Source organism: Henckelia pumila, chromosome 1 (genome assembly GCF_033568475.1).
Source record: "Henckelia pumila isolate YLH828 chromosome 1, ASM3356847v2, whole genome shotgun sequence".
Classification (NCBI taxonomy): domain Eukaryota; kingdom Viridiplantae; phylum Streptophyta; class Magnoliopsida; order Lamiales; family Gesneriaceae; genus Henckelia; species Henckelia pumila.
Window position 1 is genome coordinate 85,429,649 of NC_133120.1, and position 72,089 is coordinate 85,501,737.

At 35.5% G+C, this 72,089-nt stretch overlaps 5 protein-coding genes and 1 pseudogene across 5 annotated transcripts; 4 read left to right on the top strand and 2 right to left on the bottom strand.

Moving 5' to 3' along the window:
- Positions 1–3,280: 3,280 nt before the first annotated feature.
- LOC140875051 (1-aminocyclopropane-1-carboxylate oxidase homolog 1-like) lies at positions 3,281–4,984 on the top strand. Its single transcript, XM_073278597.1, has 3 exons — positions 3,281–3,860; positions 4,134–4,455; positions 4,540–4,984. Exons 1-3 carry the CDS (start codon positions 3,358–3,360, stop codon positions 4,789–4,791), a joined length of 1,077 nt encoding a protein of 358 aa, XP_073134698.1. The 5' UTR covers positions 3,281–3,357; the 3' UTR covers positions 4,792–4,984.
- Positions 4,985–17,794: 12,810 nt separating this feature from the next.
- LOC140867180 (uncharacterized) lies at positions 17,795–19,087 on the bottom strand. The gene has a single exon (XM_073272258.1). It carries the CDS (start codon positions 19,085–19,087, stop codon positions 17,795–17,797), a length of 1,293 nt encoding a protein of 430 aa, XP_073128359.1.
- Positions 19,088–23,596: 4,509 nt separating this feature from the next.
- LOC140867191 (uncharacterized) lies at positions 23,597–35,042 on the top strand. The gene is given in 9 exon segments (XM_073272269.1): positions 23,597–23,984; positions 24,063–24,146; positions 30,845–31,355; positions 31,467–31,788; positions 31,914–32,152; positions 32,278–32,339; positions 32,904–33,576; positions 34,105–34,483; positions 34,486–35,042. Coding segments are annotated over 8 exon segments (2,532 nt in total). The 5' UTR covers positions 23,597–23,984; positions 24,063–24,067; the 3' UTR covers positions 34,753–35,042.
- Positions 35,043–45,690: 10,648 nt separating this feature from the next.
- LOC140875321 (1-aminocyclopropane-1-carboxylate oxidase homolog 1-like) lies at positions 45,691–47,489 on the top strand (annotated as a pseudogene).
- A 1,144-nt stretch (positions 47,490–48,633) lies between these two features.
- LOC140876353 (1-aminocyclopropane-1-carboxylate oxidase homolog 1-like) lies at positions 48,634–50,705 on the top strand. The gene is made up of 3 exons (XM_073280304.1): positions 48,634–49,352; positions 49,635–49,959; positions 50,366–50,705. Exons 1-3 carry the CDS (start codon positions 48,736–48,738, stop codon positions 50,612–50,614), a joined length of 1,191 nt encoding a protein of 396 aa, XP_073136405.1. The 5' UTR covers positions 48,634–48,735; the 3' UTR covers positions 50,615–50,705.
- Positions 50,706–50,838: 133 nt separating this feature from the next.
- On the bottom strand, positions 50,839–54,362 carry LOC140876363 (electron transfer flavoprotein subunit beta, mitochondrial). The gene is made up of 5 exons (XM_073280314.1): positions 54,228–54,362; positions 53,859–54,143; positions 52,295–52,375; positions 51,587–51,681; positions 50,839–51,162 (listed from the first exon to the last, which is right to left on the bottom strand). The coding sequence occupies exons 1-5, from the start codon at positions 54,294–54,296 to the stop codon at positions 50,937–50,939; spliced, it is 756 nt and encodes a 251-aa protein (XP_073136415.1). The 5' UTR covers positions 54,297–54,362; the 3' UTR covers positions 50,839–50,936.
- Between the last annotated feature and the right edge of the window lie 17,727 nt (positions 54,363–72,089).

The following is a 72,089-nucleotide window of genomic DNA, read 5'->3' on the forward strand; positions in this document are numbered from 1 at the left end:
AATAAAACAGATATCAGAATAAAACTGCGGAAACCAATAACATTATACAATCCCAAGAAAAGGAATCTGTAATTATCCAATAATATACAACCAAATCGAATAGCTGTATAAACCCAAACAACAGTAATAAAGCCTAGACGAAGCTCCAGCTGGCCAACCACTGACTAGCCCTCCTGGATCCACCCTCCTCGTCCAATCGCAAACCTGCCCCATGGAATAGGGTGTCCAGAAAATACAGAGTACGAGACGTGAGCATAAAACGCTCAGTGCAAGAGTATGAGTATACATGCATGCAAAGTGAACTCCCTATAGACTCGAGGTCAAGGATCAGATAACAGAGACAGACCGGGCCCTGGTATGTAGCACGCTGTGCCGTCGCTTCAGGAGGTGGCTCCCATACCGAGATAACCGTGGAAACACCGGACCCAAATCGATGGAAGTCCATCCACTAACAGGATAGGGTACAACCCTACTAACAGACATCTCGAAGGAGATACAGCAAGATGCAAATGAATGCAGCATAATATCATGGCATATAAATCATGCAGTCACATAATACATGCATACTCAGTCAGGATATCTCGAACAGTACTTTCGTACCTCAAATACCAGGTAGGCACTACCAGCTCTAAGTCCAAGCCTAAAGTCCGCCTACACAGCGAAATGATACTACTATCATTACAGTGCTCTAAAAGCCTTAACTAAGCTATTGCATACTCCTAAATATTTATAGGAAGCAAAAGCTATACCTTCGTCCGTCGTTAGCCCTTTGATGTCGATGCCTCCAGAATTTGGGCACAACTCCGCTACGACTATCGAACGCCTCTCCGACCTCCGGACCAAGCCTAAGAAGACTAGAACAGCTCGAATATGACTAGAAATAGAGAGGAAATCCGGAATTGGCAAGGAGAAATGAAGTCTCGGCCTTCTATTTATAGACAACGATCGGAGCCTCCGATCCTCGATCGGAACGTCCGAACCTCGATCGGAACGTCCGATCCTGCCATCGGAGCTTCCGAAGATCCTGATCTGCCACGTGTCAAAATATCACTTGATGACTCCGGATAGGGGTGATCGGAGCCTCCGGTCCTGATCGGAGCTTCCGATCCAACCACACGTCATGGATGACGTAATATCATCGGTGCCTCCGATCCTCATCGGAGCTTCCGATCCCGATCGGAGTATCCGATCGTCCCTTCGGAGCTTCCGATCCGTCCAATCCCCAATTTATTTAATTAGCATTAATCCTTTAATTACTCAATTAGGGTTCGGGCTACTACAGTTCAAGGCTGGGATCGAGATGGGTCTTGGGAGTCGGCAGTTTAGGGTTTGGTGGAAGGGAGGCTCGACTGGTCATGCTAGGCCATGACTCAGCCGAGCCAAGGCTGGGTTTGAACCGGCAGGACCCTCGGAAGGTCCTGCCGGCGGAAGTCCGGCCAGTGGTGGCCGGACCGGGGCAGCAGCAGCCATGGAATGGCTGCTGCCTGCCGTAGCCGAGAGGATGAGAGGGGTTGGGATCGGGTTAGGTGTTAGGTTGGGTTCCCGGGTCGGGTTGGGGCCTGGGTTGGGTCAGTAGGGTCATGGGTCGGGTCAGGTCGGTTCGGGTCCGGGTTAGGTGGGCCGGGCTCGAGTATTTTTAATTTTTAAATATATTATGTTTTAATTGGTTTTGGGCCAATTAATTTGAAATAAAATTATTTGGGCTTTCAAATAATTTTATTTGGGCTTTCAAAATTATTTTTAAGTTAGCCCAATGATTTTTATGTGCTCGTGAGCCCATATGAATTTTTGGGTCAGTCAGTGATTTTATGGGCCAGTCAATGAATTTTTATGAATTAATTAGTTTATGGGCCTAAATATTTTTATTTAAGCCCAAAAACATTTAAGTACTTTATTTTAGTAAAAATTATAATTTTTAAAATTATTTATTTAATTATGGGCTTTAAGTTAGTTAATGGGCTTTAAGTCAGTTAAGGGGTTTAGTAGAGAGACCAGCAGTCTGGACCAACCCATGAAAAATAAATAAGTTCGAAATATATATTTAATTATTTTTATGCATGAAGTCTATTTTAAGTATATTATGAAAAATTAATTAAATATATATTACGGACATATTTTCAGTGCATGCATTCATGAAATTTTTTATGTATATAATTATGTAAATGATGAGCAATAAAATATTTTGGTAGAAATTGAAGTATGTGTGACATAGGGGTGGTTTTCCACCATATGATTCGGTAGTTTTACTACCATAGGGGTGGTTATCCACCATATGATTCGGTAGTTTACTACCATAGGAGGTGATTTATCACCGCCATCGTACGTTGGTTTATGAGACTGATCAGTCGACACATGAGCATCACACTTATGGATAGGACCATCTTCAGGTTTCAAAAGCATTGCTCAATTATGTTATATATGATAAAGAAATAATATGTTTATGATTATGGTTATGATTCAGTTTATGATTCAGCAGTTTTATTATGTGATGAAAATATTTCCATGCATGCTCATGTACATGTATATGTATTAGTAATTATGTGATGCATTATTTTTAACCTTGTTATAAAGGATTAGACATGTTGAGCCCATAGGCTCACTACGCTTATATGGTGCAGGTGAGACAGATGACTTTTATGTAGCTCCTACCGGTGGTGAGGACGTATGAGCTCACGGAGCAGTGGACCCCGTGACTGTCGCAGATTTTAGTTGATGTTTAAGAAACATTTATTTTATTATGCTGAGTTTTTAAACAAGTTCTTCTTTTTATTATTTTAATTATGAGAATGTTGAATTATCAAACTTAGTATTTTTAGTTCTTGCATAAGGATATTTTCAGCAATTAATTAAGTTATTTTTTTTTATGTAGTAAAATTATTTCTTTTATGTTTATATATATATGTATGTGCGTATATGTATAGTATTATTTATAGATTATTAAAAAAAAAAAATTCCGCATTTATTAGCATTAGGCGTTTCACAACCAGTCGTTCTCTACAAATTTTTACAGATTTAAGACCATGACTTCAGATATGCTTTCGCTTTAAGTTTTTTAGATTAATCTTAATGATTTGCATGACGATTCTGGCTATAATTTTATAAATTTAATATTTCCAACATGAACTACATGGATTTACTTAGATGTATCATAGCTCTTTGATTGTTACACCTCAAGTAACAGTCAAGGCGTAGCATGTAATGATATTACAAACAGCACCTAGCGAAGTCAACGATTTTCAAAATTGAATGCCCAAAAAAATATCTATCCCAAACGTCTTTATGAATTATGGCATCAAAATAAGGGAAAGCACACTTCACTCCATCTCCCCTCTTTCCATCCAGCAACAAACAGCGAGCATGTCATCGGAATTCGACCGAACCCGCGAGCTAAAAAAGTTCGACGACACAAAATCGGGTGTCAAGGGACTAGTCGATGCAGGACTCGTCACACTCCCTCCAATATTCCTTCTTCCAAACGGCCACACCATCCACAAGTCAAACAAGAACACGGATTTCATCATTCCTGTCATTGATCTTGGAGGAATCGAGAATGATCGAACCTTGCACGAGGATGTCGTAGCAAATATCAGGCGGGCATCGGAGACTTGTGGGTTTTTTCAAATACTGAATCATGGGATCCCCTTGGGTGTACTGGAGGAGATGCTTTCCGGGGTGAGGAGATTCTTTGAGCAAGATACGGAAATCAAGAAACCATTTTACACGCGTGATGGCACGAGAAAATTCGTGTATAATAGTAATTTTGACCTGTATACTGCAGCCGCGGCGAACTGGAGGGATACTTTTTTCTGTTTCATGGCTCCAAATCCGCCGGAGGAAGAAGATTTGCCGGCTGCGTGCAGGTATGAGGAGTACTCGTAGTTTGTAGTTGAGTTAGCAAATATTAATGTACATATGCGTAAATGTTTTGGTGAATTTCCCAGTATCTATTAGATTAGCTAGTTACAGAATTTTGTAAGAGTCCAAGACACAAATTTCAACCTCATATATAATCGATTAACTTAGCTTCTGATATCACGAATTCAAATCCAATCCATCAAATTTTGGTGCAGAAATACATAGTTAGTCTTATTATTCTTGCTACTTTCCAAGGTAATAGTCGGATTCATTTACAGAGACATACAAATCGAGTATTCAAAACATGTGATGAGCCTAGGATTCCGATTATTCGCGCTACTCTCCGAGGCTCTTGGTCTCGAATCAGGTCGTTTAACAGAAATGGAATGTGCAAATGGTCTCACATTTATAGGCCACTACTATCCAGCATGTCCACAGCCAGAATTGACCTTGGGAGCAAGCAAACATACAGATGATGGGTTCCTCACTGTTCTTTTACAAGACCAAATTGGTGGCCTTCAGATTTTGGTTGAGAATCAATGGATTGATATTCCTGCTGTGCCCGGTGCATTAGTGATTAATATTGGAGATCTGTTGCAGGTAATATAATCTCTTCTTATCAGGTAATCTCCTATATCGCATATACTGGATAGATTAATGGTTCTTGAACTTTTCTGTACACAGCTTGTATCAAATGACAAATTCAAAAGCGTGGAGCACAGAGTGGTAGCGAATCGTCAAGGTCCGCGAGTATCGGTGGCCTGTTTCTTTAGCACATCTTTCAGGCCATCCTCAAAGGTGTATGGTCCAATACAGGATTTGGTATCCGAAGTTGATCCACCAAAGTATAGGGAAACTACGGTGCAGGAGTATGTTTCTTACTCTTTTTCCAAAGGTCTTGACGGTATTTCTCCCTTGCTCCATTTCAAGATCTAAGCTTGACACTCGGAGCTAACATATCTAGAAGTTGAATTTGATCAGAATTATATACTGTGTTTCTTGACTTTAAAGTTTATGCATTTTTATCGTTATTGTATATTTGGTGAAAAAATTCCATTTGATTCCAAACGACAAGTTCGAACACAACAACAACAAAAGTGATATACAACTAAATGGCGCTGGTCCAAGAGTAGTACCAAGCCTACCAGTGGCGTGTTCTTAATTTTACTGGTGTACGTCTATTGTCTATCGTAGCATCTTCTAGTTCCAAATAAATAACAAAATATTGTAGCACCATCGAAATTGTATATGGATCAAATTATTCTCATAACTATAAAAAAATATTACAATCAAATAGATTTGGAGAAACTTGTAATTCATGACGTGTTATCTAATGAACGGTGTGTTTATTTTTTAAAAAAAAAAAAAAATTACGATCAAATATATACACACACGTTCGCCCCTTGCTCTACATCAATGTCTTATCTGCGTCATCTTCATCTAAGTTCACAGCACTAACCATCTCCACTCCTTCAATTTGTGGCCCTTGTTTCCATTCTTGCCATTTTCATATCACAAATCAATGTCACCCCCACCCCTTAAACTAACCCATTATTTTTTAACTTGTTTAATTTAAGCACGCGACTCAACGCAAGTGTGCACAAATTAGTCTAAAGAAACATAGCTGAATAATAATAATAATAATAATAACAACTATACTTTAAGAATTTGAAGAGCATAGTTATATATTAATTAAATGGATGTTGTCACGCCCCGAGACCGAGACGGGCCACCGGCGTTGTTTCAAATTCATACAAATTATAAAACAACCAGTCTCGTAGTACAGTATAAACCAAACCAGTCTATTTTCATAAATAAACTTCAAAACATTGTCTTACAACTCGATAAATCCAAAATAACAAAACCAATGCGAAAGCGTCTAAAAACTTAATAACAAAATATTAATGCAAAAATCCCAATAATAAAAATAACAAAATTTAGTCTTAATATTCCTCTATCACCATCCCCAAAACATGTCTTATTCACGATCCTCTAAATCGTCATCTTCATCATCTGGAAGGGAAAAAGTAAGGGGTGAGTGTTTTGGGAAACACTCAGCAAGTAGGGGCCGATCGTTCATACCAAAATATGCATATATATTTATTTCAAAACTCATGGCATAATTCAAATCATAAACATTCATATCATGTCTTAACATAACATGGCATAAACAACATCATAACATATTTGACATGATATAACATAATTTTTGACAAGACACTGAAATTCATCTCATTATTCGTGGCTAACTGATCAGTCCCCTATATGTAATCCCTCTAAGGGGTGAGGTCATAGAACGGTTATTATACCCACCGTATCAGGGCCATAACATAACATGGTTCGGAAATTTCCTTTCCACTCCTAACTCGAGTCATAACAGTGTCAAAACATATTTTCAACAAATCATAATCATGAACAATATTAAATAACAAAATTCCAACGATTAACATGAGCGATCGAATTTTGTAAAACATACATATAATTTTAAAACATAAGCCCACTTACCGTTATAATTTGCGAGATCAAATATTGTATTATATGCGAAGCTTTGGGCGAAAAACTTCAACAGCGAAACTTGAAATTTCCGATTTGCTTCTTCGGGAATTGGCAGGCTAGTGGACCAAATTCTTAATAATAAATCCTCCCAATTTCCTAATCAAAATCACGTGTGAGTGGGGTAAAAGAATTGGTCCACATCTTTGCACCAAACACAACCACAATCTTCTCGAAACTTTTGAAAGTTTGGTGACTCACCTTGAATCGAGACTGGCCAAATAAGATCGGACAAAACTTGAGCAGTTTCCTTCTCCTAAAACCTTAGTCTTACCCTTCGAAAACAAGGAGAGAATCAGTAAAAATATTGAGCCACCATTTTCGAAACTGGGCAGAGAAGAGAATCACCTTACCGACTCGAGTTGTTCCAGATGTGTATCAACTTCGGCAGCGGTAGAACCTTGAAAATTCAGCAGCTATGACGTTCGAATTTCCAGCGACTACGGCGTTCGACTTCGAGCAGTCTCGATGTGAAACTGTTCAGATACTATGGCTCGAGAACTTTCAGCCGCAGGTAAAATTTTTGAGAGACTGTGGGAGGTTTCGGGAGGTGTATAGCCGAGAGAAAAAGTGCTGAAGAGAGTCTGTTCTTGCACTTAAATAGAAGGCTCAATATCGGCTCTAAATCCCGAGTCTTGAGGGAGAGAAAATTCTGTTTCCATAAACTTTGATTCGGTTTCTGCCAATACAAGATTTGTGTCCAAAATCTCGGTCATCAGATCTTGGAAAAAGGTAAGAAGAGATCTTTCCATATTAGCGTAATCTTGCCGACTAAGTTTCGGGATTTCACATCCCTCCCTCCTTATGAGAAGTTTCGTCCTCGAAACTTGAATTAACTTGCTCTTCAAATAAATAGGGATATTTCTCTTGCATCTTTTCTTTCAACTCCCAAATAGCTTCTCTTTCAGTGTGATTTGACCATTGCACTTTGACGTAAGGGATGGTCCTTCGCCTAAGGACTTGGTCCATGGTATCCACTATTCGAATAGGGACTTCTTCATATTTCAGCTCTTCATTCAGATTACCATCAGTCACTAGTGGCTCAGCTTCTAAAATATGATTTGAGTTTGGAACATACTTTCTTAGCTGTGAAACATGAAACACATTGTGAACCCTTGACATAGCAGGTGGTAAAGCTAGTCGATAAGCCAATGTTCCTACTTTGTCGAGGATCTCAAATGGTCCCACATATCTTGGGTTCAATTTTCCAGCTCTGCAAAATATCACGACTCCTTTCATAGGAGAAAGTTTGACGTAAGCCTTTTCGCCTACTTCAAATTCCAAAGGTCTCCTGTTTAAGTCTGTCCAACTTTTCTGGCGATCTTGTGCAGCTTTAAGTTTTTCTTTGATTATTGTAACCTTTCCCACTGTCTCCTGAATAATTTCGGGTCCAATAACAGCCTTTTCTCCGACTTCATCCCAATAGAGAGGAGAACGACATTTTCTCCCATACAGTGCTTCATACGGGGCCATTCCAATGCTGCTATGGTAGCTGTTGTTGTAAGCAAACTCAATTAAAGGTAAATGTTCGCTCCAATTGCTTCTGAAATCCAGAGCACATGCCCGCAGAATATCTTCAAGGGTTTGGATTGTCCTCTCAGTTTGGCCATCAGTTTGAGGGTGATAAGCCGTACTGAGTGTAACTTTACTCCCCATAGCTTGCTGAAAGCTCTTCCAAAAGCGCGATATAAATCTTGGATCTCGGTCAGACAAGATACTGACTGGAACCCCATGTAGCCGAACTATATTATCCATATATAGCGTAGCTAATTTGTCCAAACTATACTTCATGCGCACTGGTAGGAAATGCGCAGATTTTGTGAGTCTATCTATGATAACCCAAATACCATCATGCCTCTGTTTTGATTCAGGGAGTCCCACCACAAAATCCATGGAAATGTGCTCCCATTTCCATTTCGGGATTTTTAATGGTTGGAGTAGCCCTCCAGGTCGCTGATGTTCTGCTTTAACCTGTTGGCATACTTGACACTTAGAGACGAATTCTGCGACATTCTTCTTCATTCCATTCCACCAAAAATTTCCTTTTAGATCTCTATACATCTTTGTACTCCCCGGATGTACTGAAAACTTTGACTTGTGTGCTTCAGACATGACTTCATTCCGAAGATCATTGACGTCTGGTACCCACAAACGTCCTTTCATCCAAAGGACTCCTTTGTCATCCACTTGAAAGTCTGGTAATTTTCCCTCTTTGATTTGTTTCTTGAACTCAGCCAACGACGGATCCAGCTCTTGACTCAATTTGACTGTTTCTCGGAGACACGGTTGAGCCATTAATGAAGCTAGAATCTTCTTGCTCATGTCTTTTCGACTCAAGGCGTCAGCCACTTTATTGGCCTTACCTGGATGGTAGCTTATGATTAGATCATAATCTTTTAAGAGTTCGATCCATCTTCTTTGTCTCATATTCAGCTCCTTCTGCGTGAATAAATATTTGAGACTTTGGTGATCAGTGAAAATTTCACACTTGGCACCGTAGAGGTAATGTCTCCAAATTTTCAGTGCGAACACCACTGCCGCTAACTCAAGATCATGAGTGGGGTAGTTTTTCTCATAAGGTTTCAATTGTCTATATGCGTAGGAGATCACTCTCCCTTCTTGCATTAGCACGCATCCCAAACCTTCCTTTGATGCATCACTATAAATTGCAAAATCTTTTCCTTCCTCAGGTAGCACTAGTACTGGTGTAGATGCTAACCTTTCTTTCAAGGTCCCGAAACTCTTTTCACAGTCTTCATTCCAATCGAACTTTACGTTTTTCTGGGTGAGTTTTGTAAGAGGTATAGCTATTGAGGAAAATCCTTCTACAAATTTTCGATAATAGCCAGCCAACCCCAGGAAGCTTCGAATTTCGGTCACTGACTTGGGTCTGGGCCAGTCTGTTATTGCTTCAACTTTCTTGGGATCCACTGAGACTCCGGCTGCTGAGATAATGTGTCCCAAGAATGCCACACTCCTTAACCAAAATTCACACTTCTTGAATTTGGCATAGAGTTTATTCTCCCTTAAGGTTTGTTGTGTAATACGAAGATGTTCTTTGTGATCCTCTTCACTAGGTGAGTATACGAGGATATCATCAATAAAAACCACCACGAACCTATCAAGAAACTGTTTGAACACTCGGTTCATGAGGTCCATAAATGCTGCAGGGGCATTTGTCAAGCTGAACGGCATTACTAAAAATTCGTAGTGCCCATATCTTGTTCGGAAAGCCGTCTTCGGAATATCTTCTGCCTTGACCTTCAACTGGTGATAGCCCGCCCGCAGATCTAGTTTGGAAAAAACAGTAGCTCCTTTAAGTTGATCGAACAAGTCATCTATCCTTGGAAGAGGATACTTGTTCTTGATTGTGATCTTGTTGAGTTCTCTGTAATCTATACACAGTCTCATGCTTCCATCCTTCTTCTTGACAAATAAGACGGGGGCTGTAGTAACCCAGATACCATTTTAAGATAATAATATGATGAACATGATTAAGGGTTGGTATTTAACCAATTTCGGAGTGTTATTGGACTTCAGAAATAAAATTTGGGCTTTTTCATTTTGCAGAAATAAAATTTGGGCTTTTTCATTTTGGGCCGGATAGTAAGCTCCGATCCCGGATAGTAAGCTCCGATCCTGGAACGGAAGTTCCGATCCCCAGCTATCAAAAATGATCGATGACTCAGTCGCAAGTTTTGACAAGTGTCGGTCATAGAGCAGATCGGAAGCTCCGATCGTAGATCGGAAGTTTCGATCCTGGCGTGGCAGACATGCACGCAATGAGCTGGATCGGAAGCTCCGATCCCGAAATCGGAAGTTCCGATCCTGGCCGAGAAATTTGGCTATAAATAGGGCCGTTCAGAGTTCATTTTTAATTACGAATTCCCGAGTTTCCTTCTTCAGTTATATAGTGTGAGTTATACACTTGAGGGCCCTATCGGTTATAATAGAGGTTCTGGAATAACCAAGGTGTGGTTATAGTCATCCGGGACTAGCGACTTCAAAGGGCTATCGACGGACGAAGGTATGGTTCGGGAATCTATTTAAGTTTTGGGAGTACTTATTAGCTTAGTTAAGGCTTATAGAATTTATGTAGTGATACGGTGAACTTTTGAATATAGGCTTGGAACCTAGGATCTACTTTACTTGAACTAGCCTAGAGGTACGTACACATTGACTGAGATTGCCAGCGAGTATACATGTTTATATGTTGCATTTATTTGGCATTATTATATGGCATGATGTATGCTTTACCGTCTTCTATACTCATATGTCATGTGCATATACACGTTGAGCCTATACCTTGTTATACCTGATTATAGAGCCGCTCAGCTCTATACTCGATAGTCTGTCACTGAGGGTACCGCGACGGCGGGGACATTTATGTCTGTCTACTCTGGTGTACTAGACGAGTGTGGTTGCACCCAGAGGTTGATCCGTGCGGTGGCAGCACTCATATGGCGCCGGTTCTGAGCATGATTTTTCAGATGATCTTTTACCAGTCATCATGTTGCATGCATTATATACATATGTTTACTCATGTCTATGTACTGGGCGTAGCGCTCACGTCTTAGTTGTTATCTTGGACACCCTATTCCATGGGGCAGGTCGCAGGATGGACGGAGCTGGTAGTTCAAGGCAGGACTAGGGAGCAGGAGCCTTGAGGATTTTATTATACAGCAGGATTCGATATAGCTGTATAATGTTTACTGTTTAAGATTTCGATTTGGTTGTATCACTACAGATTTAAGCCTGAATTATATTACTAAGCTGATATGTAATTTATAGTTAAGTTTCCGCACGTTTTTACTCTGTTAAGTATATTGCTGTATTAAGTTTAATGCATGCTATTAGTTGCCAGTTAGTAGGTGATTTCATGCAGGGTCACTACATTTTTGGTATCAGAGCATGCATAGATTTTGGGATTAGTACTTGGGATTTAGTTTAGTCTTGAGTAATTCTTGCGCATTTGGGGTTTTAATGTGCAATTCTTTTCAGGATATGGCTGACGAGAGTCACGGTAGTGTTGGCCAGGGAGGTGGTCATCATCATCGTCATCACCGCCATCATGATGATCAACATCGTCATCATGAGGGTAGACGTCGCTACTCTATCAAAAAGTTCATGCAAGTAGGACCGAAACCCTTAGTGGGAGGCGAGAATCCTGAACAAGCTAGAAGCTGGATGTCTAAACTTGAGAGCACGTTCCGAGCTTTCGAGTGTACTGAGGAGCAGAAATTGGAAGTTCTAGAATTCGTTCTAGAGGATAGAGCACGTTTTTGGTGGGATGCCAAAGCTGCTCAGGCACGTACTGAGAGAGGACAGGTGACTTGGGGGTATTTCTGTCAGCAGTTTCAGAAACTGTATTTTCCTCCAGCTGTTCGTCAGGCACGATCTATGGAGTTGCTGACTCTGAGGCAAGGATCAATGACTATTGATCAATATCAGCAACGATTTCTTGATCTGCTACCTTTCAGTCCTCATATTAATGAGAGTGATGCATCGAAGTACGATATCTTTTTACAAGGTTTGAACCAAGATATCTACTCTCAGGTTGTCGTCTGTGATGACCCGGTATCTTTTGAGACTTTGGTGAACCGTTGCCGTCTTGTGGAGACTAGCAACAGGCGTGCACAATTGATGATGCCAGCACAGCCTAGTGGATCTTTTGAGCCTCGAGCTCAATCTGTTGTGCAATCCGGACCTACGTCTTCTTCTACTCCTACTACTTCATCTGGATCTCGTGGTTCACGAGGTATGTTCCGTTTTGGGAAGAAGAAGAAGAAGGAGGAGTTTTGTAGCCATTGTGGAGGGAAGCATCCTGCAGCTTCATGTCGGAGAGGTACTGGTGCTTGTTATATTTGTGGTCAGCAGGGACATTTGCGGAGAGATTGTCCTCAGCGCATGGGTTCTGCTAGTGGATCGGGATCACAGGTTGGATCTCAGGCTTCTATTGTTCCACGTCAGCAGCCAGCACCACAGAGTTCTTCTGGTTATCATCCCCAGACTCAAGGGCAGGTGTTTGCTCTGTCTCAGGAGCAGGCTACTGAGGGAAGCGATCGCATGTTGGCAGGTAACTTCTTGTTATGTGGTATTCCTGCACTTGTATTAATTGATACTGGAGCATCGCATTCCTTTATTTCTAGTCGCTTCGTTAAGAGACATAGATTACCTTATGTATCATTAGATATGGATTTAGTTGTATCTACTCCGTTGGAGCAAGAGATAGTAACTAAGCATCTAGTGATGGGTTGCCTTCTGGAGTTTGAGGGTAATGTGTTATCGGCTAATTTGATGATATTAGCGATGACGGATTTTGACTGTATCTTGGGAATAGATATGCTGACTTTGTATCACGCTACTGTGGATTGTTATCAGCGTCTGGTACAGTTTCATCCCGTTGAGGGTGATAGTTGGTACTTTTATGGTGAGGGTGCACGACCTCCGATGCCACTTGTTTCGGCTCTGAAGGCATGTCATGTCTTGGAGTCAGGTGGGGAGGGCTACCTCATCTATGCAGTTGATATGTCCATGAGTAGTACGGGTATTGATCAGCTACCGGTTGTCAGCGAGTTTCCTGACGTATTCCCTAATGAGATTCCTGGTTTTCCTCCGGTTCGAGAGGTTGAATTTGGTATTGATCTAGTACCAGGAACTACGCCTATATCCCGAGCACCTTATCGTCTGGCACCTTCAGAGATGAGGGAATTGAAACAGCAGTTACAGGATCTGCTTGATAAGGGATATATTCGTCCGAGTGTTTCTCCATGGGGAGCACCTGTTTTGTTTGTCAAGAAAAAAGATGGATCGATGCGATTATGTATTGATTACAGGCAGTTGAATCGTGTCACCATCAAGAATAAATATCCTTTGCCGCGGATTGATGATTTGTTCGATCAACTACAGGGTACTTCTGTTTATTCTAAGATAGATCTGAGATCTGGATACCATCAGATGCGGGTACGAGACTCAGATATATCTACGACTGCTTTCAGGACCAGATACGGGCATTATGAATTTCTAGTGATGCCATTCGGTTTGACGAATGCACCGGCAGTCTTCATGAATCTGATGAATCAGATATTTCGAGAGTATCTGGATAGATTTGTCATCGTCTTCATAGATGATATTCTTGTCTATTCTCATGACAAGGATGAGCATGCACACCATTTGATGATTGTTCTACAGACATTACGAGATAAGCAGCTATATGCGAAATTGAGCAAGTGTGAATTCTGGCTTGATCGGGTAGTGTTTCTCGGTCATGTGATTTCTAATGAAGGAATATCTGTTGATCCTAGTAAGATAGAGGCAGTGCTGAACTGGTCTCGTCCGACGACGGTTGCTGAGATTCGTAGTTTCTTGGGTCTAGCTGGATATTACCGTCGGTTCATCGAGAATTTTGCACAGTTGGCAAGGCCTTTGACTCAGCTTACACGGAAAGATGTTGCCTTCATTTTCCTCGGATTGTGAGGAGTCATTTCACGAGCTGCGTAGACGTCTTACTACTGCACCTGTGTTAGCTCTACCTTCTGGATCAGGAGGTTATGTTGTCTATACTGATGCCTCTGGTCAGGGGTTGGGATGTGTGTTGACATAGCATGGACATGTTATTGCCTATGCTTCTCGACAGTTGAAGACGCATGAGAATAACTATCCAGTGCATGATCTCGAGTTAGCCGCCATTGTATTTGCGCTCAAGATTTGGAGACATTATCTTTATGGCGAGAAATTTGAGATATTTACGGATCACAAGAGTTTGAAGTATTTATTCACTCAGGAAGAGTTGAATATGCGACAAAGACGCTGGATGGATCTCCTGAAGGATTATGATTGTGAAATCAAATATCATCCAGGTTCTGCTAATCTTACTGCTGATGCCTTGAGTCGGCAGGTGAGACTGTCTGCACTTCAGACTAATGAAATATCTCATATGATTCAAGAGTGCTGTTCATTGAGTTTTACTCTCAAGCACAAGAAAGGGAGGAATGGGGTTCGTTTGTATACTATTCTATCTGAGCCAGCATTGTATTCTCGAATCAGAGATGCTCAGATATCTGATGTTAAGACTCAGCGATTGGCACGTCTAGCCAATGGAGTTAATACATCTGGATTCCATTTTCAGGCAGATGGTTTATTGTGCCTATCCAATAGAGTGGTTGTACCTAATGTTGCGGAGCTCAGGAATGATATTCTATCTCAAGCTCACAGGAGTCGATTATCAGTTCATCCTGGAAGTATGAAAATGTATAAGGACTTGCGAACTAGATTCTGGTGGAAGGGGATGAAGCGAAGTGTGTATCAATTTGTTTCGAGATGTTTGGTTTGTCAACAGGTCAAGGCTGAACATCGACGACCAGGTGGATTACTGCAGAATCTTGAGATTCCCGAATGGAAGTAGGAGCACGTGACTATGGATTTTGTTACCCACATGCCTATGACTTCACGTCAGTGTGATGCTATCTGGGTTGTCGTTGACCGTTTGACAAAATCAGTACATTTCATTCCTTATAATCGGGAGTATTCTTATGATCGCATGGCACACTTATATATCCAGGAGATTGTGCGATTACATGAGATTCCAGTGAGTATCGTCAGTGATAGAGATCCGCGATTTACTTCACGTTTTTGGGGTAGTTTTCAGCAGGCGTTGGGTACCACTCTGAGTTTGAGCACTGCGTATCATCCGGAGACTGACGGGCAGTCAGAGCGCACTATTCGTACGCTGGAGGATATGCTACGTTCTTCTGTCATGGATTTTGGCTTATCTTGGCAGGATCAGTTACCTTTGATTGAATTTGCCTACAATAACAGTTATCATCGTAGTATTGATATGGCACCTTTCGAGGCATTGTATGGTCGACGGTGTCATACTCCGTTATTCTGGGATGAAGTCGGGGAACGGCAAGTCGAGGGTCCTGAATTGGTGCAGCAGATTGTAGACAAGGTAGATTTGATCAAGCATAGGATCAAAGTTGCTCAAGATAGACAAGCCAGTTATGCGAATATTCGCCGCAGGCCACTTCAGTTTGAGCCCGGTGAATATGTTTTTCTGCGAGTATCACCTTTCAGGAAGGTGATGAGATTTGGTGTGAAAGGCAAGTTGTCTCCTCGTTACATTGGGCCTTTCCAGATACTGGAGAAGATCGGAGATGTTGCTTATCGTTTGGCTTTACCGTCATCTCTTTCCAGTATACACAATGTTTTTCATGTGTCGTTGCTTCGACAGTACATAGCTGATGAATCTCATGTGATTCAGTCTACTGATATTCAGCTAGAGCCAGATCTGTCTTTTGTTGAACGACCAATCTGTATCCTAGACAGGAAGGAGAAAGTTCTTCGGAACAAGACTATACCACTTGTGATGGTACAGTGGCAGCGCCGAGGCGTTGAAGAAGCAACTTGGGAAACTGAGAGTCGTATGCGAGCAGAATATCCTGAGTTGTTTGCTTTGTATTTTTTATTACCATATAAGATGTAATTACCGTTGTTGTAATAAGACATGGTTTGATGTTTCATATTGTTATCTTGATTTATCTTTAGATGTTATTTCGCGGACGAAATATCTAAAGGTGGGGAGAATGTAGTAACTCAGATACCATTTTAAGATAATAATATGATAAACATGATTAAGGGTTGGTATTTAACCAATTTCGGAGTGTTATTGGACTTCAGAAGTAAAATTTGGGCTTTTTCATTTTGGGCCGGATAGTAAGCTCCGATCCCGGATAGTAAGCTCCGATCGGAACGGAAGCTCCGATCCTGGAACGGAAGTTCCGATCCCCAGCTGTCAAAAATGATCGATGACTCAGTCGCGAGTTTTGACAAGTGTCGGTCATAGAGCAGATCGGAAGCTCCGATCGTAGATCGGAAGTTCCGATCCTGGCGTGGCAGACATGCACGCAATGAGCTGGATCGGAAGCTCCGATCCCGAAATCGGAAGTTCCGATCCTGGCCGAGAAATTTGGCTATAAATAGGGCCGTTCAGAGTTCATTTTCAATTACGAATTCCCGAGTTTCCTTCTTCAGTTATATAGTGTGAGTTATACACTTGAGGGCCCTATCGGTTATAATAGAGGTTCTGGAATAACCAAGGTGTGGTTATAGTCATCCGGGACTAGCGACTTCAAAGGGCTATCGACGGACGAAGGTATGGTTCGGGAATCTATTTAAGTTTTGGGAGTACTTATTAGCTTAGTTAAGGCTTATAAAATTTATGTAGTGATACGGTGAACTTTTGAATATAGGCTTGGAACCTAGGATCTACTTTACTTGAACTAGCCTAGAGGTACGTACACATTGACTGAGATTGCCAGCGAGTATACATGTTTATATGTTGCATTTATTTGGCATTATTATATGGCATGATGTATGCTTTACCGTCTTCTATACTCATATGTCATGTGCATATACACGTTGAGCCTATACCTTGTTATACCTGATTATAGAGCCGCTCAGCTCTATACTCGATAGTCTGTCACTGAGGGTACCGCGACGGCGGGGACATTTATGTCTGTCTACTCTGGTGTACTAGACGAGTGTGGTTGCACCCAGAGGTTGATCCGTGCGGTGGCAGCACTCATATGGCGCCGGTTCTGAGCATGATTTTTCAGATGATCTTTTACCAGTCATCATGTTGCATGCATTATATACATATGTTTACTCATGTCTATGTACTGGGCGTAGCACTCACGTCTTAGTTGTTATCTTGGACACCCTATTCCATGGGGCAGGTCGCAGGATGGACGGAGCTGGTAGTTCAAGGCAGGACTAGGGAGCAGGAGCCTTGAGGATTTTATTATACAGCAGGATTCGATATAGCTGTATAATGTTTACTGTTTAAGATTTCGATTTGGTTGTATCACTACAGATTTAAGCCTGAATTATATTACTAAGCTGATATGTAATTTATAGTTAAGTTTTCGCACGTTTTTACTCTGTTAAGTATATTGTTGTATTAAGTTTAATGCATGCTATTAGTTGCCAGTTAGTAGGTGATTCCATGCAGGGCCACTACAGGGGCTCCCCACGGGGATGCACTCGGTCTAATTTGCTTCTTGTCCAGCAACTCTTGCAGTTGCTCTTTTAATTCCTTGAGCTCCGCTGGTGCCATTCGGTAAGGAGCTTTCGAAATCGGAGCAGCACCAGGTTCTAGCTGAATTTCAAATTCAATCTCTCGGTCTGGAACCATTCCGGGCAGTTCCTCCGAAAAGACATCCGGAAACTCTCGTACAATCGGAAGGTCTTCTAGTTGGAGCTCTGGCTCTTCTTTTACCTCGCTCACCATAGCTAGGTAAACTTCTTCGCGACCTTTTATCGCCTTACATGCTTAGGAGGCCGACAAGAGGGGTTTTCGCATCTTGATCTTACCTTGGAATGTAATTTATTTGTGGTTTGGGGTTCGAAGTTTAACATTCTTATCCCGACAGTTAACCATTGCATGGTTTCTAGACAACCAATCCATCCCAAGGATAACATCAAATTCTACCATGTTGAGTTCAACCAAATCAGCATCAAAGATTTGTTCACAGACACACATCTTACATTTCCTATGTATCTTGAGTGTCTCAATTATCTTGTTAGTAGGGGTTGCTACTCTCAGTGGTTCAGTTAGTTTCTCATGGACAAGCCCTATCTTCTTAGTAAATCTCTTAGATATAAACGAATGAGTGGCACCACAATCAAATAAAACATATGCAGGCTTAGTATTGATTAAAATGGTACCTGCCACGACTTCATTCGCGTCATCAGCCTCTTCTTGTGTGATAGCAAACACACGGGCGTTGGGCTTTGTCTCTTTAGGTTGGGCCTGTGTAGCACTACCATTCGGCCCGGTCCTTGGCTTCACAGGATCAGGACAATCAGACATTCGGTGTCCCAATTTGCCACAGTTAAAACAAGCGCCAGTCTTCCGACGAAACTCCCCTTCGTGTCGAAAATTGCAGGTAGGACATGGTTTGATCATTGGTCGATTAGGCGCAGGGGCAGTTCCCTTGAACGATCCACCAGATTGGTTCGGGCGCTTGGGTGTTGGCCCGATAGCAGAAGATTGACCAGACAGAGGTCGTTTGCTCTTGAAGTCGTCTTCCCGACGTTTGATATCCGATTCAGCTCGGATAGCTGCTCCCATCAAGTCTGCAAAGTTGGCAGGTTGAAAAACTGCTAATGCCGACTGGATTCGGCTATTCAATCCCTTTTTGAAACGGTGCAGTTTCAGTTCATCATCTCCCATAATGGTAGGGGCATAAGATCCGAGCTCATTAAACTTAGAAGTGTACTCCACCACTGTCATATCTGAAGTTTGTATGAGATTTTCAAATTCACTTAGCTTCTGAATTCGAACCTCAGCTGGAAAATACTGCTTCAGGAACGCAGTGCGAAACTGTTGCCATGTGATTGCTCCAGCAGCTAACATAGCAGGCGAGACAGCTTCCCACCATTTCCTTGCTTTATCCTCCAGAAAAGGAATTGTTACCTCCACTTTAAGTACTTCAGGGACTTCAAGTAAACGCAATTGGTCCTCCATTTTCTTCATCCAATTTCTTCCCACTTCTGGGTCAGCATCTCCCTTAAACATTTCAGTTCGGTTCTTACGGAGCGATTCATAATGGAATTTGACTCCGTTCTGAGCAGGTGAGGGAGGTGGCGGATTTCCGTTGCCATTGGTATTTCCCATCCCTTGGAGGGTCGTTGCTACTATTGCTGCGATAGCCGCAAGGTCTTCTCGGCTTAGATTGATTCCTGGAGGTGGATTCGCATTCTATCCACGATTGTTGTTGCGTGTTCTTGGGATTTCTTCGGCCATTTCCTACAGTAAGGGAGTTCTAAGAGTTTGTCGAAACATGATACTAAAAAAAAGAAAGGAAATAGCAGAATAAAATGAATCAATAAATAATCCCAAGAATAAAAGTTATTTTATTGATTCTCAAAATGTCATGAAGATAAATGAAGCAAAACAAACCAAGTTTCAAAACATCAAGGTATCTTGCTGAATCAAACAAAAACAATGCTGAATAAAAGGACTAAGCTAGATGAAAGCCTAATCTATAATCTCTCCATCGCCCATGACTTCATTTTCCGCAGGAACAATTTCGGGGTTCTCTTCTGCCACCATGTCTACTTGTTGTAGGTGATTGATATGCTCGAGCAGGGCTGCGTTAAATTCATCACGAGCTTGCACAGAGTTTTGCAATACTTGCACTTGGTGTTGGAGTTCTAACGTTGCCATAATTCTTTGGTTGCTTAGGTCTTCGAGTAAAGTGATGGTAGCTAGGGACGACTCCAACTTCTTTTTCGTCTCCTCATGTTCCTTCTCTTCCTTATCAAGATAATATGCGAGTCTTTCGACGTCGGCTTCGAGGTGGTCCCGATGCTCCTCCATCTCACTCTTGTTCGCCTTTAGCTTCTTCATGTCTTCCATCATCTCCTCCTTCTCGTATTGCTCCACATATAGTGAAGTCCTCAATGACTCGATAACTTGCTCCTTGCTTTGAACAACGTTTTTGCGAGCCGTGACTTTGGTGCGAGCCATCTTCCTAGAATAAAGAGGAATGGGTTCAAGTTAGAATTCAAATTGATGAAATTTCAGGCAGAATTTATATAGAACAAGATTTTCGGGCAATATTTCCAAAAATGGAAAATTTTGAGATTTCTTTATGGGCAGAAACTACAAGTCAAGGGTGTCATGGGACAATTCGCGAAATTGGATTTCAAATTTTATAGGTGAAGTTATAAGCGTCCGAAAACTTTCCTAAAACGGCAAAAACGCAATTTCGGAGACTTAAACGATTGAATTCGGGCTAAAAGCGTCATTAGTCATACAAAGTATGAGTTTAACTCAGAAGATCGTTTCGGGTCAGGATACGTAGGGCTTTGGTCAAAATTTGACAACGTCAAATTTTTCGGTACGGAATCCCATCCGGATTTATGAACCTGGCGGCTCTGATACCACTAAAATGTCACGCCCCGAGACCGAGACGGGCCACCGGCGTTGTTTCAAATTCATACAAATTATAAAACAACCAGCCTCGTAGTACAGTATAAACCAAACCAGTCTATTATCATAAATAAACTTCAAAACATTGTCTTACAACTCGATAAATCCAAAATAACAAAACCAATGCGGAAGCGTCTAAAAACTTAATAACAAAATATTAATGCAAAAATCCCAATAATAAAAATAACGAAATTTAGTCTTAATATTCCTCTATCACCATCCCCAAAACATGTCTTGTTCACGATCCTCTAAATCGTCCTCTTCATCATCTGGAAGGGGAAAAGTAAGGGGTGAGTGTTTTGGGAAATACTCAGCAAGTGGGGGCCGATCGTTCATACCAAAATATACATATATATTTATTTCAAAACTCATGGCATAATTCAAATCATAAATATTCATATCATGTCTTAACATAACATGACATAAACAACATCATAACATATTTGACATGATATAACATAATTTTTGACAAGACACTGAAATTCATCTCATTATTCGTGGCTAACTGATCAGTCCCCTATATGTAATCCCTCTAAGGGGTGAGGTCATAGAACGGTTATTATACCCACCGTATCAGGGCCATAACATAACATGGTTCGGAAATTCCCTTTCCACTCCTAACTCGAGTCATAACAGTGTCAAAACATATTTTCAACAAATCATAATCATGAACAATATTAAATAACAAAATTCCAACGATTAACATGAGCGATCGAATTTTGTAAAACATACATATAATTTTAAAACATAAGCCCACTTACCGTTATAATTTGCGAGATCAAATATTGTATTATATGCGAAGCTTTGGGCGAAAAACTTCAACAGCGAAACTTGAAATTTCCGATTTGCTTCTTCGGGAATTGGCAGGCTAGTGGACCAAATTCTTAATAATAAATCCTCCCAATTTCCTAATCAAAATCACGTGTGAGTGGGGTAAAAGAATTGGTCCACATCTTTGCACCAAACACAACCACAATCTTCTCGAAACTTTTGAAAGTTTGGTGACTCACCTTGAATCGAGACTGGCCAAATAAGATCGGACAAAACTTGAGCAGTTTCCTTCTCCTAAAACCTTAGTCTTACCCTTCGAAAACAAGGAGAGAATCAGTAAAAATATTGAGCCACCATTTTCGAAACTGGGCAGAGAAGAGAATCACCTTACCGACTCGAGTTGTTCCAGATGTGTATCAACTTCGGCAGCGGTAGAACCTTGAAAATTCAGCAGCTATGACGTTCGAATTTCCAGCGACTACGGCGTTCGACTTCGAGCAGTCTCGATATGAAACTGTTCAGATACTATGGCTCGAGAACTTTCAGCCGCGGGTAAAATTTTTGAGAGACTGTGGGAGGTTTCGGGAGGTGTATAGCCAAGAGAAAAAGTGCTGAAGAGAGTCTGTTCTTGCACTTAAATAGAAGGCTCAATATCGGCTCTAAATCCCGAGTCTTGAGGGAGAGAAAATTATGTTTCCACTTTGATTCGGTTGCTGCCAATACAAGATTTGTGTCCAAAATCTCGGTCATCAGATCTTGGAAAAAGGTAAGAAGAGATCTTTCCATATTAGCGTAATCTTGCCGACTAAGTTTCGGGATTTCACAGATGTCACATGCACACGGAGGGTTACACCTTGGATTACACGTTGCACTTGAAATTACATAAATATCATTGATTTATTTTGGAAAGAATTTTTTCAAATAAAATGGAGGGATAATTTTGTAATTTCATGTGCAGTATGTAATCCAATGTGTAACTCAATGTGCATGTAGCATTTCCCTTAATTAAATTTGTATATATAGTATTACGAGATTCCGGTATCCACGAGATACTTCTAGATTTTGTTTGAGATACACAACTAGTCCAACTATGTTAGAATTTAGAAGGCTACATTGATCCAGACATGATTGGTAATATTGACTCTAGAAATTCCTCATTCGAACATTTGATGACATTCGCAAGATCATTAGCAGCTTCACGATAATAAATTAAAAGTGTGTGGCTTTATCGACTGCATAAGCCAAGTAAATAGCCACAACTGAAGCATATAAAAATTATTATGGTTGTAGAGGTTTCTACTTGAGTTAAACTTAAGACAAGATAATTTTACACTCTAGCTACTCTGATAGTCACTCTAATAGAGTGTAATTCATATATGTAAGAACTCTAGTACTTTTTACTAAATAATATTGATGTAAAATATCATTAGATTGTGATGTGTTGAACTATAATTTGTTACATATGTGAAAATACATACCCATGAGAATGGTTCCAAGCAACATGTATACGAATTAAGTCTTTGCCAAAGGAAAAGTTGGAAGCCGTACGTGTACGTGGTGAGTCTGATTGAACATACACAGCGAGTTTGAGGGGAGAATTGTTAACATTCAAACCTCATTTTAGATTTAGGGGGAGAATTGTTAACATTAATTCAAACCTATATATATTTTTTTTTTTTGGATCTAATCCAATTTTTCAAAATAAGTTATCTAGTCAACTTCAATATTGAATACTCACATGTTTCACCTAACTAACATCCAAAACTTTTCTTATAAATAAACACACATCGCATGTTTCAAATCACCGATCCCGAGAAAAGCAAACATATACAAGCATATATATATATATATATATATATATATATATATATATTGATTGAGTATTGTATAGCGCCTAATTTTTTGGATAAATTTTAATATGTTCCATGGTTGCAACACTTTCTGATATTCCACATTAGAAAAAAAAATATTATATTTTAGAGTTATAATTCCATTTTAAAAGTGAGATCCAGTGGTAATTCAGGAGTTATTAATTTTGAAGTTCTTGAAAGAATTATTGTTGTTTCCTATTGTTGATTAATGAATGATTTGAATCCATTATTGATATTATGGAGATTATTTTCTGTGAACTTGAGTCACGTGGTTTTTTACTATTTAGGTTTTCCATTTCGTACGTATTTAATATCCTAATTGATATTGAGTTTGGAATAATTTAATCCGAATTATTGTTAAAGGAATAAGAATCAACGCGTTCACATTACGAAAATCATTTAATTAGACTAGCTACCTTCCCCCAACAATATATGTACCATTGTTTTTTATGTGATGCTCGTACGAATAGTAATATTTATGTTGTGTGGGGTGCACTGATGTACGTACGTAAGCTTAAAATAAAGGCAGATTTTTCACATGCTCATTTCATTGTACTAATTTTCTTTACTCCTTCAATTTGTGGCTCTCGTTTCAATTCATGACATTTTCATTATCACAAATCAATTAACTTACCCATTATTATTTACTTATATAAGCTGGAGGCTCAATGCAAGCGAGCAAAAAGTACCCAGAGCCAAAAAATTAATGGAATTCAATAATTTGAAGCGCATAGTCATATATTTGATTGAATTTGTTCTTCTGGTATTGTGGAGGGTCTTTTGCTACGTGTTTGCGAGTGTAGCCAGCCCTTTGAAGAAGTTCTGGAGTCGCTCACAGCTGAAAATTATAACCTGGGAAATGGAAGGTCTCGACCCAAGTTATGTTTTGCCAGAAGAATTATGCAGGCTCTACAGATCTTAAGGTTTGGATCGAGGTCTGATCTTTTGCTTAATTCATTTAGTCGCGTATGTATAACAGTACGTAGTACTATTATTCATCCATATTTTTACAGGATCTATGTTTCGTAACGAAAGAAGATCGACGACGACGAGGAGAGCAAAATCAATGAAGTTAAGATATTTGTCAAGGCTTGGAGGTAAATTTATAGACTCGTTTCAATTAAGTTAAGATATTTTTCTTTGAAATGATTCTGAATTCTGTCAAACATGGCAAGCAACTGAAATTAATTAAGACATTTATGTTTGTCTAGTAATTATAAAGTTATTTAGTAGTAAATATGTTTTTGCAATTTTTATCATAGAAGGCCGCCGCACTTCAGAAGAGACGTGAGACGGTGAGAGGAGTTATTTCCAAATTTCATATTTAAAGCAAGACAAATTGTTTCACCGTAAAAAATTTTAAATACAGTTTCATGAGTCAAATTTGTAAACAGATGTCTTATTTGACTACTCGTAAAAAATTATTATTTTTTATATCAAAATATTACTATTATTTCACCCAAGAAAATAATTTTCGTACATAGCGAAGGGGTTACATAATACTGAACATATTATGATATGAGATTATCATCATTCAAAGTGAAAATTAATAAATAGTAGTATAGTACTATAGCCTGACAAAATTGTTTTTTTTAACATAGATTAAAAAAATATTGGAAGACTTGGGATACCAAAATAACAAAACAATTCTTAGCCATTTTTTTGTCGAGGGAATTCTGTGCTTTTTGTTTGAAAATCATAATTTAGTAAAATCGTGATCAAATAAACGTGATGTAGATATCATATAAAAAAATAGAGATCATCGAAAAACTGGACCAATAGGGATTCACGTCACATGATGCTTTCCAAAAGCTATGAGTGTCTGGACAGATGGCATAATCACGCCATAACAAACTAGCACGCTGAAAGCACAAAGTGTGGCTGGGTAGACCTATGTTCAAACACAACATGATCACGGGCAAGCCATAAACTCCAACATATCACAGTAAAAGTACAAAAATCATCAGACTTTCCTTGGCCTGCAATCCAACAAAATAAATCCAAAAACGTGGTTGCCTGAGAGGTGAGAAGAAGAGGCCAAATAGAGGAAAGTTTCCAAACAAATTTTTTTTTTTTTAATGCCAAAATGCGTGATATGTATCATACGGGCATGTTTTAGTGACTAATGCTGCTCTTGGGGTAGCTAACCCAAGAGCATTTGGATGGACCAGATCAGGGACGGAACTATATGAGGTGCTAGACTGGAGCATATAGTTAGTATATATATTTATTGAGTATACGTTTATTGAGTTTTATATATATTTATTTGTAGTTAATTGGATTTTTTTAATTTATTGATGTATATGAGTTTTATTTCAAGTTATTTAGGCTTCTAAATTTTGTGTATATATAAATTATTTCATGGAACATTTAATATATTGAACATTATATGCTATTGAGTGGAAAATAACATCGTAAATACAAAATAAATCTATAATTATGTACATTATGATCATATTCAAAAATTTATACTATATAAAATATAAAACAATTATTCAAGTTATTTTAAAGAGAAAAAATATTTATTAATTAACACATCAAATTTTCATGAATTTTTTTATAAAATACAATTTAATTATTGAATTATATTCACTATTGAATATAGAAAATATTTATAAGGATATTAATATATTAAAATTTTGTGTCATTACTAGCATTATTGATGTTCAATTTTTTTTTAAAATTATAAACAAGTTGAAAGATATATGAAAAATAAAATATTAACATATATCTAATATGTATATTGACCCTATAATTTTTATTCATTTTTTAATATAAAATTAGCCCCCCTACGCCAAAATCCTGGTTTCGTCCCTGGACCAGATCACATCAACAGATCAAATCAATTGATCTACAAAGAGATCTAGTTTATCTAATTGCTCTTGGGACAGCCACCCCAAGGGCAGCATGTACTGGACCCTAATCAACATTGTTTCTTGATTATGATGTCAAATACACATGCAGTATATATCTTGTAGGAAGAATTTTGGTAAATGGGATCATACCTATATAGGTAGTGGACCAAAGAGCATCTTGAAACGCCTACTACTAATAAAATGCGGAAAAAAACTTTTTTTTCTTTAAATAATACTATACATATACGCCCATACATATATGTATATAAAAATAACATATATTTCTTAAATAACCTGAAAAATATTAAATAAATAAATAAATCCTTAAAAATGTTTCATGCATCAATTTAAAATGATAAAAAATACTGCTGAAAAATCTCATACGCGGAAACAATAGTAAAATAAATCATGTTTCAAAACTCAATGCAATAATCTAAATAACTGCGACGGTCACGGGGTCCACTGCTCCTTGAGCTCATACGTCCTCACCACCGGTAGGAGCTACATAAATGTCATTATGCTCACCTGCACCATATAAGCGTAGTGAGCCTAGGGGCTCAACATGTCTAATCCTTTATAACAAGGTTAAAAATAATGCATCACGTAGATACTAATACATATACATGTACATGAGCATGCATGGAAACATTTTTCATAACATAAATGTTGAATCATAAATCATAAACATAACATAACTTTCTTCATCATACATAACATAATTGAGCATGTCATAAACATAAAAACTGAGTATGGTCATATCCATGAATGTGACTAATAACTGTGCCGACTGATCAGTCTAAAGAACCATCGTACGTGGCGGTGGATAAATCCACCTCTATGCTGGTAGTAAACTACCTCTGTGCCAGTGGTAAAACCACTTCTATGCCGGTAGTAGAACTACCTCTGTGTCAGTGGTAAAACCACTTATATGCTGTCACATCACTTCAATTTCCATAAAAATATTTTTCATGCTCAATTCTTAATCATAAACACATCATAAAATATTTCATGTATGGATGCACTTAAAATATGTCCGTAATATATATTTAATTAATTTTAATAATAAATATATTTTTACTTAAAATAGACTTCATGCATAAAAATAAATAAATATATATTCCGGACTTAGTTTATTTTCATGGGTTGGTCCAGACTGCTGATCACTCACTCTAAGCCCATTAAACTTAAATAAAATCCAATAATCATATTTTAGCCCAAATAACTTAATTAAACTTAACTTGACCTAAATAAAATATTTAAGCCCAATTACTTAACTTAAGCCCAATAAAACTCTAGACTGGCCCAAAATCCACTTACTGGCCCAAATATTCTCATGGACTCCCAAGCCCATAAAAATCATTGTGCTAACTTAAATAAATTATTTAAGGCCCAAATAAAATTATTTGGAGGTCCAAATAATTTTATTTCTAATTAATTGGCCCAAAAACCAATTAAAACATTAAACATTTAAAAATTAAAATACTCAAGCCCGGCCCACCTAACCCGGACCCGTACCGACTTAACCCGACCCATGACTACCTGACCCGACCCAACACTCAACCCTGACCCATAACCCGACCCGCCTAAAGCCTAGACACAACCTTAGCTTTTTTTTTCCTTAATCCTAACTCACGGCAGCCCTAAGCGACTTTGGAAAAACTGACCGTGCTGCCTACTCCGGCGACCTTTGGCCGTGAAACCACTTTCCATACTTAGCCAACATCCAGACGGTTCTAACCCAACAAATTTTACCTCAAACGGAGCTTTGTAGAAGGAGAACGAACCAAAACAATCTACCCCTAGTTTCTGCTCACGCGCAGAACGCGACCAGAAACTTCAGGCCATTCGGCCACCCATCTCCGGCAACCACCGGCCGGAGCACCACCTGAAATATCTTCCCCAAGGTCTTGGGGTTCTAACCCCATTGGAATCATCCTAAAATACGCCCCGTGGACCGAGAACGAGCCAATCTCCCAACGCTGCGCGATCTGCTGCACCCAACTTCTTTGGCTTCGGTTCCGGCCCTTCTTGGCACAAACCCCCTGCCTCACTCGATCCTACAGAACCTAAGACACGATCCTAACCACAGCCAACAGCCTGGACCCGAGCCACATGAGAAAAACGTGATCAAACCTTGAAGAAAACAAGAAAATTCATGCACGTGAAGGAGTCTATGAGATTTTTCAGAAGAAGTTCAGTAAATATCATGTCAAATCCATATAGTCTAATGAAAAACGTGAGTAGTAGCTTATATGGTGGTAAATGAAAGGAATTAAACATGCCTTTTTAATTGATTGACGAAGGTGGATGCGTATACGGGTCCCCGGGACGACGAACGAACCAAAATCTTCAAAACTAGAGCTTGATCGGCTATGGGGGATGAGTTTTTTGCTAAGAGGCGTGAAAAGGGGTTGAAGAAAAGGGTGGAGGCGTCTGATGGGGTTTGGAATAGATTAGGGAGTGTTTTAGGTTTAAATTTTGGGTAGATAATATATTAATAATAGATATTACTCAAAATAAAGATATTATACCTTAAGCAAAATCTTTAAAACTCTTAAAAATAATAATAATCTGATACTAAAAACTATTATCCCGAAATTAAGACTTAAGAGATTTTTAAATATTAATAAAAGTCAATAAAATGACTTATTTTGGCTAAAAATAAACCCCTAAATAAATATATAATTAAATACTAAAATTTTCTTGACAAAATACCTTAAAATATTATTTTAAGGCTCATAAACTCATAAAATATTTTTGGCTAAGAATTTTGGTATCTCGTCCGTCCACGGTCCCGTCTACGCGATCAAATAACTTATTTACTCAAAAATCTAAAAATACAATAATTACGGGTTAAATGCTAAAATAAATTTTAAATCATGCATATAATTCACATAATAACACATAAATGTCATTTAAACCAAATATAAATTTTTAAATAATTATTTTCCCTAATTATGCATGCGAATTTACGTATTAAAATTTCCGGGTGTTACACATCTAATGGTGAAAATTTATCAATACTAGCATAATCGCACATGCGTTGCGTGTGTATAAAATCATGCAATATATTTAATATTGTATGTTATATATAAAATAATATAAAAATAAATTTATATTTTTTATATCAATTTATCTTATCTACAATGTTTAGTTGAGAAAAATATGAAAATTTGAAATATCAAAACAAATAAAAATAAAATTATAATATTTATATTACATAAGGGCAATTTCGGCAATTTAAAAGATGGTGTGTAAGAGGGAGATTTTTTATATATAGGGAGAGAAATGTGGGTATACCATTTTTTTCAGTGGACTCCACGTACATTGATTATTAATTTCCACCCTTAGATTCAGAATAAGGCCGTACTACCTATACAGATAGATTGAAATGATCCAAATGGATTTTAGGTTGTGCTTGGATAGAAGAATTTTAAATCCATTGATTTCAAATATATTCAAATATATTTTTGTTATATATAGAAGGAGCAACATAAATTTCAAATCTACTCATTTCATGTTTATATGATATTTCATGTTAGTTAAGATAAATTTCAAGTCCATCCAATAATGAATTCATTTGAAATGCATTCTACTTTATATAAGTAATGTGTAAATAAGTAATGTATAGATTTAGGATTTGATCTATTATTTCATTATTAACAATTAAATAGAATTGAAATACATAAATTTGAAATTCTTCCATCCATACACAACCTTAAAAAATTTGAAAATGAATCCGAAAGCTCATTACAAATTAAATCATCTCAAGCCTCCTCGTTGTACGTACCATACGCATGTCCATATTATAATATTACATAGGAAGAAATATGTCTATTATAATTTAATGACCCAAATTAATCATGTATTGAATGAAATCGTACGTATATCACATAATATGAGTATTGAGGAAATAATACGTATATATTATAACACATGAGACAAATTATCTTGTTGGAAATAATAAAATCAAGCATGTACAAAGTTCCTTTTATTTCGAAAGGGTTTCAAAGTTTTAACTCCAAAACTTTTTGTAATAAATTAATTTTTCCATAAAAAAATTTAAATATTTATTTATGCTATCGTTAAGGTTGAGAAAATCACTTTTATAAGTCACGTCATATCAATTTTTTTTATCCAAAATACTTTTATCATATAATATCATTATTTTATAAATAAAACAAATACCGATAAATTGGTGATTAGAAAAAAAATATAACATTAAATAAAAATTACGCTAATAATATTAGATTTCATAATAAAATTCATTCTATACAAATACAAAATTATATATTTTATTCGAAACAAATTTAATTTACATGCACGGGGCCGTACATCTTATATATGAGTTTTATTAGTATAATCATTTTTCACAAAAATAATTTAAGGTAATTTAATTAAATTCATTCGATAAACACAAAAACTCATGTGAAACAGTTTCACATGTCAATTTTATGAGACATATATTATATTTAGGTCACTCATAAAAAAATATTAATTTTTATTATAAATATAAATAAGCTTAACCCATCAGTCCATCACAAAAGTGAATAAAGATCCGAAAGATGGTCTCACACGATACCTATTCTTCGATAAATTGATGAAGGTGATGATGTCGTTACTTGTTTCATGATCAATTGTTAAATATTGGCTCAAAAGTCAAAAATCAAAAATCAATAGCCAAATTCTATTAAAACGATGGTATTTGCTTCAAAAACCAAACCCAAATAAAATCGAAAGAATCGTTGGTAAAAACTCGAACCATCACTCCACAAAACCGGGTTCAAAAAATAAATAATAAATAATAATAAAAATGACATCGCAGAACCAACCTTCCCCGGACAAAATCGGCCGCCTTGCTGGTAAATGATAACAAATTTCAACTTCTCCACCAAAAATGGATAACCTCTCAACTATCGGAAATTCTTTACCAAATGCAGCGGAACACTACCAACGTACAAAACATCTTAGATCTTTTGAAGAATCCAAAGCAGGCGTCAAAGGGATAGTTGACAGCGGAGCTCTGAAAATCCCCAACATTTTCGTTCGACCATCCGATGAACTTGCCGACGAATCGAATCACATCCCCTCGGATTCGTCACAAGCTCCGGTGATCGATCTAGGAGGAGCCGGCGGATCAGATGATGATCAACGCAAGACCATTGTTTCCGAAATCAAACGGGCATCCGAAGAATGTGGTCTTTTCCTCGTGGTGAATCATGGGATTCCTGAGGGGGTTTTTGATTCGATGCTGGATGGGGTGAGGATGTTCCACGAACAAGATGTTGAGGTAAAGAGAGAGTTTTATACTGAAGATCGGATGAAGAAGGTGAGGTATGGAAGTAACGTTGACTTGTACAGATCCAAGGCTGCTAATTGGCGTGATTCGTTGACCATTTCCCTTCAGAATTCTGATCGGATCGAGCCTGATGAGTTTCCCCAAATTTGCAGGTGACCATTTCCCTTAATGTTAGTTTCATGTAACTTTAATTCAAACATTTTGTAGTACTGTACTACTGAATAGAAAAATCTCAAATTAGTTTGTTCGATCACATTAATCAGGGATTCAACAATGGAGTACATAAATCAAGTTACAAAACTGGCACAAACTATATTCGAGTTATTATCCGAAGCTCTTGGCCTGGAACCACATCGCCTAGGCGACATGGAATGCGCCAGAGGACGAACATTCATCGGTCACTACTATCCGCCCTGCCCCGAGCCCGAGCTAACTATAGGCACGAGCAAACACACCGACCCCTCTGTCTTGACAATTCTTCTACAAGACCACGTAGGAGGCCTCCAAGTCCTGCATAAAAATCACTACATTGATGTGAAACCCCTGCCTGGAAGTTTGGTTGTGAACATTGGAGACATGTTACAGGTTGGTTAGTTAGTTAATTAGACCCTGTCAAATATTGTATGGGACATTAGATCGAATATATAATAAATTAGATGTCTCACAAGTCACATTTTTGTTGTACATATGATCACATATTTATTTTTCAGATAATATCAAATGATAAGTTCATAAGCCCAGATCATCGAGTTCTTGCCAACCGGGTCGGGCCAAGAGTTTCAGTGGCGGGATTCTTTATTGGTGCCACAATTACTGAGAGAATTTATGGGCCGATAAAAGAGTTGATATCAGAAGAAAATCCCCCAAAATACAAGGAGTTTACTGTAAGGGAGTATATCTCCAAGTTTTTCATGAGGCCTATTGACAAGTCTGGGCTTGAAGAATTCAGGTTATAAGTACAACGCATGTATGCACGCACTTGCTGTCAATTTTATCTTAAATTGGGATTTTAAAAATAAATAAATAAAAAACAGCTTCGGACTGTGTATCATTGTTGAACTTATCTCACAAAAGAGGAACTTGGAAAACTAATATATATGTTGTGTGTAATGTTGGTTTTGGGACGATTATCATTTGTAAAAGAAAACTTGGGATAAAAACATGAAGATTTATATCACATCGTGCGATAAAAACATGACTAAAATATTAAATAATTTAAGATATTGATAATACATTTCATCAAATTTTATTTGATGATTAGTATATCAACTTATCTTTATTTACAGAAAAATATTATTTTTACTCAATTTATTAATTTTTTTTAAAATAAACACAAATCTTGCATTCTTCAAAAAATTTCACAATCCAAATTTTACAAACACAAATTAAAAGTAAGACAATTTATCGCAGGCATAATACAAAATTATTATTTGCAACTTAATCATAGTTTAAATTACAAATTAATCAATTAAAATAAAAATGTTATTATTTGTCCATCGTTATTCCTCGTGTTATTAAATTATTTTATTCACATCCAACACATTAAACATGTGAAGACGGCCGCCTTGAAAAACAAGATGACATTTTATAATAATTCAAATTGAACACGCAAGCCTTAAAAACACAATATTATCTTTTCAGAATTGGATTAAACTTCTGCAACTTCACTCGCATCAATTTGATCAAATTAAAGTAATCAGACTTGTTAAGAAACAAGCTACAGCTAGCTAGACTCTTTTACGTACTTGATCTGATGGCAGCAAGATCAGGAACAGATGTTTTTTCAGTTGACCAAGAATCTGAGAGGATCAAAATGCTTAAATCCTTTGATGAAACCAAAGCTGGTGTCAAAGGCCTGGTAGATTCTGGAATTGTCAAAGTTCCCAAGATTTTTGTCAGGCAATTCGAGGAGCTCCCTCAAGAATATTCTCACTACAGGAGTACTGATCAAATCCATGTTCCTGCAGTTGATCTTGACCAAGTTCAGAAACCCGACAAGCAAAGATTGGTGGATCCGGACCAATTCAAGGTTCCTGTGATAGATATCAGTGACGTTCACAGACCCGACAGGCGAAAACAGGTCGTTGAAGAAGTGAAAATTGCATCGGAAACATGGGGATTTTTCCAGGTGGTGAATCATGGGATTCCTTTATGCGTTCTTGATGGGATGATAGATGGCATTCGTGAATTTCATGAACAGGACGTGGAGGAGAAAAGAAAATATTACACGCGGGATAACACGAAAAGTGTGAGATTTTACAGTAGCCATGATCTTTTTACATCAAGAATAGCCAGCTGGAGGGATTCTTTATCCATGTCATTTTCGGACCCCGATCGTCCAACTGATCCTCAGGAATTGCCCGCTGCTTGCAGGTGTGATTACTCACTTTTCCATTGAAATTAAACTAATTTATCATTCCTTGTTCTGCCTAATACTTGATTCCTCATAGCAAAGCATGGATTCTAAGGTGATGGAACTCGGTGGTTAATCTGATAATCACGTACCATAGGATTCCTCATTACCTGTTTATGTCTTCAAACCACGGTCAATTTTTAATCTATGGTTGACTTTCATGCTGCGCTCTATAGGTTTCAATTTGTAGTTTTCAGGCAAGAATACATCGACTGTCAATTGCTTAAGCACATAATTCACAGGGACTCAGCTATGGAATACTTATTGCTTAATGCTTGATTCCTCATAGCAAAGCATGGATTCTAAGGCGATGGATTCTGATGTCTTATTACCTGTGTTGATGTATCTAACACATCACTTATTTTTAGAGTTTGCAAACACTATCTATATATGGTTGACTTTCATGTTGCACTCTATAGATTTTTAATTTGTTGCTTCCAGGCAAGAATACATCAACTTTACCAATTGCTTTTGCACGTAATGTGCAGGGACTCAGTTATTGAATACTCGAAACATATGGAAACCTTGGGAAATATTCTTCTTGGATTGTTGTCTGAGGCTCTAGGACTCGAAACCGATCGCTTAAAGAGTATGGAATGCTTGAAAGGTCATCGGTTGTATGGTCATTATTATCCAGCATGCCCTGAGCCAGACCTGACCGTTGGTACACCCAAGCATTCAGATGCCGGGTTTCTCACAATTCTTCTGCAAAACCACGTCGTGAGTGGTCTCCAGGTTATGTATGACAACCAGTGGATCGATATCCAACCTATTCCAAGTTGTTTGGTCGTAAACATTGGAGATCTTCTCCATGTAATATCCTATTCTCAAATTAAAATAATTATTTTTCCGCGTTTTTTGCTAATTCCTTTGCTAATTTGGCATAGTTGGTATCAAATGGAAGATTCAAAAGCAATAAGCATAGAGCAGTTTCCAATGGCATTGGACCAAGAATTTCAGTGGCATGCTTTTTCTCAGGACCTGTAAACGAACATAAGATTTATGGCCCCATCGACGATCTGATAACAGAAGAAAATCCCCCCATTTACACACAGATTGTGTTGAAGGACTATTTCACCAAGGTCCTGAATACTGGAATCGACCATTATCGGGCACTCGATTACTATACGGTCTGAAGATAGCGCAGTTGTCTTCTTGACGCTTTAATTTGCACCTCGTTGGATTGATATTGTCATCAAGAATTTGGTTTCATACTCAGTGTACTAAATTACTAGCTAGTAACCATATCCCTTTTCACTACAAAACAGAGAATATACATTCGGCCTAAATGCCTATTATTTCCTACGACGTTTTAGCTATGCTCTAAATCTAATACTATGTATAGAAAAACCGATGGGCGAAAAAAAAACATGTATTGTTTGTTAGTAAAAGATGAGAAATGCATTTTCAAATCCTGTGGAGTAAATTTCTTGATCACATTTGATTTTGCTTTCATGATATTTGGAAGCGTAGCATATCTGCAGGGCTGGTTCAATCTCAAGTCGGTGTTGCGCAGATCACAAGATGCAGCAAGAACTTGTTAATGTACCCCAAGAAATGATTGAGATGTGAAGTATTGTTCTTAAGAAATAAGGCTCGAGAGTTCAGAAAAGACTCCAGAAAATTGGAAGCTTATAAGCACGAATCTTATAGCTTATTTGACACTTTATTTTGTCGTATTCGTGCTTGTTTGACATTTTTATTCCGAGTTTTGCGCTTAAATCGTCATATTTTTTGTGTTTGTAGGTTTGACTAAGATTTTAGAAGAATTGAATATTGAAGAAAAAGTCAAACATTTCAATGCCACGTTGAAACTTGGCCGGAAGACACGGAAAAATCATAAGAGGCTAGGAGGATTGAAGATAAATTTAATGCACGGACCCTCTGCATGCTTTGGAAGAGGGTCCGTTCACCTTCGAAGCAATAGGGGGTTGAAGAAAAATAATGCACGGACCCCGGGTACCATCTGGAAGAGGGTCCTTTTACCTTCGCAAAAAGGGATGTTCATCACAGAAAAATGCACGGACCCCGTGCACCGTCTGGAAGTGGGTCCGTGTAGCTTCGTAAATTGTTTGGGCTTGGAATTTAAATACACGGACCATGTCCGGGGTCCGTGTATATCGCAGATATGGAAAAAATAATTCGTGCAGAATTTGGGAATTTTGGAACTCTGATTATTTTGGGCAATATTGGACATTATTTTGGACGAAAATAAGGTTTTTTTAGAAAAAATATAAAAGAAAATAAAGCCCTAATTGAAGAGGACTTTTGACTCTTAAACTTTTACCAGATTTCAGAACTGACGGCGGATAGCAGAATTGAAGAACACAAGCAAGATTCGACATCATCGCTGAGGTTTTCTTTATTCTTCTTTTTCTGATTTATTTATTAAGAATTCAAACATGAGAATTTTGTCTCTTTTTGATATTATGGAGTAGTCGTCCTTTGACCGGGGCCACGATAGGGCCAGACTATTGATTCTTGTTTATGGAATGGATTGATTGATTTTTGAGTTATGAAATATTTATTGATTGATATTTGTGCATAATTCTTGCTTTTAATCTGGCCAATTAATTGCATATCTGTTGTTCGATCTGGACTTGAAAAAGAAGAGATTGTGAATTTAGCTTCAAAATTATTGATCCACACATGTTTAAACCGACTAGAAATAGTATTCGGTTTCAGTGTGCGATTTAGGCGAAAGCTGAAATTCCATAACTCGTGAATGCGTTTTTGTTTAATTAAATTAAATTAGAAATAATTATATGAAAATAGGATTATTAATTCTAGAAATAGATTAATAATTATTCTAGGGAATTTCGTCGTGAATATGAATGAGTCTTGTTTGATTAAATCCAATACATGACAATTATCGATGTCTGATACCGTTGTGTGTTCCTGGTCATTTTCCAAAAATTTGAATCAGTCTTATAGTTTTTCTTCTCATTTATATTAATTTAAACTTCTACTTTAGAATAATTTAGTTTATTTTCATTAGTTTAATAATTCGTAAAAATCCTTTATTTTAATTTGCCTAGATTAATTTGAATAGTCTATATCTTAGTATTTAAACATTAGTCTCTGTGGGATCGACTTGGACTCTGTCCAACTATATTATAACTTGACCTAGTTTACTTGCTAGAATTTTTCCAACCGAAATCATCGGTCAGAAGCCCTAAATGAATTTTTAGGATAAGGTCCTATATAATTTTTTTTATTAAAATATGGATTACTTCAACTAATAATTAAAATTCTTAATTCTTTGCAACTAAAATAATAACATAAAATATTGCTTTGAAAGAAGAAAAAATCAAACTTAAACTAAAAAATAACTCAATGAAGTCCTTATACAAATAAAATAAGAATAATCAAACTAAGAAAAAATAAATAATTTTTTTGTTGCTAAAAATCTAACAAAAAAATTACAGATTATAATTTAAATATTAACAAATGCAATAATAATTAAAATCAAATAGAGTAAATATCAATCTAAGAGCCGAATAATCAAATCACAAGATTCTACTATCTAAGAGACCAAAACCAAATCAATTATTAAAAATAAAAACAACAATCATAATATACAACTAAACAATAAAATCATTTCATATTTAATAAAAATCGACCGAGAGTTGATCCAATTTAACAACCTAACTCAACTGAGAAAAGAGTGTTTTTTTTAAAAATAAAGAGGTTTTAAGAAAAACAAAAACAAAAAATTAGCCACTGTTACATTTTTACATAAAATAATTAAAAGAGATTTTCGGATGTTTAATTAATATAAAAAACAATAACAATAATGATAATAATCATAATCATAATAGCTTTTGAAAAAATTAGGCCCCTTGAACCGCCTATGCAATCATGCCTGTTCCATGAATAAAGGCAACTTGGACATTATAATAACTAATATTTCACCCGTGCGATGCACGGGTTATATCTTGTGTATAATATAATTAAATTGGATTAAATTAAAATTTTGACTATAAAAGTAAAATGTAAACAAATTTAATTTTACAGTGAGTAATTTTTAAAAAAAGTCATACATGGCAATTTGTTCTTGCACGACACATCTGAAGAACCACCCACTGGTTCATCACCAATTGTATTAAAAAATGTCATCATTTCGTCCACAAAATTTTTTCACAAAGTGCATGGAAATTTGTTGTGCCTAAAAATTTATTGATAGACATGGAAAATATCGTAATTAAACTTTATAATCACCACATAAATTAAATATTAATTTAAATTTTTTTTTACTCTAAATATTTAATGACAAAATCAATTAGCTTTGTAGGACGACCATTGATTTGTTAGGGTTGTCTCTTGAAATCATTGTCCCAATCACATCTAGAAAAAAAAAAATAACACATTAAAATATAATAAGAAATTTTAAGATCATTAAAATACACTTCAAGAATAAACGTACCAAAAATTTCAGATTCATCGATGATTTCTGCTGTCGTCAAATCTTTGAAGTTCTTGAATTCAAACATCTTTGATGAAAATTTGTGATCTTCTATTTCGCTAACATTGGTCTTATAGATTAGATTAATTTTGTAAATGTTAGATGTGGTTTTGATTTTCATTTTATTTTGCACAACTATCATATTTTTGATAGCATAAAGACGACCTTCTTTGAGTATTGGCCTCAATTTGTCAATGACATTATTTTTTATAGTTGCATGTATGCGTAATCCATGAAGTTGAGAGGGAAAAAAAAAAGCTAAGTGAGGTTGAAGATAAAAATAAATATCAAAAGGTTAATAAAATTAAAGCACAACAACTGAAATTTTAATAGAAAATAAATATAAATCTCATAAAGTTCATGTACCTCAATATCTTGGAATATACATTCCATTGTTTGTTTTTCCTTGCTTCGGTATGGAGGTAGATTGTAATAGCGTATTAATCTTAACTTCAGCGCCCAATGTCAGTCTGAAAGATTAATATCACAAATAACTTGAAAAATGGTGTCATTTTGTATGTATTGAACAGTGATTATGTATACTGATTCGAGATTCTGCGTGACAATTTGAAGAAGTTAAATTCTTCACAATTTAGGTGTTAAATATATGTTTATTTTTAAAATAATAATTGGGATCTAATCAAAATTGGAAATGTATCTATTTTTGTTATTATTTTTGATTTTATTGTTTTAGTTACATGTTGAAATATTATTAGTTATTTTGTTCCATTTTTTTATTATGGAGATTACATAAATAAATTTATTTTTATTGTAGATAAATATATGTAAATATTTATACGGTTTATACATGTTTATAAATCTATAAATTTTGGTATATTTAGAATAAAATAGTTTGTTATAAATATGGTTAATAATAATTCAAAATAAATATTTGAAGCTTTGTATATGTATGTTTTCTGTAAATAATATTTTATTTATCTTTTTTAGAAATCTTTAATATTATTTATTTTATGCTTATTTATACAATAATAATTGAGATCTAATCAAAATTGAAAATGTATCTATTTTTGTTATTATTTTTTATTTTATTGTTTTAATTACTGGTTTAAATATTATTAGTTATTTTGTTCCTTTTTTATTATGGAGATTACATAAATAAATCTATTTCTATTGTAGATAAATATAGGTAAATATTTATACGGTTTATACATGTTTATAAATCTATAAATTTTCGTATATCTAGAATAAAATAGCTTGTTATAAATATGGTTAATAATAATTCAAACTGAATATTTGAAGTTTTGTATATGTCTGTTTTCTGTAAATAATATTCTATTTATCTTTGTTCAAAATCTTTATTATTATTATTATTATTATTATTATTATTATTATTATTATTATTATTATTATTATTATATCATGTATTTTATTATAGCAAATTGAATATTTACAATTTTATATATGCAATGATCATGGAAAATCGTTTTAATATACTCTTTTAAAATTTGAACTTTCATAAATATGATAAATATTGCAAACTAAAAATGTATTGACCGGTGATTATGTATATTGATTGATAATTTTACTTAAAATTTGAAGAAGTTAAAATCTTCAAAATTTAGCATTTAAATATATGCTTATTTATACAATAATATTTGGTATCTAATCAAAATTGGAAATGTATTCTATTTTTGTTATTATTTTTTATTTTATTGTTTAATTACCGATTGGAATATCATTAGTTATTTTGTTCCTTTTTTATTATGGATATTACATAAATAAATCTATTGTTATTTTAGATAAATATCTGTAAATATTTATACGATTTTTATAAATCTATAAATTTTCGTATATCTAGAATAAAATAGTTTGTTATAAATATGGTTAATAATAATTCAAAATGAATCTTTGGAGCTCTCTATACGTCTTTTTTTAAATAATTTTTTTATATTTTTTCGAAATCTTTAATATTATATATAGATTATTTTGTATTCTATTATAGCAAATTGAATATTTGCAGCTCTATATATGCAATGATTATGGAAAATCGTTTTAATATATTCTTTAAAAATTTGAACCTTCATAAATATGATAATTATTGCAAACTAAAAAATTTTCTGTTAATAATATTCAATTTCCATTCATTGTCCATCTTTCATATTATTAAATATAATCTTTGTATTTTATTAAAAAAAAAAATCAACCTCCGAAATTAAAGACATTTTAAATATTAAAAAGAAATTAAGTGATTCTTTCCTTTACAGTACATTTTATATGTAATAATTATTAAATCTTCTAATTTAGTTGTATTATAAAATAAATATATTAATTATTAAAAAATTATATATTAAAGCATTATTTAATATGTAAGAATTCCTAAAATTATTGAATTTGTGTAAAGTAATTAAGCAAATTTTAAAATTATAATTTATTTATTATTATATTTGTATTATTTATTTATCTACATTTTAAAGTGAAATTTTTTAGCAAAACGCTAAAAAATATGTAATTTTCGTAAATTATATGAGTTATCTTTATAAATTATATATATATATATATATATATAATATATATAATGTATGGAAAGAATGGAAAATTTCGTTGCATTTAAAACACAAATAGAAATAAGTTGTGTCTGTTTTCCTTTTTTAGCTAATTAGTTTTGGCGGAATTTTACTATATTTGGCAAAAACTCAGTTATTATATATACTAGTATTTCACCCGTGCGATGCACGAGATATTATTTTATATAATTAACGATAAATATTAGTGAATATGAAAATTTGAATAAAAATATTAAATACAAATTATAGCTAAATGGGTTTTTTTAAGAATAGCTAAATGAATTATATATTTTACAGTTAGAAAACAAATTCTTAATTCTCGCAAAGTACATGGTAACTTATTGTACCCGACATAATGTTTAATCGATGACATCTACACTTTTCAAATCTCTAAAGCTCTTGAATTCAAACATTTTCAAAATAAAAGTATCAATCGAAAATCTCGCATACATTTGTTTTAGTTATAAATTTGATTTTATATTTTAGTCTATTTTATGCAACAATTATGTTTTTAATAGCAAAAGGATGATTTTTTTTATGATTGGTTTACTTTCCCTGTGACACCATATTTTATTGTTGCATGCATGCGTGAACCCTGTAAAATAGAAAAAAAAATTATATTTACATTTATAAATAGATAAATATTAATAAGAAAATATATATACAACTCAACATCATGAAATATGCATCACAACGTGGAATCAATCTTTTTTTCATAAGAAATTAGATCGTAACAACGAACCAATCGTAGCAAAGCACTCAATGCAATATTGAAGTGTCTACTTAAAAAATAACTCTAAGAACAATAAATGAGTCATTTGTGTATTTTGATTGAATTATTATATCATGGTTTTGTATTTGAACATTATTTGTAGGTATCATGATTTTGTATTTGAACACTATTTGTAGGACCGGGCGCTTGCCGCTTTACCAAAGACTATAGCTGGTGGTAATGGTGCAACTCAAATATTTAAAACTGCACAACAACTCATGTGTCATGGTTTGATTGCTCTATCCAACAGATAATTATTGTACCCCAAAAATCTTCCTCTCAATAATTGCACTCCTTAAAATCAATGATAATCGAACACATGACATTGGCTCTGATATCAATTCTAGGACAAAAGACTTGTCGCTTTAACAAAATCTATAGCTGGTGATAATGATGCAACTCAAATATTTTAAATTACGCAACAACTCAAGTGTCATGGTTCGATTGCTTTAGTGAAAATTATTGTACCCCAACAGTATTATTTATATATTACGTGTGTGTTCATATTGAAATAGTTAATTTTCTTGTATATATGATAGACTTTTCAAATTTTCATCAGTAAAACATAAATTGTGATTTGATATACACACATATAAAAATTATTGAGCATTTCACACATATATATGTTGAACTATCAAAATTTGATTGAGTAGATTGTTATATTTTGCATATATATATATACACATCATATATGGAATATTTTGCATATATATTATAAATATTTCAAAATCTGAACTGAAGCAAGTTTTCAGACGTATTTTACTCCATAAAAAATGTGTAATATTTATCTCTTTCTTTTTTTATAACATAAGTATATTTGAACCAAATTCGACTTTCTAAATTATGTAAACCAAATAGCATATTTTGAATTGAAAATTTATATATTGTTATATTTATTTACATAAAAACTACCGTGAGACCGTCTCACAGATCAATTTTTCAAAATAGATCTTCTATTTGGACTAGTATTTCACCCGTGCGATGCACGAAACATTATTTTATATAATTTTTTTTTGAAAGGAAAGAGATCTTATAATATTATTGAATCAAATCCTTAATTACAAGATCTATCATCCAATACGAAAATTGCCCACGAGACCAAACAACGATTAAAATAAATAAAAATTGGTTAAATGGATTATATATTGTACAATTAGAAAAAAAATTGTTCACATAAAGTATATGGTAACTTATTGTTCCAGACAAAAAATAAATATAGATAAAAAAAAAAATCTCACCATAAATGAAATGAGAAATTTAAGAAAAATTAAATTTACACTAAATCTTCAATGACAAAATTAATAAGTTTCATAACACGATATTAATTTATCTATTTTGGAAAGAGTCTCTTGATACCATTTTGTCAATGACGTCTAAAAAATTAAAATGATAAAAAATGTGTTAGATTAATATAACATAAGTAAAAAATTAATAATTAAACAAAGAAAATATAAAATAATATATATTCATAAAGCAAGAAGAAGAGAAATAAACGTAACAAAAAATTTTGTTGAATTAATAACATTCACATTTTTCAGATATCTAAAGTTCTTGAATTCAAATATTTTTGAAAGAAAAAAGTATAATTAAAAATCTTGCATACATTTGCTTTAGTTATAAATTTGATTTTATATTTCAATATATTTTATGCAATAATTATGTTTTTAATAGCAAAATGATTATTTTTTTTATGATTGGTTTCACTTCTCTATGAAATCATATTTTATTGTTGTATGTACGTGAACCCTATAAAATACTCATATTTTATTATTATATATATGCGTGAACTTATTAAAATAAAGAAAAATGTAAATTACACTCACATTTATAAATAGATAAATATCAATAAGAAAAAAATATATATACACACCAAAATCAGTAAATATGCATTATAACCTGGAATCTACCTTGTTTTCATACAAAGGTAGATTGTAATAACGAACTAATCATATGTTAAACACCAAATGCAAGATTGAAGTGTCAATCAAGGATAACTCTAATCTTATCAAAATAAATGAGTCATATGTGTATCTTGATTGACTTATTATATCATGGTTTTGTATTTGAACACTATTTATATATTTTGTGTGTGTTCAAATCAAATGATATTTTTCTTGTATATATGGTAGAATTTTAAATTTTCATCAGTAAAAACGTTAAATTGTGATATGATACACACACATAAAAATTATTGAATATTTTACACACATATATATGATGATGTTGTCCACATATCGTGCCACCTAATGTGCCCACACACACATATATAATATTATTTGATTGAATTATTATTTTATGGTTTTGTATTTGCATTGTTTATATATTTCAATTGTGTTCAATTTGAAATAGTAATTTTTATGTATATATGGTAAATCTAATAAATTTGAACCGAAACAAACTTTTAAGCGTTTATTGCTCCGTATAAAATGTGTATATAATTAATATTGATATATTTCTATTTTATAACATGATTATTTTTTAAACAAATTATACTTTCTAATTTATATATGTCAATGACACATCAAATTTTTAATCGAAAATTGCTATATTATTATATTTACAATATTAATTATTATCTATTTTTTATTATTAATTTTTTGGCAAATCAAATTTCTATTAAGTAAGTAAATCTAAAATCAGTATTTTTGTACGATATATATATATATATATATATATATAGTTTGTTATGCTGACCACCCACCGTACCCACTTAATGTGCCCATCATGAGGTGACACTCAACTATTGCATGTGTTGAATTGTGCATCCAATAGTTGAGTGTCATCTCATGGTATGTTTGTGTATTTGCATGAAAATGTGAATCAATCTAAAAGAAGCAAAATTTAAAATGCATTTATGTAACTTAATTATATATATATATATATATATATATATATATATATATATAAATGATATGGTGAGCAACCACCGTGACCACCCATGTGAGCACAAGCTGATGTGTCACTCACCTATTGGATGTGCATGATGCCACGTCAGCAGGTGCTCACATGGGTGCTCACGGTGGTTGCTCACCATATCATTTCTCTATATATATAATCAAAGATTGGTATGCTATCATGCATAACATTTATGAAGTTTATTGAAATTTTAGTATATATACCAAATCTAGAATTTTTATATATAAAAAAAATCGGCACATTATCATATATATATATATATCATTTATAGTAAATTTTACATATACATGGATAAAAAAATAAATTACAAATTCATACATAATCATATATATCATTTATGGAAAATTTACATATAGATAGATTAAAAAATTAAACTTCATTAAATTTAGTGATAACATCGGATTAAATTTCAAATAAATTAGTGATTACGTATAATTAAATTTCAAATTTTGCACTTAAGGTTAGTACTTTCATGTATAGTATTTGCGGAAATTTTCATAAATATATGAACAAAAAATATTAACTGAAATACCATAAAAAATTAAATGAAATTAAAAATGTTAATAACATGATATAAAATTTAAAAGTAGAACAAAATATTGTTATATTATTATATATAGTGTTTACGGAAATTTTCACACATATATGGACAACAAAATTAACTAAAATAAAAAATACTGATAACATCCGATTAAATTTAAAATTTTTAACCAAAAATTGATACATTATCATATATTGTATTTATGATAATTTTCAGATATAAAAAAATTTTAACTGAAAATTGAGACAACATTATATATATAACATTTAATTTTCACATATATTTTGAGAAACAAAAATTAAATGAATTTTTTTAAAAAATATAAATTTTATCAAATTTTGAATCGAAAATTTGTATATTATCATATATAGTATTTATGTATTTTTTACACTCAAAACAACTAATTGAAATTTAAAATAAGGATAATATCTTATTAAATTTCAAATTTTGACTAAAAAATCATCATCATTATCCTCATTATTAATTATTAATATATATAACATTAATTCACATGGTTTCTTGTTTTACTAATTACATTTTGGCGAAAAACTACTATATTTAGTAAAAACTCTGCTTTTATATAGATATAGATATATAGATAATCCAAATTTAACAAGTAAGGATATTAGCAGCCTTAAAAAACAGCTGACATGACAATATATTGTCCAAATTTAACACGTGAGGATATTAGCAGCCTTAAAAAATAGCCACACGCGACCAATATCTTGAACACATCCTGGCCCACCGTTCCGCACGTTCACTCAGCCTACAAAAAAACAATATTATATTTTCAGAACTGGATTTATATAACTTCACTTGCATCAATTCGATCAAAGTAACTAGACTTGCTAACAATTAAGCTACAGTTGGACTCTGATCTTTTACGTTGATCTGATGACAGATGTTTTTTCAGTTGACCAGGAATCTGAGAGGATCAAAATGCTGAAATCCTTTGATGAAACCAAAGCTGGTGTCAAAGGCCTGGTAGATTCTGGAATCGTCAAAGTTCCCAAGATTTTTGTCACGCAAGAATATTCTGATAATCACTACAGGAGTACTACTACTGATCAAATCCATGTTCCTGGAGTCGATCTTGACCAAGTTCATGAGAAACCTGACAAGCCAAGATTGATGGATTCGGACTAAATCAAGGTTCCTGTGATAGATATCAGCGATGTTCTTCACAAACCTGAAAGGCGAAAACAGATTGTTGAACAAGTGAAAATTGCATCAGAAACATGGGGATTTTTCCAGGTGGTGTGAATCATGGGATTCCGTTTGGTGTTCTTGATGGGATGATAGATGGCGTTCGTGAATTTCATGAACAGGACGTGGAGGAGAAAATAAAATATTACTCGCGGGATAACACCAAAAGTTTTGATCTTTTTACAGCAACAACAGCCAGCTGGAGTGATTCTTTATCCATTTCATTTTCGGACCCCGATCGTCCAACTGATCCTCTGGAATTGCCCCCTGTTTGCAGGTGTGATTATTACTCACATTCCCATTGAAATTAAGCTAGCTAATTTATCACTCCTCGTTCTGATTAATACTCGATTCCTCATAGCAAAGCATGGATGGAATCTGATGTCTTATTACCCCGTGGCCGTGTTGATATATCTAACACACTTCAATCTATATATAGTTTGACTTTCAAGTTGCACTCTATAGATTTTTAATTTGTTGCTTAATTCCAGGCAAGAATATATACATCCAACTGTACGTACCAATTGCTTTTGCACGTAATTTGCAGAAACTCAGCTATTGAATACTCGAAGCATATGGAAACCTTGGGAAATATTCTTCTTGGATTGTTGTCCGAGGCTCTAGGACTCGAAACCGATTGCTTAAAGAGTATGGAATGCTTGAAAGGTCATCGGTTGTATGGTCATTATTATCCAGCATGCCCTGAGCCAAACCTGACCATTGGTACACCCAAGCATTCTGATGCTGGATTTCTCACAATTCTTCTGCAAAACCACATTGTGAGTGGTCTCCAGGTTATGTATGACGGCCGGCCAGTGGATCGATATCCAACCTATTCCAAGTTGTTTGGTCGTAAACATTGGAGATCTTCTCCAGGTAATATCCTATTCTCAAATTGTTGATGAATTAAAATAAATTTTTTTTTTCCGCCATTTTTGCTGATTCATTTGGCATAATATAGTTGGTATCAAATGGAAGATTCAAAAGCAATAAGCACAGAGCAATTTCCAGTGGCATTGGACCAAGAATTTCAGTGGCATGCTTGTTCTCAGGACCTGTAAACGAACATAAGATTTATGGTCCCATCGACGATCTGATAACAGAAGAAAATCCGCCATTTGCACACAGATTGTGTTGAAGGACTATTTCACCAGGGTCATGAATACTGGAATCGACCATTATCGGGCATTCGATTACTATACGGTCTGAAGATAGCGCAGTTGTCTTCTTGACTCTTTAATTTTCACCTTGTTGGATTGATATTGTCGATCAAGAATTTGGTTTCATACTCGGTGTACTAAATTACTAGCTGGTAACCATATCCCTTTTTACTACAAAAGAGAGAACATACATTTGTCCTGTATGCCTATTATTTCCTACGACTTTTTAGCTATGCTCCAAATCTAATACTATGTTGAAAAACCGAAGGGCGAAAAAAAAAACCCTGTATTGTTTGTCAGTAATAGATGAGAAATGCATGTTCAAATCCTGTGGAGTGAATTTCTTGATCACCTTTGATTTTGCTTTCATGATATTTGGAAGCATAGCATATCTGGGCTGGCTCAATATCAGATTCTCAAGTCAGTGCTTCGCAGATCACAAGATGCAGCAAAACTTGTTAGTGTACCCCAAGAAATGATTGAGAAGTGAAGTATTGTTAATTTGAAAGAAACATATGGATGAAATAAGGCTCGAGAGTCCATAGACCACTCGAGAAAATTAGAGGTCCTAAACGAATTTTTAGGAGAAGGTCTTATATAAATTTTTTTATATTAAATATTAAGATTACTTCAATTGTAATAATTAAAATTATAAATTCTTTGCAACTAAAATAATGACATAAAAGATTGCTCTCAAAGAAGAAAAAACCAAAAACTTAAACTAGAAAAGAACTCAATGAAGTCCTTAATTATACAAATAGAATAAGAACAATCAAACTAAGAAAGAATAAATAATTTTTTTGTCGCAAAAAATCTAACCAAAAAAAATATATTATAATTTAAATACTAACAAATGCAAGAAATAATTATAATCGAATACATTAAATATCAGTCTAAGAGCCGAATAACCAAATAACATGATTCTACAATCTCAAAGACCAAAACCAAATCAATTATTAAAAATAAAAACAACCACAATACACAACTAGACAAGAAAATCATATTTAATAAAAATCGACTGATAGTTGATCCAATTTGAACAACCTAACTCACCTGAGAAAAGAGAGTTTTTTTAATTTTAAGAATAAAGAGGTTTTAAGAAAAACAAAAAATTGGCCACGGTTACAATTTTAAATAAAATAATTAAGAGATTTTCCGAGGTTTAATTAATATAAAAAACAACAACAACAATAATAATAATAATAGCAATAGCTTTTGAAAAAATTAGGCCCCGGTCACCCCTTGAACCGCCTATGCAATCATGCATTTTCCATGAGTAAAGTCTTAAGGCCACCTTAAAAAAACTAGATGACATTATAATAATCCAAATTTAACACGTGAGGATATTAGCAGCACGTCTTAAAAAATAGCTGACATTACAATTGTCCAAATTTAAAACGCGATCAATATCTTGAACACATCCTGGCCCACCGTTCACACAGCCTACAAAAAACAATATTATCTTTTCAGAACTGGATTTAACTTCACTTGCATCAGTTTGATCAAAGTAATTAGACTCTTTTACGTTGATCTGATGGCAGCAAGATCAGGAACATATGTTTTTTCAGTTGACCAAGAATCTGAGAGGATCAAAATGCTTAAATCCTTTGATGAAACCAAAGCCGGTGTCAAAGGCCTGGTAGATTCTGGAATTGTCAAAGTTCCCAAGATTTTTGTCAGGCAATTCGAGGAGCTCCCTCAAGAATATTCTCACTACAGGACTGATCAAATCCATGTTCCTGCAGTTGATCTTGACCAAGTTCAGAAACCCGACAAGCCAAGATTGATGGATCCGGACCAAATCAAGGTTCCTGTGATAGACATCAGTGACGTTCACAAACCTGACAGGCGAAAACAGGTTGTTGAAGATGTGAAAATTGCATCAGAAACATGGGGTTTTTTCCAGGTGGTGAATCATGGGATTCCGTTGTGTGTTCTTGATGGGATGATAGATGGCATTCGTGAATTTCATGAACAGGGCGTGGAGGAGAAAAGAAAATATTACACGCGGGATAACACGAAAAGTGTGAGATTTTACAGTAGCCATGATCTTTTTACATCAAGAATAGCCAGCTGGAGGGATTCTTTATCCATGTCATTTTCGGACCCCGATCGTCCAACTGATCCTCAGGAATTGCCCGCTGCTTGCAGGTGTGATTACTCACTTTTCCATTGAAATTAAACTAATTTATCATTCCTTGTTCTGCCTAATACTTGATTCCTCATAGCAAAGCATGGATTCTAAGGTGATGGAACTCGGTGCTTAATCTGATAATCACGTACCATAGGATTCCTCATTACCTGTTTATGTCTTCAAACCACAGTCAATTTTTAATCTATGGTTGACTTTCATGCTGCGCTCTATAGGTTTCAATTTGTAGTTTTCAGGCAAGAATACATCGACTGTCAATTGCTTAAGCACGTAATTCACAGGGACTCAGCTATGGAATACTCGAAACATGTAGAAACTTTGGGAAACACTCTTCTTGGATTGTTGTCCGAGGCTCTGGGACTCGAAACAGATCGCTTAAAGAGCATGGAATGCTCGAAAGGTCATCGGTTGCATGGTCATTATTATCCAGCATGCCCTGAGCCAGATCAGACCATTGGAACAGCCAAGCATTCTGATGCTGGATTTCTCACAATTCTTCTGCAAAACCACATTGTGAGTGGTCTCCAGGTTATGTGTGACAGCCAGTGGATTGATATCCAACCTGTTCCAAGTTGTTTGGTCGTAAACATTGGAGATCTCCTCCAGGTAATATCATATCTGAATGAAGAATGTTGCAATTCTCAAGTTTCAGTGCACTGTTGGATATCCAATTTTCATTGTTGGTCACTTCACTTGCTGCAAGTTCTACAAGAACTATACCTTAGGTTATTATATATCAATGTCTAAATTTTTTGTCACTCATCTGATCATAGGATTAAATATGTTGTTGACCATCTTATCCTAGTCTCTAAACGTGCAAAACAATCAGACAATTCACTAGAGTATGAATGTAACAAGAAGAATACAGTCAAAGATCTAAATTGCCATTCCATGGTTTTGAAACAGTCCTCAAGTCCAATAATCCGCAGGGCTTGAGAAAAATTTTCCTGCATTTTGTTACAGATTTTTTTTCCCACGTTTTTGGCTGATTCTTATGCTAAATCTGGCATAGTTGGTATCAAACGGAAGATTCAAAAGCAATAAGCACAGAGTAATTTCCAATGGCATTGGACCAAGAATTTCAGTGGCATGCTTTTTCTCTGGACCTGTAAACGGAGCTAAGATTTATGGCCCCATGGACGATCTGATAACTGAAGAAAATCCCCCCATTTACACACAGATTGTGTTGACGGACTATTTCGTCAAGGCCCTGAATACTGGACTCGAGGATTATCGGGCACTCGATTACTATACGGTCTGAAAGCCGAACTCAAGTTATCTGAAATGATATTTTCTTGACTCTTGGACCTTGTTGGATTGATGTTTTCGATCAAGATTTGGTTTTATGTTCAGTGTGTACTAATAACCATATTTCCTTTTACTACAAAAGCGAGAACACAGGCAGGTATGCATGCCTATTATGTCCTATTTTTAGCTATGTCGAATACTAATAGAGAAACCGAAGAAAGGAAAAAAACAAACAAACAAACAAACCTGTATTGTTTGTCAGTTATAGATGAGAAATGCATGTTAGGCATGTACGTCTGTTGCCGAAGAGATTAAACGAAATCATGTTAAATCAATTAAATAACTCGAGCCTCGTTTTTTAACTTGTCCAACAATTCATCTACTGTAGAAAGAATGACCCCTGCCTTTCTTTTTGGGGGTTCTGTCACTTGAACAACTTCCAAGTCAGACTTGATTTCAACATTCAAATCCTGTGGGGTGAATTTCTTGATCACCTTTGATTTTGCTTTCATAATATTTGGAAGCGTAGCATACCTGGGCTGGTTCAATCTCAAGTCAGTGCTGCAGCGATCACAAGATGCAGCAAAAACTAGTTAGTATACCCCAATAAATGATTGAGACGTGAAACATTGTTTTAAAGAAACATATCGATGAAATAAGGCCCGAGAGTTATAGCATGAGTTAAGGGTGTGTAGTTAAAAGTTAATGAATGGCTTATCAATTCAAATGTCAAGTTTCAATTTCTATCGGATCAATCAATCAGTCATCCAGTTTCTCCAATTGAGTTGTGCCCCTAATCTTGATTCTGATTCCAATTATTAGACGTTCATTTAAGTCTGTGCGAGTTGCAACAGCTCAAGTTCCGTGATATGATGCTGCCAGACAGGCTCACAAGAGCAATGGTTATTGCATTCCCACTGAGAGGGTCGAGCTAAAGAGTGATGAATGAAAAGTTGATATACATAGAAAAGGATGAGACTTTTACGTGATTACTGCAGGTAAATCCAAACATAAAGTCTCCAGGCCACCATCAACTTCCCTGTCCACTGTCGCTACTTTATTTTCTTGATCGAGAACAACCTAACAGAAGCATGATGTATCAGATTGTCGTAAAAAGATATTTATGGAAGCAAATAATAATAATCAATGTTGATAAAAATTTTATGTCATTCATGAGTTACGGCTCATCCCAATGAACACACTCTTTATGGATTACAGAACACACGAGAGTTTCACCTACTTCTGAATTTAGAGATTGTGTTAACTGTTAACTATAGAAATTTATCGAGGCAGTTGAGATATTTCAAGAAATAAAGAGAAGTCTTGAATTATATTATTGACCGAATTTGTGTAATAATTGCCTAGTCGCAAACTCGCACGTGGCATGTTGTTCTATGTTGAAGTCTGAAAGAGTTTGTTAGGTGATGCAATTGACATGCCTAAATTTCTAATTGTTTGAGCTAATCATTCTCCAAAGAAGTGAAAGCATGCTCGATAATTGCCAGCAAAAACTTATTAAAGCATAATTAAAGAATAGAAGACAGATTAGAGTAAAGAGACTGAAAGAAGAACATATAAATTAAGAACCCTGCTCAAACATAAAATGATAAAAGAAATATGCAACCATTATAGCATCATGTTATCAATTTTTGACCAATTGATTCAACCAAAAACTTGTGCAAGTGGTGCTAACCTTAGATGCAAATGTCCCCTGTGGCCATTGTAGAAGCCCAGCAAGCATTTGACCGGTCTGGTTGCAATCATCATCAATCGCCTACAAAAATAGACAGAAGAAATATCTGAGGCAGAAACGTCTAGGGAAAAAAGTAAAAATTACCAAACAAGAGAATTTGCACCATGTAGGACAAACTGCAGATTCGATGACAAACTGAAGTACCCAATACTACTAACTCATGTTATAATATATAAATACTAAAGAAGTTCAGAAACCAAATGAATAATTGAAATGGTCCCGATGCTAAAATTATACAGTTTGACGTAATAAAACAGTCGGCATGTCAACTAGGCCCTGAAACATCTTTTCATCAGGTGCCTGATTGATGCACATGGTAATTGGTATCACTAATCTTTCCCTCTGCTCCAGCTGTGAACAGGGGTATATTTTTCCGCATATCATTTACATGTTTTCTTAGTGGCTACTTGCTATCAAGGAGAGAGGATAGTAAGGTTCACGCACAGAACTATAATTTCAAAGCATCAAGACTCATGTCAATCCCAATGCCATCGATGACATGCCGCATGCGTGGAAAGAATAATTTCTTGCATGAATCTTCCAGTTTCATATTCTAATAACAACGAAGTCCTCAGTTATGTATAGTGTTTGACAAACAAAGATATAATCTTGTACAGTTTAGCTTACTCAACCATGACCAATGACCAAGAAAGAGTTTGTTGAGTACTCGAACTCACATATACCAGAAGTCATTACACAAAACAAAACAAAGGAAATCTACTCATAGGGATATTTTTAAGACTTAACATCCTGATCACTACGAAAATTCTTCTCAGACATGAGATAAAGCATCTATACAGAACTTGAATGAAAATCACAATGATACCGTGAGCATCATGTACTTTCATGATATTCTGAAATCTTTCACGACCATCAAATGCTATGGCGTTGCACGTGGAATATCAGAGCATGACAAAGCTTCAATCACACTCCAGCTACAACCGAAGTTAACTCGATCTGTCTCCATTGAGTGACTCATATAAGAAGGTGAACTTCTCGTGCAAGGTTTGGCTACATATTTAACTCGGTACACAAAGTCATGCAACAGAAACTCAGCATGATCATAATAATCCCCTAATGACTCAGTTGCAAGCTTCCAATTTTCTATATGACTATACCCATAGCATAATCAAGGTCACTTGGCTAATTCACTCGCTAAAACTTCTCACAAGTGACAAAGACATCAATCCGGTTCTCACAATCTTCAACATCTCTCGACTTGAAGTAATAAATAAACCCAAAATTTAGAATTAGTGACAAAAAATAGTATGATCACAACTTTTACTTAACAAAATTTTGAAAATTTGTGAAACTTTGCTAACGAGACGCTGAGAAGTGCTTTCTATATGCACTCCCAAACACTACCTCAATTGAGAAGAATAATGGAATAATGATACAAACTTGCATATGATAGAAAAGCACAAGTCTTTGAAGCTACAAACTGTAACGAGAAATTTATTCAAAAAAAAAGAAATTTAAACGATAAAAGGAAAGAAAAAACCACCTGTTTCCCAAGGAAAAGAAGGCCAGGCTTCTCAATATGCACCAGAGCTCTAAGAATCTTGGCCACGGAAAGCGGGTAAAGTGTTCCAGGGTACTCCACGTGGATAGCCCGGTCGGCACCCATTGCAAGCCCGGTTCGGAGGGTGTCAACACATTGGCTCGGGCCGACGCTCACAGCCACCACCTCGGAGGCCCGACCCGATTCCTTAATCCGCAGCGCCTCTTCTAGCCCTATCTCGCAAAATGGGTTCATCGACATCTTGACGCTAGACGAGTCCACACCAGTCTGACATTGACGAAAACTCATCAAAAATCGAAGTTAATCATGTGGGCATAGTTAGAAGCTTTTTCAAGTTATGCGTGTGGTTACCTTGTCGGGCTTGACCCGGATTTTGACGGCATAATCGATCACCCTTTTGATGGCTACCAAGATCTTCATGGTTGCTGTGTGAGAAAACGAATGAAAAAAATTTCCGATTCTTTCGAAACGGAGGTACGTGTCGGACTTAAGTAGATTAACAAAAAAGAAATAGAATTTCATTTTTCCAAAATTGGCATAGGGATAATATAAGAGTTAATTATGAATAAATTTCCAAATCCAAACCTTTCTTTCTCCCAACTCTCTTCTTAAAAGATTCTTTTTTTGCACTCCCTGAGGACCACAAAACTTAATTATTTTAATATTTAATTCTTGTACTCAATATGAGTTGTTTTGTGCTTAGATCTGAAGGTTTTATACTTATATCTAAAGATCTCTGTGCTTATATCTCATGTTTTAATGCTTATTTTGGAACAAAGAATTATGTGCAAAAAATGGTATCAAAGCTTTAGGTTAAATATTCAGACTTAATATTATTCGTTAACTCATACTTTTCTTTGTTGAGGAGAAGATTTTTTACAAAAGATGACTTCAAACGAAGGTTTGAATCAAGAGGATTTTATTTATATAAAATCCTATAAACAAGTTAATCTGTTCACAATAGATTACTTACGACAGAAAGATGATTTCTAACTCTCAATTTTTAGAAATTACCCCAGATTCCTCTAAACTCTATGGAGATCTTAGAGAAATTCAAAAGACGGTACAATATTACAGCAATCAGCTGTATGAAATACCTCGGCAGATTGAAGGAATCCTTAAGAAACAAGAAGAAATTCTTGTAACCCTAAAGGATCTTCAAACTAAAATCACAAATCTAGAACAAACTTCAGGTTCTAGAAAAAGAAATACAGGAGGAAGGTTACCACTCTCGTTTGGTACCGAACCGTTGTTACATCAGAAAGGTAAAACCAAAATGGTTCAAAAACCTTTAACTGATGATGAAATGATGATTAATCTTATAAAAGCAGTATCAGAGAAAAACACTATCTGATGACTACTTTAGAGAGATTAAATCTCGAGGATCTACAAGATCTCGCGGATTCTTTTGCGAATCTTAAAGTAGTAGATCTAAAAATGAACTCTCCTAAGGGTGAACAACCCATAGGAAATCCCCCAAGATATGCGGTTAAAACAGAAGAACCACATAGTGAGTTTCCGGTTGGAGAAAATTCACATCCAGCAGGAACCAGATCAAGAAGGAGTAAAATCCCACTCCATCAAACTCCTTACGGAAAAACTGTTTTAGATCCAATACATCCTTACGGGGTTATGTTAAACCTTGATGTTTTGGACTTCAAAAATAGAGAAGATCTTATAGATGATTGGACGTCAGCTATGAGAATTGCAGCAGGGACATTAGATCTCAATAAAGAAGGATTCATTAAACTTCTAGAAATGAGTCTAATGGGATCTGTCAAGATTGCTTGGGAGATGACTATGCCAGATATGAAGGAATCAATCTTAGCAGGAGAATCCCTCAGCGAAATTGGAGAAAGAATGGCCACCCTATTTAAAGCACAATTCATAGGGGTAGACTATTTCAACAATCAAGATACAGAGAAAAAGAGAAGATATACTCAAGCTCTGTATAGCCTTGAGTTACATGATATCTGTTTAGTTGATGAATACATTATGTTATTCACTAAATACAGATGGAATTCAGGAGTCGAAGAAAATGTAGCTATTCAGCTATTTTTCGCAAAAATGCCAAGTCCCTGGAGAGAAATGCTGATTAAAGAATACGTTCCAGGTCATCTTGACACTTTGGCAAGACGCGCGTTCTTTTTGAAAGGAAAATTGGCAGAATGGTGCCATATGACAGCATTACAGAAGAACTACAAGAAAATAAGAGGTATAAATAAACGTACACCTTTATGTTGTAAAGATAATGATCTTTCAACGATCATTGGAAACAGATCACAGGGATTTAAAAGGAAGAAATTCAGAAGTAATCCCTACAATAAAAGAATGAGAAGTTCTTGGAAACCAAGAACATTTTGGTCCAAACAAAAGGCCAGATCTTATAGGTCAGGAAGAAGAAGTGGACCTACAAGAACATCCCCAGTAACAAGCTCATCACAAAGCAGGGGAAGAACACCATCAAGAAGAACTTTAAGAAGAACTCATACAAGAGCAAGTGAAAGTTTCAAGGATTGCAACTGCTGGACATGTGGAGCAAGAGGACATATATCTACAAATTGTCCAGAAAACGAGAAAAAAGGAGTTAAACTCTTTGAAGCAACACCAGATATGGATGATGCGGTCTTCTTTCAAGATCTAGTCCAAGTATATCAATTTGAGGATATCCCCTCAGATGAAAGCATATACGAAGAAGAGATATTGTTTAGTCAAGAAGATTCTGAGGATGGATCAGAATCAGAATCAGAATAAAGAAGAAGTGTTTCGGCATGAAACACATGAAAGTTTGGCTGGATTCTTTAGCCAAACCACGATATCTCATAATATGGTCCAAAGGATTATGAGAGAAAATCCAACGTTACAAAAGTACCAGGAATTTTCGGCAGGAGAAGTAGAAAGAGTCTTAGGCAACCTAGGGCTTAGACAAAGAAGACATAATTTGATTTACAAAGTATCCAGAAGGAAAATGGCAATCCCCATGGAGTTAACAAGTAATCAAATAGAGATGCAGTTAATTCCTTTTGAAGAAATAAGAGAGGAATTGCAAAAGTTGAAAGGTGAGGTAGCAAGGACGATGTCTTGGATTCATATTGGAGCAATCCAAATAATGATCAAGGCAACTTTTAAAGAAGGAATAGATTCACCCATAGATATCGTAGTATGCGATAAAAGAATGGGGAATATTCAAGATGCTGTCCTGGGTACTATCTCAGGAAATCTTTGTGCAGGAAAAATTGTAGGAGTTATCTATCCAAGAATAGCCTAAAATTTAGCAGACAGGGACTTTAGTAGAGCCTTGACGTTGCATCAAAATTTCAAGGAAAAGAGACTAATGAAGGAAGGTAATAGACCATATTCTATTACATATCAAATTTCATATGCTCTTTCTAATACTCATCATTCTGAATTATTTATTAGAAATGAGTTTATTGAAATTCCAGAGATCTTTGGGAAAGTTGCTCATGAAATATACCCAGAAATAATCGAGTTTTCTTTAATTCAGGAAACAGACATTCAAATCCAAAACAGACCGGTTCTATACAGAGACCTTAAAATAGAACCTCGAAGGTTATCTTTTCAAGGAAACCGAATGACAAGTAGGAGATGGGACAAATCTCCTATTCAAGAAATTCCACCCGAAGAAAAAGAGTTTTCTATAATAGAAAAACTTAGATCTCCAGAAGGATGGAAAGAAGTGAAAATAGTATTCGATATTACAAGTCATCGAAACCAGTTCCCTTGTAACTCGATTTACTATTTGGAACAACATGAAAAAGGAACTTACCAAGGATTGATAAATATTGGAGAATTGGAAGTTCAAAAATGTGGAATTCCAGGAAAAGAAGTGGATCAGCTCATTCTTGGCCTAGAGTTTCTGGAGGACCATAAACCATGAAAACGCCTTGAAAAAGGAATAGAGTTCATGACAAAAGAAAAGACTTGAATGATTCAATAAAAATTCTACGAAATGGAAAACCAAGAGAATTGGATAAGGGACAATCCCTTAATCAGATTCGAGAACTCTGTTTACAAACAGAGGAAGAAGCAGCTGTTGAAATTAGTAAGTCATGAACATGATTTACTAGATCACATTGAAGAGGTAGAAAGGAGTAACCATACTCTACCTTCTGAAGCCTTAGGAAGACTAAAGGTGAATAGTCTTAATCGGATTACTGAGTTACAACACAGTCTGTTAAAAATAGCAGGGCCATTTAGTAATCCCTTTAAAAAATGACAACAAGTCCTTTCTCCATATACATTCCGATAGGGATGTTGTATGAACAATATAAGGCTGAATACTTTGCAGCTTATATTGATTCGGGAGCAGGAATTTGTACAGCAAAAAGAGGAGTCTTCCCAGAAAAATGTGAAGAAGATTTGCCAAAAATTGCTGGACGAGATTTCTCTCGAAGAATTTTAATTCTTTGCAAAGGAATAAAACAAGCAGAGATCCTTATAGGAGGAGCAGGTCAGACACCTTGGTACAAGGTAAAGACACCACCAATCTATTTCCATGATACAGGAGCTGATATCCTGTTAGGAAATAACTTCTTACAAATGTTTAAGAAGTACACACAAGACAATGAGTCAAGAAGACTTATGTTCACTACAATTTGTGATCATAAAATTATCGTTCAAAGACTCAAAGTTGCTTTTTATCAACAATTGCCGATAATATTTCGCAGCCAGCGTGGTGATAAGGGACAACTTTTTCACCCAAAAATGAAAGATCCAAGAAGGTTTGGAGAAACCATGTTGAAAATAACAACAGAACAAGAACTCCAAACAGAGGATATGAAGCTTCTCAAGGTAACTCTAAATCATAGAGATATAGAGTTAGAAAATAAGGTATCCCTTGAAGATGTCAAAAAGAGGCTCAAAGAAATTTATAATGAGCATCCTTTGGCATGGTGGGATAGAAATCAACTCAAAGCCAATCTTACTCTAAAGGAAGGCAAATAGTATGAATTCGTCAGATATAAGCCTATCCCGATGAACATAACAGATCAAAGGGATATGAGAATGATTATCAAGGAACATTTGGACCTTGGTCTAATCAAAGAAGGAGTTTCACCATATAGTAGCCCAGGTTTTCTGGTCAGAAATCATGGTGAAATAAAAAAAGGGAAACCCAGGTTAGTTATTAACTACCAAGGTATTAATAAAATCCTGGAGTTTGACGGGTATTTCATACCTAGTAGAGAACATCTAATTAGCTGTGTACGAAATGCTAGAGTGTTCTCAAAATTTGATTGTAAGTCTGGATTCTACCAAATAAGAATGGAAGAAGGCAGTAAGAAATTCACAGTCTTCTCTACTCCACAAGGACACTATATTTGGGAAGTTATGCCTATGGGATTGGCTAATGCACCCCAGATATTTCAAAGAAAGATGGATAACCTTTTTAAAGATTATTTCAACTTTATGTTTGTTTATATTGATGATATTTTTATAGCATCAAAAAATATAGACGAACACGTTAAACACTTATAGATTTTCTCTAAAATTTGTAAACAAGAAGGACTGGTGTTATCTGAAAAGAAAGCAGTCATAGCAACAAGAAAAATTGAATTTCTCGGTATTGAGATTGATGAAACTGGAATAATTCTATAACCCCATATTGTGGAAAAGGTAAAGAATTTTCCAGATAAACTCAAAGATGTAAAACAACTTCAGAGTTTTCTTGGAGTAGTTAATTTTAGGGATGTTCATTAACAATCTAGCAATGTACAGAAAGGTGTTCAGTCCTTTGTTAAAAAAAGATGCTAGGTTTATATGGACCGATGACCATACTAAAGGGGTAAACCAATTAGAAGAGATATGTAAGAATCTCCCAAAAATGGTTATACCCGTAGATGAAGATGATCTGGTATTATTTACGGATGCCAGCGACGATTGGTGGGCAGCAGTCCTTACCAAAATCACTCCAGATGGGGAAATACCATGCAGATACTGTAGCGGTCTTTTTTCAGAATCTGAGGCCATTAGATGGCATATCAACGAGAAGGAATTTTATGCGGTTAAAAGGGCTTTTGAAAAATGGCCATTATTTTTGCTTGCTAAAAAATTCACTATGAAGGTTGATAACACCCAGGTAAAAGCTTTTCTAAATAATAAGATTGAATCTAAACCTGAGAAAGCTAGGTTATTAAGATGGCAAGCATTATGTCAAAATTATATTTTTGATATTGTTATTATTAAATCTCATGAAAATATTCTTGCAGATTTTTTAACAAGAGATGGAAGGCAGTGACGTGGATTCCATCCTGAAAATGCAGAGGCATCTCAGGGAACACCTTGGATTGCTTCAAAACGAGTTCAACCAGTTAGCCATTAATGCTGAAATGGCCGGCAGGTTACAACAAGCTGATCGGATCAAAGTATCTAATCGAATTACAGGATGTATGCAAGCTCAAACACAACTATGGGCTGCTATTCAAGGGCCAATTGTGAAGGCTATAGAGAAACCATTGGTTTCTCATAAACAAGATATACTAAAACCCTTGGTTTTACAAGAACAAGAAATACAACCACCGGTTGTGAAACAAGATGTTGAGAAATCTAAAACTTAAGAAACAAGAGCTAATCTATCATCAGCCTTTGATGATCTGGATGAAGCAATAATTGATGAGGATAACTCATCAAGTCAACCCTCCGCCTCTGGGGTAAAAGAGAAAGAGATCAATCTTAGGTCCAACACTGACAAGGGCAAATCTAAGATTGATACTAATCCATCTATTAATTCTCCATTCCAGGTTTATCAACAGAAGTGGGAGAAATTGAAAACAAGAAATGAAATCAACCCGAACACTTGCAGGGTTGATGTTGCAGAAATATATCCAAGGGTTTGGCTAAAAAACAATGTCAATCCTAAAGATGTAAAACTCTGGTATGAATTTGGGGCTTTGGCCTCAGTTTATACAACGTCACCAAGCTTTCTGGAGATATCACAGTTACCAAAATGGATTCAAAAAGCAGTCCAAGAAACATGGGCAAATAATAATCATTTGTCCAGAGGAGATGTGCTTGAGTTATATTTTTTCAGTGCAGCTCCAGAACCAACAGTGAAAGAATCACACGAACCCTTTCATTTTATCAAGCTGAGGAGACCTGATATAAACAGTCATAAATTTATCAAGGATCCTAAAACTGAAGAAATACCCTTGGTGTCCACTTTCGGGGAAAATGAGATCTCAACCAGAAGGGCATGGGGTATTTGGGTCTGTCTTACTGAGATGGACAAAGTCAAGTTTCCATTCAAATTTTATCAGAATTCTGTGAACGGATCGTTCCTGTTGAACACAATGACAGGAAAAACTACAGCATTTGCGGAAGAACTCTTCGAAAAGAAGAGAAATCTTTTGTGGAACAACAAGCTGCCGGGGAGTAAAGAAACTCGCCGAAAATTTTGTAACATGGCTCATATTGGACGATGGTCAGAGAATATCTGCCCAGAATGCCCAAATCAGAAGGAGCCAGAATTTGGAAAAACCTTTAGACCCCGAACGGATCGAAAGGATTTTTCCGAGACAAGCAAAAGTGGACAAGGACCACCAAAGATGCGTTTTCACAGGGGTCTACTTCAAAAGAAAAAGATGCCCCGACAATAATAAAGCAGGCATGTAAGGAGAATAAAGGCAAAAGAAAGTGGCAGGCATGTGATTCCTCCACTAGTAAAAGATGCCATCAATAATGGCATAAAAAATTCAAGACAGCTGCCTCCTCCACTAGTAAAAGATGCCATCAATAATGGCATAAAGAAATACAAGACAGCTGTAAGATTCCCTGAAGTTTCTCGGTGAAACGAGTGGAACTACAACTATAAATACAGGCATTTGAGGAAGCTGAAGACATCGATCATTCCCTTCAGTTTTCTTACGAATAAAATTGTTGTAATATTTCTCTTTCTATTGTAATAAGTTTTTGTTTATGTATTTCAAGAACGAGGCTACTATGAGTAGCTAAACAAGTTGTCTTCTCCTCTTCAAAGGAGTTGATTTATGTAATAATATTATGTCTGAATAATTTTTCTAAAGTCTCTTGTTCTTTCATGTTCATATTTTATAATTAAATTTATATATCATACGCCTTAAGGTAGAAAACGAATTAAGGCTGTGTTGGGTGTCGTTGAAGGAGCTTGTGCAGAAACCATCTGTTGCGACTGCGTGGTTGGAGTGTGAGGAGCACTTCGTAAAACTCGGCAGGTATGACCCGATGACATTATGGTCAAAGAGGTATTTAAATTTGATTCACTTTACGGAAGCACGTTGGACCCTAATCTAAAGTATATAGGCTGGAAACCTTGCGCAACCAATAGTTCTTCACGACATGAACTGGTTCGATAGGTAAAACAACGCCAAAGTACAAAAGATTAGTTGAATACTTGTTTAATCAAAATTGGGGACCACTAGGGAGTGCAAACTAAAAAATTTGAATGTAGGGAGTTAGGAGAAATTTATGTTTAGGTTTAGGGATTTTAAAATAATTTCCCCATAATATAACAAGAATTACAAAAAGTTTACAAAAAATTTAGGAAAAACACATTTTTTTATTCTTATATATTTTTTGTTTTAGTACATCGACTCTTTAAAATTTGATTTTGATATTTTAACTTCTAGTTTTTGATTATTTGGGAAAATTAGCATTTTGGTCCTGTATGTTGGCTTCTTTTTGGTTTTGGTCCTGTATGTTGGCTTGTTTTGGAAAAGATCCTGTAACTCGATTTTTTTTTTGGATTTAGTCCTATATGTTGGCTTATTTTGGTTTTGGTCCTATAAGTTGGTTTGTTTTTTGGTTTTCGTCCTTTATGTTATCATATTTTGGAATTTAGAAGTTGATCTCTAATTATTTTTGTAATAAATATTTTTTATTCTTTCATGTTTTATCTGCTTATTGGTTTGAGATAATTACAACTAACTAATAAAAAAATATTTTTTTACGCTTAAACTTTTTTTAATCTAAATAATTTAATAAAATCTAAAATATGTTAATTTAATGTATTAAATGTAACATACTTTTGTTTTTTTAAAAAATAACAAACAAACATTCATTTATATCATTCTCAACTGTAATTTCGGTTTTTTTTATTTATTTGGCACTAAGTGTTCGCCCACTTAGCACCTATTAATGATCATATAAATAAGTTTCAACCTAAATTAACAAAATTAGCTAAAAAACTAAAAATATATTTAAAACATACTTTCGTTCTTTTAAAAAGTAAAACTCTAATATATTTTTTTATCGTTCTCAACTATGGTTGACTTTTTTTGTTCCGCTTTTCTCGAAAACAGAGCTTTTTAGGTATGTTTCAATTTTATCACGCTTAAGCGTGCTTTTTAGAACACTGCAAATAAGCAAAATTTTGCTGCTCCCTCCAGTTTCGGCGACGGAGGAAAAATACAAAAAAAAATCAAGTTATTGTACCTTTTAGAACATAATTATTATTTTAAAAAATAATTAAAAGGTCAACATCTAAATTTTAAACCTAATTTATTTAATTATAAAATCATAAAAAAATATTTATTATAAAAGCTTAAGCGGTGAAGTTGAAAAGTCAAATTCTAAATTCTAAATTTAATTTATTATTTTAAAATAAAAAACATAGGCGCTTATTCTAACTTAATCGAGCTTAATTTGGTCAAAACCGTATCTTTTCCATGACCAAAATAAAAAAATAAGTCAATTAATAGGACCAAATCCAAAAAAAAATCCAAATTCCTGTACTTTTTTTTCAAAACCTAACTTTGTATAGGACCAAAATCAAAAAAGTAAGTCAACTTATAGGACCAAAATCAAAACAATCAACATGTAGGACTAAATCCAAAATAAAAATAAAGTTACAGGATCTTTTCCAAAACAAGCCAATATACAGGACCAAAACCAAAATGAAGCCAACATACAAGACTAAAATACTAATTTTCCCTTGATTATTTTGATCAAATTGCTAACGGGATACCAAAAATTATTTTTGTAATGAAATTATCTAATCATTATCTTTCTTAGTTAAATCCTTAAGTTTTACGTAGTAACCGACACATTATGCTAACAGCGTAAACTACATTAGATAAATTTGTATGAAAATTCTATCAAAAAGAATTAAACTCGTGTTCATAATGAGAGCTCGAATTCTAATTTTAGTTCATATTGTAAGGTTTGGACAGTATGAAATCACAGAAACACCAGAAAATTTTTCGAGTGTGTGTTATCTTTCAGTGTTGTCAACACTTTACGATAACACTATGCAGCAGAATAATTAACTAACAGTAAAAGTAAATAACACATAGATATTTATGCACAAGTACTAAGTACTTGTACTATGCCTCATGGCGAAATAATCACTAGAAAATTAAATCAGTTTACAAAAAATAACTAGTGATTGTTTTACGAAAAATCTACTTTTCTCAACAGATTGAGAAAATAAAAGACTTCCTAAACACTAGTAAAAACTAGAATAAAACATCAATAGGAAGTTCTAAACCGAGAAACGAAAACCAAAGAAACACTTTCTGAACAACACTTCACTCGTGTGTTCTTCAGTGTTTTCAACATTACTCGGCAACACAACATATCAGTAGTATCTCTTCAGAAATTCTTCAATGATCGAACTTCAATACTCTAGAATTTCTGCAGTACTTTCTCTATGTATTTTGCTCTCTACGTTTCACTCTCTTCTCTCTTGATTGTCGTCTTGTTCTTGTTCAATCTGATCGGTCCAAGCACTCTTATAAATAGATCTTCAATATATTTTCATAAATAAGAACCTACAAAGCATGGAAACAATATATCATCAAAATCAAATATTTCGAATCAAGATATAACTGATATTACCAATTTTAAAACTTGTTCTAAGAAAGGCAAAACTATGAATATAGAAATTGAATGCAATAAGGAAATAATTTAAAAGACATGTGCACAACATGTTCTTTCAAACTCTCCCTTTTTGTCTTTCTGGACAAAACACACAAACAAGTGCAAATAACTCCCCCTATCTTATGTAACTAAAGCTCCCCCTGAATTTAATCATCTCAGAACATAGTGTTGTGTGATTGTGTTGGCAACACTAACTCTCAACACTTACTAGATCAGAGTAGAAAATAGTTTAATATCATATCAGAGAGTAATAAGGAGCACAACCTAATCAACTCAGAAAAACATTACTAACTCAGAGCAAAATAAGATAAAAAATCCGAAAACCAATTATGATTAACCACATCTAATCATCTGCCTCTTCAGCTTGCTCAGCACTTGATTCTACTCCCCCTTTTTGTCCAGAGGGCCCTGGTAGTCCAAGTTTAGTCTTGTACTCAGCCATTAAGGCTTCATAGTACTCGAGATCAGCTTTGTCTTGTGCAATTTTCAGTTCAGCATGAGCCATTTGAGCATGAATTGCAGTAGAATTTAACATAATCACAGCAGTGTTATGAATAGTCATGGGTGGAACAGACTCAGTGTTGGCGACACTGGGTACAACACCAGTCCATGGTAGATCAATCAACCTATTTCCTTTCAGCAAACTAGGTGCGATCTTGATAAGCTCATCTCCTCCAATCAATTCTTCATCATCCTCTTTCGTGAAGCCTTGAGATTCCAGCATACCATAGATCAATGAAGGAAACGGAAACTTAGTTGCTTTCCAACCACCTTCTCGAAAGGTCATAATATTTTCAAACACCAAATTTCTAAAGTCCAAAGGAGCTTGAGTTCCAATGGCAAACAGCGCAAGGGCTTGTGGCTTAGTTACCACTGTTGTATTGGTAGATAGCGTCCAATTCCTTATCGCAATTTTGTGAAGCACAGAAAAGAAAGAAGAAAGCTTTGCAGCTGACAACCTGTCTGGGTGCAGTGGAAATTTTTGAACCATCCCTCCAGTGATCACTTTAGTGACTTGATCAATATCCTCAGTAACTGCATCATCATCGATATCAGGAGTATTGTAGTGCTCATTGATCAAAACAAGAGTAAAATCATACACCTTTCCTCGGATGTACACTCTTCCAAACTTAAATGATTCTTTATCTCCAGTCTTCATGTTCAGATTGCAGTAAAATTCTAACACAGCTCTTCTTGAAAATGGTCCGGCAGTGGTGACAGTAGAATATAAATTCTGCTGTTTCAAGAAAGTCACCAAGTTCTGCTTTTCGAAAGACACTTCCTCAATATTTCATTCTTCCCAACAGTCTTTTCCAGACAGAGCTTCCTATTCATCAGCAGATTCCTTTGAATAAAACTGAATATTGTATGCCTTAGCAGGATCAATATCAAAGTCTGATTCCTTGGTTTTCCGAATATTCGCCATGAAAGTGGCCAGTGAAATTTCCTCATCAGTAGACACTAGAGCCTCTGTGGTTGGCTTTGTGGTATCATCAGCAACAGCAGCACTAGATGACTCTTTATCAGTAGAAGCCACATCAGTAGAAATTTCATCAGAAGAATCATCACCACTAGACGAAATCCTTTCTTTGATTTGGCTTTTTCAGCAACAGAGGTTTTTGTCCTAGCAACCACCTCAAAATTTTGATCCGCAGAATCATCTCCAGATGAGAAATCTGAATCATCCAAAATAGGATGTGAAGTCTCTCTCTTACCACGAAATCTCTTATTGGTAGTGAAATCGGGGTTGAAGCCCTCTTGGCGCTTTGACCTTCTTGCTATTGGCTGTGTTGGGAACACACGATTCAAAATTGAGAAATCAGGAGGATTCTCAAGGTCGATTTCGTTCCCGGGTTCTCCTGGAGCAATTTCTGCCAACGGTGTAGGTTGAATGGCAACAGGTACAATCGAGAGAATATGATCAGAAGATAGCTCCAAAGGCTTGTCTTCCTCTTGATAACCCATCTCCGATCGTATATCATGCGAATCGAAAGCTTTGCCTGCCATTATAAACAATTTAGGAAGTAAGGGTTTCAGAGAATTTTTGCAGAGAGAGTTAGAAAAGATTGAAGACGATAAGAGCAATTTCTACAGTGCTTAGAAATATATAGGAATATTGGGTTCAAACGGTAAAAAAAATCAAAAGCCCCTATCTCTCATATCAGACTAAGAATCTCCCCCTAACGGTAACAATTCTCCAACGGGTAAAAAATCTCTCTAATTAAGGAAATTAAATTTGATTAATTAAGGATACCCTGAAAACTCTCACTTAAGAAAATATCAATATTCCCCAAAAATAAATAACTCCACATCGAGTTTTAACTCCACTGAAACATATTCAATCTCAATCAATTCAATTTTCAGCAAGTTGGGCAATTTTTTCAATTTTTGTTCGTCTTTGAACTGTTAACCCTGAGCACGATATGATCACAATAAATGCAAAATGCATGACCTAATTTATGTCTAAAACAGAATGTAATGAGATTAGATCAAAAATGATGCATGCAAAGTGTGTGCAGCACGTGTTAAGCACCAGTATTGGCAACACTTCCCAACAACACTGTAGTCTTCAAAATACTTTTGAATTTGTCACACTTCCAGAGCCATGTGTTTCTTCTTTTTTATTTTGATTCAAAAGTGGTAGCCTGCACACTAAAAAAACGGTCTTCATTGGACTCTCTTAGGTAGCTTTTTCCAATTTTCTTCCGATTTTAGTTTGATTTTCAAGACATTGGTCACTGAAATTTTATCAAACCATGCTTTTTAATTTTTTAAAACCACTTTTCACATGGGACGAGATCATGGAATACACGAACATCCCTCAACTACTTTGTGGTTTAAAGCATATTTTCATGGCAAGTGTGTTCTGAAAATAACTTTGACAGAAGAACTACAAAGTGTCAGTCAGTATTATCAATCAGTGCAAAACATAGAACAATATGAATATGCAGTATGCCTAAAGTCCTAAAAATGCACATGCATGTTTGGTGTTGTCCGTCAGTGTTGGCAACACTTAAGGACAGCAACCGTGAGTGCTTATAAAGAACACACGTTGAGAGATTTCCTAAGATTAGAGAATCTCTCGAAGTTTAATGCTTTTGTAAAAATATCGGCCAGTTGGTTATTGGTCCCAACAAACTCCATATGGATCATGTCCTTCTCAACTAAATCTCGAATGAAGTGATGTCTTATGTCAATGTGTTTAGTTCGAGAGTGTTGTACTAAGTTTTTTGATATATCTATAGCACTTGAGTTATCAAAATACACAATTGGTGTTTTACTTTTAAGACCATAGTCTTGTAGCATTTTATTCATCCAAATTAATTGAGAACAACAACTTCCCGCTGCCACATATTCGGATTCAGCAGTGGAAAGTGACACACAGTTCTGCTTCCTACTATACCATGAAACCAAGTTGTTACCCAAATAAAAACAACCACCCGTGGTGCTTTTTCTCTCATCAACATCTTCTGCCCAATCAGCATTACTATAGCCTACCAAATTAGTATTGATTTTTTTAGTGTACCATAACCCTAAGTCTAAAGTGCCTGCAACATACTTTAAAATTCGTTTTATAGCTTTCATATGTGTGACTTTAGGATCAGATTGATATCTGCATACAAACACACACTGAACATAATATCAGGTCGACTTGCACTCAAATATAGCAAACTTCCAATTATACTTCTGTACAAAGTGTTGTCAACACTGTCAGCAACACTGTCTTTGCACGGTTTTTCATTAGTTCCTATTGGTGTTTTCATATGTCTAACATGATCAGTACAAAACCTCTTCACCAAATTCTTAGCATATTTGCTTTGACACAAAAAGATTCCATCACTCATTTGTTTCACTTGTAATCCTAGAAAGTAATTCAACTCACCTACCATGCTCATTTCAAAGGTAGCAGTCATGCTTTCAACAAAATCATTCACAAGTTTTTGAGATGAAGCACAGAAAATTATGTCATCAACATAGATTTGACAGATAAGAATGTTACCTTGTACTTTTTGAACAAAAAGTGTTTTATCTACCTCACCTCTTTTGAATCCAATGTCAAGCAAATACTCCGTGAGTCTTCCATACCAAGCACGAGGTGCTTGTTTCAATCCATATAAGGTCTTCTTTAATTTATAAACATGATCAAGATGATGTGGATCTTCGAATCCCTTAGGCTGTCTTACATAAACTTCTTCACTCAAAATTCCATTCAAAAATGCGCTTTTTACATCCATTTGAAAAAAGTTTCATTTTCATGTGACATGCAATAACCAACAATAATCTAATAGATTCTATTCGGGCTACAGGAGCGAAAGTTTCATCAAAGTCCACCCCCTCAACTTGTGTATACCCTTGAGCTACCAAACTAGCCTTGTTCCTTACAATATTTCCTGATTCATCAGTTTTGTTCTTAAAAATCCACTTTGTTCCAATGATATTACTATGATCAGGTGGAGGAACTAAGATCCACACATCATTCCTAACAAATTGTTCAAGTTCATCATGCATAGCATTGACCCAAAACTCGTCTTTTAAAGCCTCACCAACATTTTTTGGTTCAATACTAGACACAAAACAAGAATGTCTTACCTGAGAGTATGCAGAAGTCATGCACACTAACCCACTCATCTTTCGATAATCAACTTTTTCCTTTCTTCGGATCTGCATCCTTCCTTGTGCATCTCCTATGATTTGTGAAGTAGGATGGTTTTTCTGAATCTTTCTAGGTACATCATGTAACGCCCAGAAATTCGGCACGTAAATCCGCATGCATAACTAGGGGATTTAATAATTTTAAAATAATGTGAAAATGTGTTAAATTAATTTTATATGTTATTATGTGAATTATATGATTTATTAGCATGTTTTAAATATTTGTTCGGCATTTAAATAGGTATGATGTGATTTATGAATTTATTTGAGAAAGTTTACTTTTTGATCGCGTAGGCGGGGCCGTGGACGGACGAGATGTTATTTTCACCCAAATTCTTTTATGAATTTTTAGGAGCTTTAAAATATTATTTTAAGGTATTTTGTCAAGAAAATTTTAGTATTTAATAATATATTTATTTAAGGATTTATGTTTAGCCAAAATAAGTCATTTTAATGACTTTTATTGATCTTTAAAAATCCTTTAATTCTATATTTCGTGATTTACTATTATATATCAGATTAGTAGATATTTTTAAAGTTAAAAATCTTATATTTAGGTTATATTATCTACCTAATCAATTTATATTGGTTATTATCCTATTTTCTACCTAATCTACCCAATATTAAACCCCAAATTTCTCCTTACCCTACGTCTCTCCCCACTCAGCCGACACCCTTTCTTCCTCACCACCATTCTCACGACTTTTGACAGAAAACACTAGCTCTTAGCCGATCTCTTCAAGGTTTTGGTGTTCTTCGTCGTCCCGTCGTCCCGGCGAGCCCGATACGTGTCGATATCAACGTTTTGTTCAAATCTTCAACAAGGCACGTTTCGAATCCATTTTTGAACACCATTTAAATCATTATACACTGATTTATGCATAAAATATTGGATGTTGCATGTGTATGTGGTTTTAGAATAAAAATCTTCATGTTCATGCCAAGCATTCACGTTTTATTTACATGTTGGCTTATTTATGCATGATTTTGATCCATGGGCTGTTCGAGGAGCTAACCATCGGTTTAAGGTTCGAGCTAGGGTCCTTAGGGTCGGTTTTGGCTAGGTGGTTCATGGCTGGAAGGGCTGGAGCCATCCTGGAGTCGGCCATGACAGCAGCTACGCGCGAGCAGTGGCATCTGTTGGGTTTAGGGGGCTTGGCCGAGCCATGCATGGGCTTGGCTCGAGGCAGGCCTGGTCTTGGGGATGCACTTGGACCCTGGGGTGGTCCAGATGCCGGAGCTCCGGCCTTTGGTGGCCGGAGCTGGTCGGATCATGCAAAGCATTAGGGGCTGTCCAGAATATGGGGCTGCGCAGGTGGTAGGGAGTTAAGGACCCTTGGCCGAGCCATGCACTTCATGGTTCGAACCATGGATGGACCAGGAAGGACCCACAGGACCATGGGGTGGTCTTGTGGGCGGGGCTCCGGCCAGGGGCGGCCGGAGCAGGGCGGTCTAAGGCTAAAGTGAGGAGCTGCCGCATGGGGTTTAATGTAGGATCGGCAGTTTCGGGATTCCCGAATCGTGTGTCGCTAGGACGGTGTAGGGATCGGTTCAAGGCGAGGCTTGGTTCGTTGGAACCGCCCAGACGTGGACTACGTCTGGGCGGTGGAGCTCCGGCCATTCGGCGGCCGGAGCTGGCCGGCAGCAGGCCTCAAAGCCTGCTGCTACACGGCCGTGACCTGCACAATTTTTGTGCAGGTCACGTTGGGTATTGTGGAAGTGAGCCGTGGGTTTGGGGTGTTTTTGGGCCGGGCTTGGGTCCTTGGATCCGGGTCCGGTTCGGGTCTAAATTGATGGGTCAAATAATTTTAGCCGGGTCTAGATTTTTATTATTTGGGCTCGGGTGTTTTTATTTTAATTAAATGAGAGATTAATTAACAATTAATGGGTTTGGGCTTGATTAATTAATTAATTGGACTAGTTTAATGGGATTAAATAATTATGAAAGCGAGCCCATTAATTTGTCATGGACCATGTGATCCATGAGAATTATTGGGCCAAGTGTAGTCGGGTTTAATAATTTTATCGGTCTAGTTTATAATTAATGGTTAAATAATACTTTTATTAATTAAATGTTAAGTTAATTAGTTAATGGACTTAAAGTATATTTTAAGTTAGCCCATTAGTTTTTCTTGGGCTTGAGGGCCCAAGAAGCTTAATGGGCCAGGTCAGGGTGGGCTTTTGGGTTTTTGGGGCCAGTCTAAGAATTTTTGAGTTTAAGTCTAGTGGTCAGCAGCTCGAACAAGTCCTTGAAAAAATAAATGTTCGTAAATATATATTTAATTCATGCATGAATTTTTATTAGATATATAAGTATTATTTTTTAAGAAAATAAATTAAATATATATTTACGGACAAATTTTCATGAAAATAAAGAAATAATGAGAATTTTAAGTTCATGCATCATTAAGAATTTTCATGATAAGTTTAAGAGCATGTTATGAAAAAAATATTTTTATGGAACTTGAAGTGAAGGTGGAAAGTGATGTGGTTGGAGGCCGGGATACCTGGGCCCGGTGACCTTCCTAATGATGTATAAGTATGATGAGCCTATGGATCCAGCTGAGAGGGTTGGTGAAGTGGCAGCACAGAGGTGGAAACCCCACCGCCGCGTACGTTGGTTTATAGATTGATCAATCGCTCAGTATGATGCCACCGACATGGATACGACCTGTTGAGAACTAAGAA

Bases quoted from the DNA above. Each gene is read 5' to 3' on its own strand.
- LOC140875051 (XM_073278597.1), top strand. From the start codon at position 3,358: ATGTCATCGGAATTCGACCGAACCCGCGAGCTAAAAAAGTTCGACGAC. The intron at 3,861-4,133 runs GTATGAGGAGTA...ATTCATTTACAG, and splicing joins GATTTGCCGGCTGCGTGCAG to AGACATACAAATCGAGTATT. The intron at 4,456-4,539 runs GTAATATAATCT...TTCTGTACACAG, and splicing joins ATATTGGAGATCTGTTGCAG to CTTGTATCAAATGACAAATT.
- LOC140867180 (XM_073272258.1), bottom strand. From the start codon at position 19,087: ATGGGAAATACCAATGGCAACGGAAATCCGCCACCTCCCTCACCTGCT.
- LOC140876353 (XM_073280304.1), top strand. From the start codon at position 48,736: ATGGCAGCAAGATCAGGAACATATGTTTTTTCAGTTGACCAAGAATCT. The intron at 49,353-49,634 runs GTGTGATTACTC...CGTAATTCACAG, and splicing joins GAATTGCCCGCTGCTTGCAG to GGACTCAGCTATGGAATACT. The intron at 49,960-50,365 runs GTAATATCATAT...AATCTGGCATAG, and splicing joins ACATTGGAGATCTCCTCCAG to TTGGTATCAAACGGAAGATT.
- LOC140876363 (XM_073280314.1), bottom strand. From the start codon at position 54,296: ATGAAGATCTTGGTAGCCATCAAAAGGGTGATCGATTATGCCGTCAAA. The intron at 51,682-52,294 runs GTTAGCACCACT...TGCTTCTGTTAG, and splicing joins AGGGGACATTTGCATCTAAG to GTTGTTCTCGATCAAGAAAA. The intron at 51,163-51,586 runs GTAAAAGTCTCA...TGATCGCTGCAG, and splicing joins GATTTACCTGCAGTAATCAC to CACTGACTTGAGATTGAACC.